We start from the raw sequence: 60948 nt of genomic DNA on the forward strand, positions 1-60948 counted from the left end.
TTTGACTGATTCAACTGACGTTCCTCATTCCCACCATCCTGTGAGGACACTGCTTGCTAGTCCCCTGCAATGGGATCCATATTCATACATGCTCACAGCGGAGAGAACATTATTTACCCTCCTGTAACTGTGGCTCTTTGAGATGTTGCAGTTTGTGTGGATCCTACAAGCCACCCTCTGTTCATGCTCTTTGGAGTCCTCAGCAGCCACAGGCTTTCATCTGAGGGAACCTCATGGACATGTTGCCCAAGGGCGGGTTGAGTTCCTCTGCCTGGGGCAGATGTGTCTCTGCGATGGAATCCACACTGATTACAACATCTCAAAGAGCCCGAGTCACTGGAGGGTAAGTGACCATTTTCTCCATCTCTTGCTGTCTTCTGATCCAGACTGGAGGCCTTTCTGGAAGATGCTTTAGCCAGACAAGTTATTAGGCTCAGTGAAATTTCGTGCTCTGTGATATACATGAGGCCAAACTAGATGAGCTAATGGTCCCTTCTGGGTTTTCTGGCCCTTCTCCAAGGGGGTATAATCCCCCACAAAGAGGTCTGACCTGTCCTGGGCCTTAACTCTTAATGCCCTAATTGACTTGGAATCTGACTGACTTCACCCCAGCAATCATCAGTGACTGAAGACAGGGAACATGATCTACTTTTGAAACCAGAAGCTCAGCGTGAGGAGGTGGAGCAGAGTTTCGGGACGGCTATTGCAGACTGGCTAACTCTGAATATGGATTTAAAAATGAGGTAATGACACGTTTGGGTAGATTTCCCCACAGTGCGTGGGGATCAAATGAAAAGCTGCTGTCACTGTGAAGAGAACAGACCTCATTTCACCAGAGGAGTCATGGTGAATTCATGTGCTCAGCTGTTTGCCCTGAGAGCTGGGACCCAATCCGGGTTTTATTCACCGGTTAAATGAAGTTAGCATTGTCAAATTAGTGGCCAACATACATCTGCAGACATCATTCCCGCAAAAATCACCCTTGCAAAAATAATAAGGTGCTCATATGGCTTTAAAAACGTGGCTCTCTATTTAGCCCTGGGTAAACTGAGTGTTGTGATGCCTGCATGATTACTTATCTATGGAGCTGGTGAAGCAGAGACGTGATTGCCGTGACAGGCAGTACAGTGCGGGTTTGCTACAATACCTGGTGCTATTATTATTATTGTGACAGGCGGTGCTGGTGGCACTGCCTACAGTGGAAGTTTCCTGACACTTTCTGTTATAAATCTCTGTTTCCAGTTGCTATAACTTTGCCAAAGTACAACTGTTTGGGCTGAAATTTTCTATGCCGCGTGCACACATCAGGCTGAATAATTCTGGAAAATGTCAACAGAAACAAGACAGCCATTTCTCGAGATGAGATTAAAGGACAATATGTTGATTTGCCCACAATACACATGTTCACAACCATTTGTGTTGAGAAGCAATAGTGCCTCCATATTTTGGAGCAGTGACTTCAAATTTGGAAGAGAAGGAAGAGGAGAGGTCAGCCTGTCAGAAATGTGCCTTTTGCTTCATCTGTAAAATTGCCCAGTCTATGGCCCTTTGAAAATCTCAGTTTGCACATGGCAGTAAAGGCTTGTAAGAGTTTGGCAGCTAAATTCATCAAAGAATCTGTCTGCACTGAGCATACTGAAGCCCAGGGCAGAGCAAGCTTCCCCTGCAATTGCTCTGTTTGGGTAGCAAACGGCTGCCATGGGGCTGGTTACTCCTGTGCTCTCAGTCTCCTATCAATGAGGCCCAGGCAGTGAGGAAGAAGAGAAACAGTTTGATTGGAATGCAGCAGGGTGAGGAGCTGAACCTGGAGGAATGGTAAATGGGGAGCCAGAGACATGGAACTGAGAGGAGGACTGGGACATGATGAGGAATCGGATGGGGAACTGAGACAAGGACAGGCTGGGGACAGTGAAGTGGATAAGGGACAGAAGGGTCTATGACCATTTGTTGCAGGGCTTGTATACCCCATCACCCCACACTCATGTCACTAGACTGCCCTTAGCCACAGGGCTGCACAGCCTAGAGACTGGAGCCAATATGGGTTTGGTGTGCCACCACCCAAACAGTCTAGGGTGGGGTCCCTGGCTTGCGCTTCAGGCAGAGTAATAATCCATCTGAGAGATCAGCTCTGTGGTGGGGCAGACAGCAAACAGTCTTCCATCCTATCTTTAGGGGACAGCAGGAAAACACAGGCATCTTGTTCTCAGCAGGGGGAACTACCAGCCCAGGAGTGGGATGGCAGAGTGTAGGGCAGTGGTCCCCAATGCGGTGCCCGTGGGCGCCATGGTGCCCACCAGGGCATTTATGTGCACCCACCTAGTGCCCAGCAGGGGAGAGAATCCGCGGCCCCACACCTGCTGGAGACAGAGAACTCCGGGGCTGCAGGCTGCAGGTGTCGGTGTTCTCTGTCCTCGGCAGGCATCATGCCGTGGCTTCTCTCCGGGGCTGCAGGCTGCTGGCCCTGGTGTTCTCGGTCCCTGGCAGGCACGGGGCCGCGGCTTAAGCCGGAGAGAAACCATGGTCCCACACCTGTCAGGGACAGAGAACTCCAGGGCTACAGGCTTCATTCTATGTTAAAGTAAGAATAATAAATATATTTGGACCAGCAGTTCAACAATGTTTTACTTTTTTAAAATAAGTAAGATGAAAACTGTTTATGATATTTATTTTGTAAAAACTCATTAATTTTTCTTACAGGTAGATAAAAAAGAGCAAATTCACATGGTATTGTGGAAGTAATTGCCGAATAATTTAATTATACCTTTTACATGTAAAATTACACTTTTTATCTTATGGATTCATATATTATGTAATAGTAAATATGATGTTTTTTGTATTATTTAATGTACAAATACAAAATAAGCCTTAAAAAATTGTTGGCGCCCACCACACTCTTCTGAAAACATGAATGTGCTACTGGCAACAAAAAGGTTGGGGACCACGGGTGTAGGGGGACACGGGCCCACCTGACTGCACCACATCCCAGCCCAGGACCCTGATAGCGGTGAGTGGGTTCGCCACTGTGTCAGTGGTGGGGGTGGTGTCCAACCAAAACTGGCCAACTCTCTTGGAGGCAATAGATAGTCTCCCCTGGGTTACTTTCTATTGAGATTCCTGTCATCATGGTCTGGGTGTCTTCAGTGTCTCTGGTATCCACAGGCTATGCTGCTTCAGGCAACTGCAACCTCCCTGAAGCATCCACCAACACTTAAGTATCAGTCTGGGACTTGATCCCTCCGACTCTTGCAGTCTGGGATCGTGGCTGGAGCCTGCAAGGTGTGTCCTTCCTCCTCAGCAGTTAGCCCTGACTGAGCTAGGCTTCTCCCATCCCTTTTATACTACAGCAGCAGTCGGAGCATGCCCAGCAGGGGTGAGAGGGTGTGGCTTCCACTGCCAAGAGTGCTGTTTTAACCCCTTCATCTCCTGTGTGGGGCCTGTATACTCCGTCACACCACTACAGCACAGTCCCCTCAGAAACTGGAATGGAACCCAGGATTCCTGAGTCTCACCTCTTTCCTGATAACAGATACCTGTGAAAACAATGGCAAAATGTGTGTGCCTCTTCTCTCTCCAGTCTGGCTCATACAGATGACAACAACCTACTATTGCAGTTGGTTACTTTGTTAACAGAGGTCTTTGAGGTGACTCCAAACCCTGATAATGACCCACATGGAGGGCAATATGGTTCAACATGATAGAAGTTCTGTTTTTTCAGTTAGCTTTTTAAAAGTCCTAGGACGTTACCCACATGGTGGGGTGGGGAGGGAAGAGACATTAAAGGAAAATTAAGCTTGCAAAATCAATCACCCAAAGAAAGGACATGCTAAACAAGGTTGCCTGTGCAATCTTAGTTCAGTCTTCTTGTGCGTATGCAGTACGATACAGTCTTTAATTACATGATCCCTTTGCTTTTTTCCAGAGATGCTGCCTCTTTCAGGGCACAGAATGGATGTGCTCAGGCAATGAACCAGAGTTGTGTAGTGAATTAGATTGTTGTCTGTAAGAATTCTATTTAGTTTATTGCAGAAGATAGAAGGCAAGTAGTGAACAAGGCAAGGGGTTACAGGAAGAAAAAGGAGGGTCTCATGGTTCAAGCAGTTGAATGCTGCTCTGGAGAACTGGATTCTATCCCTGCCTCTGCCACAGATTTCCTGTGGGATGCTGGGCAGGTCACTTACATCAAACTTTCCCTCCTCATTTTCTGGGTGCCTGACTTGAGACCCCATGATCTGATTTGCAGAAGAGCTGAGCACTGACAGCAGCAGCTGAAGTCCATGGGAGATGTGCTTTGAACATATAAATACAAAGTACTCTTAAAAAATCTGGTCCTCGGCATTGTTAATTGGACACTTAAATGTAGTAGAAACTTTTGACGTTCATCTCTGTGTCTCTGTTTCCCATTTGTAAAATGGAGATAATCCCACCCTCTCACCTAACGGGGTGTTCCGACAATAAACTCATTAATATTCGTGAAGCACTCAGATCCGATAGTGATGAACGCCATGGCAAAGCTCAGGAGAAAATTAATTATGCTGTCTTCAGAGCAGTATTTGAATAATGTGCAGTAAATAAGGCCTAAGGGTGCACATTGAATGATGAGGATAAAACAAATTGCTGAATAGCAGATATGTCATTCAGCACCATCCAGCCTGTACCCTGAATGAGGCAGGGGTTGCGTAGAAAAATATAATTTGTGATTATGTAATTAAAGACTATATCATAATGCATTCGCACCAAGGGGATGAGATTAAGTTTGCAGAACCAACTTTAATTCTGGTATTACCTAACTTTAGGGTGTTTGACTTACTGTTCTTAAGGTTTTTCTCTTCCAAAAGAGTAAAAAGGCCCTACACCCATGTTGTGTAATTATTACTGATATCAAAGTAATATCTGGAGATCCCAACTGAGCTCAAGGCCTCTTTGTGCTTGGCACCATAAAAACTGTGGCAAGGCACCTTCTCAGTCTCACCAGCTTCAGCTGTTTTTAGCCCTGGAGAGATAGACTTGGGGTAAAACAGTCCCTCTTGGCTGAACAGGGGCAGTCTGTCCTTCTCTCAGGCAGTGTTATGGGCTTGTTTTTCTCCCTTATGGGAGGGAATGTAGCTCCCCTCCTGGTGAGGCTCACTGTCTTACTGCTTCTCACCTACTAGCAGCTTGACTTTCCCACTGTCTCCCCAACAGGGAAGGGTTTAAAAAGGTCCCAGGAAGCCCTTAGTTGGAATCAGCTGATCCTAACTGATCTCTGGTAATCTCTTCTCAGCTGAACCTGATTGACCTGTAGCCAGCCCTCCTCAGTTGATAGGGAGGAGGGGTCTTACTCTTCTGGGACTGTTTTCTACTCAGCTCTTGCAGCTGTCTGTCCTGAGTTTATCACATATCCCCCCCCCCTTCCTTTCAACACTACCAGGTTGGGCTACTTGGGTCGGCAAACAGTGCACTCTTAACAGGCTATCTGCGTTGCTATGTTTGATTCCAGACCTATGTTGTACTCTGAAGTGAAAAGGTTGTAGCAACAGGAATCACGTTGTTACTCTTGCATTTCTTTCTTTGTTTTTGTGCATCCACTTCAGAGGGGCATGGTCTGTGATAAGGCTAAACCTCCATCCGAGTAGGTACTAGCATAGGCTTTCTACTACCCACTTTACTGTCAGGCATTCCTTCTCTACTACAGCATATTTACATTCCCTGGGCAGGAGTTTCCTACTAACGAACAGGACTGGGCGTTCTTCTCCCACAATTTGTGAAAGAACCGCTCCCAACCCAATCTCAGAGGCATCAGTTTGCAAGATAAACTCTTTCTCCCAGTCTGGAGCTACTAGCTCTGGGTCAGTGCAGAGGGCTGTCTGCAGATCTGCAAAAGCCTCCTCAACTGCGCTGGTCCATCTTACTATGTCTGGGCCACAGGCTTTTGTTAGGTCTGTTAACAGGCATGCCCTGGTAGCAAAGTGGGAGATGAATTGCCCATAGAATCAAACTAATCCCAGGAATGCTTTGCCCTGTTTCTTCCAGACTGGTCGGGGCCGATTCTGTATTGCCTCTAACTTGTTCAGTTGGGGCTTCACCACACCCCTCCCCACTATATACCCAAGGTATTTGGCTTCTGCTAGCCCAGTCACACATTTAGAGGGATTTGCAGTCAGCCTCGCCTTCCTCAGGGTGTCCAGGACTGCTTCCACCTTCTCCAAATGCATCTCCCAGTCTGGGCTATGTATAATGATATTGTCAAGATAGGCAGCCACATACTTCCCATGTGGATGCAACAGTTTGTCCATGAGTCATTGGAAAGTTGCGGGAGCCCCATGTAAACCAAAAGGGAGGAGAGCATACTGATACGGTCCCTCTGGTGTTGAAAAGGCCGTCTTCTCTTTGTCGGCCTTGGCCAGGGAGATTTGCCAATAACTCTTGGTCAGGTCAAGGGTGGACAAAAATTGTGATTTCCCAGTTGGTCAATTAGCTCATCTATCCAGGGTATAGGGTACACATCAAATTGGGACACTTAATTCAGTTTCCAGAAATCGTTGCAGAACCTCATACTGCCATCAGGCTTCGGTACTAGGACAACTGGACTTGACCATTGGCCATGAGACTCTTCAATGACTCCTAGCTTCAGCATTTTTGTTTCTTGTGTCTTGATCTCTTCTCTTTTTGCCTCTGGGATGGCTTAACATTCACCTTCACTCCAGGAGCTGTGAGGATGTGATGGTGAACCTCAGTAGTCATACTTGGCTTTTCCAGGAATATATCCTAGTTGTATTTGATCATGTTGATCACTTCAGTTCGTTGCCCAGGGGTCAGTTCAGGGGATATTCCCAGTTGGCTGGGCCAGTTGCTTTCGAGGGGTGGTGACCCTAGAGTGACCACATCAGCTTCTCTGTCTTGCCAAGGTTTCAACAGGTATATATGATGGCTCTGCTCCAGCTTCCAGCAACAAGGCTGTCAGACCTTATAGTCAACCTTTCCAATGTCCTCAATTACCTTGTATGGCCCCTGCCTCCTGGCCAGGAGCTTGCTCTCCACTGTGGGCACGAGCACCATTATCTGATCTCCCACCTGGAATTTTTGGATCATCACTTGGCAATTATAGTATGTCTGCTGGGCCCCTTGCGCCCTCTTCATGTGTTCATGCACTATGGGGGCAACTTGGGTTATCTTGTCTTTCATCTGCAACATATGCTCGATGATGTTTCTCCCTTGGTTCAGCTGTTCTTCCCAACCCTCTTCGGCAATGTCCAGTATGTCATGGGGGTGCCGACCATATAACAGCTCGAATGGGAAAAACCCAGTTGAAGTCTGAGGAACCTCCCTTATAGCAAACATTAGGTGCAGTAGCAGGGTGTCCCAGTTCTTTCCATCCCAGCTCACCACCTTTCGTATCATGTTCTATTAAAGCGTTTGACGAGGCCATTGGTCTGCGGATGATAGACTGACGTTCTTATGGTCCATATGTGGAGCATTGCACATAAATCCTTCATTAATTTAGACACAAAGGGGGTTCCTTGATCCATCAGGATCTCTTTGGGTATCCTTACTCTAGAAAAAAATTGGATTAATTCCTTAGTTATGGCCTTGGACATAGTGTTCCGTTGGGGTACTGCCTCAGGATATCGGGTGGCGTAATCTAGCACAAGCAGTATGTGCTGATGGCCCTGGGCTGATTTCTCCAGTGGGCCTACTAGGTCCATATCTATTTGCTCAAATGGGACTTCAATAATTGGCAGAGATACCAAAGTGGCCCTTAAGTGTGGTCAGGGGCCATATAATTGGTATTCAGGACAGGAGGCACAATATCATCAGACCGCCACATAAATTCTGGTCCAAAAAAACCTCTGCAGAATTTGATCGAGGATTTTATCTACCTCTAAATGCCCCTCAGACAGATGGCTACGGGTTAGATCCATCACACCTCTATGGTGCTTCTGTGGTACTAAGAGCTGTTTCATGACTTGTTCCTGGATCTGGACTACTCTGTATAGCAGATTCCTCTTTATCATATAATATGGCCCTGGGCCCTTGGCTCTCCCTTCCACAGGGACCCCCTTCACCTCAACTACTTCTTAGCAAATATTGTTATATATTGGATTATTGACCTGATCCTGCCCAAAATTCTCCAGTGAAGGTCCAATTTGCCCAAACTCAGGGGGATCTGTCTCCGTCTCCCTCTCTGGGGAAGTCTCCAGGGAACTGGGTCCGGCTGCAGGTTAGTCGACTCCCTGCAAAGTTCCCTTGTCAGTTGGGCCAACTCTTTCCCCTACAAGTTTAGGCTTCGGTTCTGGGCCAAGATTCTCGTTCTCCTCCTCTTATCTGCCCTCCTTTCTCGCCGAGTCTTCCTGGGCTTCCCAGGAGGGGAGAACAAATCCTGGGCAAATTCATGGAAGACTCGGGGTGGGGTGTGCTAACTATTGGGGTCATCCCATTGCTCTCAGGATTATTACCTTCTTCTGACTCCTCTCTGGGAAGTAGGCTGCCAAACGCTCGGAAGTCTCATTCTATGAGGACTGGATATGAGAGTTTTGGGACCACCCCCCACTGTCACCTTAGTGGAGTTTCCCAAAACTTCTATTTTTACCAGGATGGTCGGGTAGTAATTGACATCCCCATGTACCAGGATAGTTGGTCTTGCCTGACCAGCTTTCCCAAGACCAGCATGACCGCACTTCCCGAGTCCACTAATGCGGTGGTCTCTATACCGTTCATCTTAACTGGTCTAGTATACCTGTGAGTAACCATCGCAACCCTATTAGATTTATTAGGTCTCATAGTCCTCCTAGATTTCCCAGGTCACATTGCATGGCCTCTTCTAGGTTCAGGAATTGGGCATCTATATGCCCTATTTCCCCACTTGCATAACATCTGTACCCTGCTTGGGGCAGCTCCCTATTTTTTGGGCTTTTGGGCCTCACCCCCCGTGTCTTTTTCTCCAGTCCCCAAGTCCCTTCATTATCTCAGGTTGCTCTTCAGTCTACTTCCTCCCCTCCATAGTTCTGCACAGGGCTACAGCAACTCTGGCCCTCAACACAGATACTTGCCTCCTTTTCTGGCTCATTCCTTCCCCGGTGGTCCAAGAAAGTTATTGGGCCACTAGGTGTCTCTCTACGATGGCAACTAGCTCATCATAGGAGGGGGGATAATTTTGACTGACCCATCCTCATATGTCCTGTTCTAGCCCTCTCATGTACCTGTCCAAAACTATGATTTCCAAAATTTTCTCCAGGCCAGGTTAGGTGGACCAGGTCAAACAGCTGGGACCTCGGTGCTTTGCTGTCCCAGTATTTCCACTCATGGAATCGCTGGGCCTTTATGGCTGTCGTCACGTCAGACCTCGCCAGGATCTCCGTCTTCAGTTGGGGGTAATCTGTAGACAGGGCTGGCTCCAGGGTTTTTGCTGCCCCAAGCAGCAAAAAAAAAAAACAAAAAAACCAGTGATCGCGATCTGCCCTACCGCCACCGCTTCAGTCTTCAGCGACAATTTGGTGGCAGGTCCTTCGCTCTGAGAGGGAGTGAGGGACCTGCTGCCGAATTGGCACCAAAGAGCCAGACTTGCCACCTCCCTCTGTTGGCCACCCCAAGCACCTGCTTGCTGGGCTGATGCCTGGAGCCAGCCCTGTCTGTAGCTGCTTCTGTTGCCATGTCAAAAAAAGCCTTCTGGGTTTCCCCACACAGAAAAGGAGCCAGGATACTGGCCCACTGGACTTGGGGCCAAGCCTCCCACAGGGCAGTTCTCTTGAATGTAAGGAGATATGCCTCTACGGCGTCATCCATCATCATCTTGTGTAAGTAGCTGCAGGCCCACAGGGGTTGGGTCCCATGGAGGCCGTGCGTCAGGGTGGTCAGGACCTTTACCTCATGCAGGGCCTTTACCTCATGCAGGGTGGCTTGATCCTGGGCCACCTGGCTCATCAGTAATTGATTTGTCTCCTGCTGTATTTGCACTGACTCCTGCTGGATAGCCATCTGACCCCTGGTAGCCTCTTGTTGGGTCTTGGTGGCCTGCACCAATGCCTTCACTACATCTTCCATTTTTTTTCTTTTCATTGTGGGTGATTTACCCTGCCCTGAAATGGTTCACCACAAAGTCTCACGCAGAGCATCCCACCTCTGACACCATGTGTAGCAAGGCACCTTCTTGGTCTCACCAGCCTCAGCTGTTTATGGCTTTGGCGAGACGGGCTTGGGGTAAAACAGTCCCTCTTGGCTGAACAGGGGCAGTACATTCCTTCTCTCAGCCTGTGTTTTAAGTTTGTTTTTCTTCCTTATGGCAGGGAATGTAGCCTCCCCTCCTGGTGAGGCTCACTGTCTTGCTGCTCCTCACCTACTGGCAACTTAACTTCTCCCCTCTCTCCCCCAACAGGGGAGAGTTTAAAAAGGTCTCAGGGAGCCCTTAGTTGGAATCATTTGATCCTAATTGGCCTCGGGTAACTCTCTCTCAGCTGATCCTAATTGATTTCTGGTAACCTCTTCTCAGCTGAACCTGATTGACCTCCTCAGTTGATAGGGAGGAGGGCCTTTTGCCCTTCTGGGACTGTTTTCTACTCTGCCATTGCAGCTGTCTGTCCTGAGTTTATCACAAAACACAGTGAGAGAGAGTGCCTGGCCTGAAGAGTCACAAACTAAATGGACAAGGCAGAAGGTGAGAAGAGAAACCAAGGCACAGAGCAGTAACATGAACAAGGTCACACACATTTATGGCCAACTCAGAATTAGAATCCAGGCCTCTTTATCTCCAGCCACTTGGATAGTATTAGTTGATGAAAAACTAAATAATACACCCACACACGCACAGAGTGTAATTGGCTTTTTGTTTCACAAAACACTCATGGACCATCATCCACTTAGCACCACTGCTTAACGGAGTTTTGGAACCTGCCCAAAAGGATGGTGGCATGAGGCACAGAGTCCCTGATCTGATGTGTCTTTCAGGAGTTTGCAGCTGAACTAGGGAGTAGGCTGCAATCTCATGAATCCCCATACTCTGTGTCAATCCTTTCCTCTCCCTGTCTCATTAGAGGCAGTTTGGATCCCCTGGAGCATTCATGGGGAGCAATCTATACTCCTTATAAACATCTATGAAGCCACTAGATTCTACTCCTTCAAATTCCTCCTTACAATTCACTGGCCACACTGCCTACAATGCACCAGGCAGCTGGTGTGTGATGATTACTACTTACTGTACTAAACACACTCATTTTCACTGATACCTTGTCCCAATATTGACTGTTGTCTCTGGTAATATGTTAATGGGTTGCTACACTCCTGTTGGGGGGTGTTGGTATCAGGGATCAAACCCATGGCTTTTGGGTATAAAAGAGTGACAGAATTGGGGGAATGCTCAGGACTGTGAGGCACCTTCTTACCATCCTGCTTCTGCTAAGAGAGAGACTTGCTGGTGCTTAACTGATTGTCAGCTTCCTGACATACTCCAGCCTGTTAGTCACCCAAACAATCTCCTCTGGGCTACACCAGCTCTTACCTTGCCTTGCATGTTAACAATAGGTGCATCCCAGATCCTGAGCCAATTCAAAGCATTCCCTTGTACCATTCAGCTCCTTAGCCACTGAACCGTCACAGCATTCCCAGATCCTCTGTCACCAGGGGTCAGTGTCCACACCAGCCTATGTGGTACAACTGAGGATCAGCACTTACCCATATCTCAGTGCTGTGGTAGTAAGTTACAATGAAAAATAATCAAGTTTATTGTAAAAGATCAATATTTAAGAAAGAGTGAAACAGGACAATAGGAACAGGTTACCTGTAAAACAAAATCCTAGCACAATTCCTAGGGATTTACTTAGATAGAAGGGTAACTGGTACGTTTATCTCACCCCAAATGTTCTTTGCAGCATTTTAACCAGGTCTGGTTGAGACTCTGTTTTCATGAATGTATTCACATTGCCTGATTACTTTCTAGATACAGTGTAAAGGAGTGTCTCCCTCACATTCCCCAAGTTCATTGTCTGTTCTCAGAGACAGTAGAACTCTGATGGGTGCTTGTTCTTCCTGTTGACTTCATATGTAAATAACTCTCATGTAACCTGACAAATGCTTATTTTAGATGGGTATGGACAGGGAGTGGTGAATAAACATCCTTTATCTGGCAGAAACCTGATAGTCAACTCTGCCTTAATAGATTCTTTAGATACATATTTCTAGTACAAATACATAACTCATCTATAATATGGTCCTTCGAGCATATGCAGAACCAGTGTGACACCAGCTTTCATTTAAGACCTCACCCGATATTCTTTGCGGATAAGTACTATGCAAGCAGTGTGCTAGGTGTAGTGAGTTTGTCAGGCCTATTAGGAGTTGCAGTTACAAAACTGTGCCCCCTTTGCCAGATGGCACCAATGGCCCTCTGTCACAGAAAGCATGTGTCTACAGGTAAGCTGAAAGAGGAACCTCCGCTGCTCAAGACAACAGTAGGCTCATCAATCTCTGTGTGGGCCAGCCATGACTAAAAGGGGGCAGAGCACCACACAGCACAGATGTAGGTTACACTGGAATATAAGCTTCTTAAAGCAGGGGCCATCCTTTTATTATTAATTAATATTAATTAATTAATTAATTCATGTGTGTATAGAATCCAAGACCACGGGGCCCTGATCCATGATTGGTGCTCCTCACACTACAGCAATACAAATAATAAGGAAAATAATTCTTACTCTTTGGAACAGACCTGTTGTAAACTCTCATATGACAGCCCAGAAGGCTGTTCACTGGAGGGTTGTCAAGCCCTCTGTGACCTCACAGGCTCACAGTTAGCAAGCAGAGACACACATGGTCAAGTACCAGACACATTTTAGCTATTGCTATTACTCAGACACTAAGCTGAGCCATTGGGAAAATGCGGCAAAACCTGTTTCTGAATTATTGCTGGCAGATAATGACATGACTGAAAATAAGGTAACGCTGAAAATTACTGACTTCCTTGTGGCACTGCAGTATGGTAAGTCTGTCCATGTCTTGCATAATGCTTCCAGGATAGTAAAAAAAAAAGTCCAAAATGGACTGTAGGTTTGAATATTGTGACATGGTGGAATCACATCATTTTTCATCCAGTAGGATACATCTCAGCATATCTTCCCTTCTAAATTTCCTCCTGGACTCCTGTGTATCCTACATGCTTTGTTCAGTTTCTACGTGCATCACTGGGACAGGCATTCTGTATGGGCAAAGTGTTCTTGACAACATCTAACTCACACAGTGGGAAAGCATGAGGAGAAGTGAGGTAGAAAGGCTTAGCAGAGCAGGCTCAGGGAGGGGCATGGCTGGCCAAGTGGGGAGTCCATACAGTAGGATGAAGTAATGAGGGATGGAGAAGTGTTGGCACTTCCAGGAGGTTAAAAAGGAGAAAGGCAGCCAATGGAGTGTAAGGGCAAGGTGGGCATGGCAGAGAGTTGGCAAAGGAGGAAGTCCTACACAGGGGGTGGTGCTTGTGCAGGAAGTGAATGGGTGAATGACCGGATAAATGAGGAAAAGAATATGGAAGAAGACATTACCTGTAGCTAGGGATCAAGAAAGGAAGGGAGGAAAATACAATAGGGACCAGACGTGCATTAAAACATAAAAGGAAGACCTGAATAGCAGGAGGTGAAATGTAGGTACAGATGGGAACAGCCAGACGGAAAGAGGGTCATCATCTGATTTATTTGGCTTAGGTCTGGGAAGTACATGCATTGTTCCTATTATTTATATTCCAGTAGCAAATACAGGCCCCAACCAAGTTCAGAGCTCTGTTGTGGTAGGCACCAGATACACAGAGACCATCCTGAAGGGCTCAGAGTCTAAACCAACCACCCAGACAGGGAAAGAAAACAGAGACACAGGGTGATGAAGTAACTTCCTTAAGGTCACAGCAGGACAGTAGTAGACTCAAGAATAGGACCCTAGTTTCCAAAGCCGCAGGCTAATTGCCTAGCCTCTGGTCCATGCTGCCTTACTACACATACATCATGGGAGAATGAGACTTTATATCAAGGCCATTGCAGACATAGGTTTATTTCTAGTTTAAAAGTAAATTATTGTTGCCTGCAGATTTCTGGAGCCTCTCCAGCTGCCAGTGAGGAAGCAGATTATTGCTGGTATGTGACACCCCTTTGGGTTATTGTGCTAAAGTTGAACTTTGTTAACCTCCAGACAAGCCCTTTTGGCACTGTTGTACAAATCTGGCTGTCACAGTGAGCTCATGGTTGATTCTATCCTGCCTTCTCACCCCGTTTTCCCCATCCTCTCATTCACCCCTCTCCTTTATCTCCTCTGCTGCACATTGTCCAGGGGTGGGATTTTTAAATCGCACCCAGTGAAACTGGGATAGAGTAGGTAAATCACTAATGATCTACATCTCTTATATCTTCTCCTGCCTGTTATCTGCTAATTTGCACACTTCAATCCTATTAGTTAAATTAAATGCCTTGCCCCTGTTCACTTGTGATATTTAAAAACTATTTTATTTAGAGGTTTGTATACCATGCTTATCATTGGATTAACTGATGGTCTCCATAGTGTTTAAAAGCCTTTGATTCATATTTTTAGTGGCATCCCCCTTCTACAATAGATTAGATTCCAACTGTAGCGAAGTGAAGTATCAATCTGGACATAGTTCAGTGTGCACACAGTCAGATTTATAACTGAACATTATTAACTAGCCATCTATATCTTGGATATAACATAATCACAGGTAGCTAACCAAGAAGTCATAGTCCACATTTCTGTTGAGCATATGCAGCAGCTGCTGTGGCACTTTAAAATGTTCTTGTCTGTTGTCTCTGAAGTGCCTAAGTAGCCATGTTTCAGACTGCACTTACGTCTCCTAGCTACTCAGCGGACACAAGCCTTTATAACAAGTATGGTGGATTATGGGAGTTTGGGGGATTATGTAGTGGTTCAGAGCATCTTTCAAATGAAAATCATCAGCTCAAACTCCACCTGGACAGGTAGTGCATAAAATGCGTTGCTATCTGAGGTCTTGGAGTTCTCACACTAGGCCTCAGGAGACAGGTGTCCACAGAACCATAACTGATGTGAATTTTCCAAATCTGGCAGCAGTCTCAAAAGGGAGGCCAAAGATTGAATGCTTATAGAGACTCCACATCTCTTGGCTCCAAGTCAGGGCCAGACACACTAACAGAACAGTGTGGCCTTGCTTTGGCCATTGGAGTGATATAAATGGCTACAGTTACAGTTATCTAGTACAGTGTGCATTCACTGCCCATGTGACCACACAGCCATAGAACCTCAGCATTATTTAAAAGATATTCTGTGGGAAAATACAGGCTATGCTTTGCCTATGGTGCCTCACTGATGGAGTTACTGAGATTAGGTCCAAATTCACAGAAGCCCCCCACAATCAGGGGGAGTTTGGGTTCCAGTATGTGTGTGCCAACCTCAGCCAAGATTCAGATGAAGGCCAATAACTTGGACTGGATCATCACAACTCCCTGCTACACCCTTGCTTGCTGTCCCCACAGGAGCTCCACTGATGGCCCCCATACACTGCAGACTCTGAGATCCCTCCACCTTACTTCGGATGTCTTCTGCACCAGTCTATAGGCAGGGAGAAGGATATGCCTGCTCCTACATAGGGAAGTACCTCCTAGGGCAAATGGGGAGATTCCTCCTCCCTCTGCCAGCTCCACTCAGCTGTGAACCCAGACACTCCATAATGCCCCACGTGATTGGTAGGGAACCTTAGGGTGTCCTAGCAACCACCTGCTGGGGAAAAGAAGCCTCCTGCTGTCTAACATGCAGTTGTGACATCATTTTAGGGGTTTCACAGCTATTGCACTAGGTATTATGGAGTCACCACAGCCAGCCCCACTGCCAGGGGAAGGGTTTCCCAGCGGTTGTTGCCCTGTTTCTTCACACAGGTATTTAGAGGCCCTAACACACCACTGGTGCTGTGTAAAGAGTAGAAATTAATGCCATTAAAATTAAGAGCCTGAACGAATATGAGACTCCGACTCTCTGGCAGTGAGCTGTTTTTCTTCGGCTGGTGGTTGCTCTCCTCCCCTCCTCCTCCCTCACCTCTCCCATGCCCTGGTGCCTCTCTATACAGTGTCTTTGTTTCTTTTGTTCTGTATCTTCCTCCTCCTCCCGCCTCCCACTCTGCTTCTCTGGCCACCACATTTCTCTCCCTTCACCCATAGTCTTTCTTTTCACTCTACCCCCACAGGTGACCAGTCTTTTTCCATCCCTCACCTTAAGGCCTCAACATTTTTCCTCCCCTCCCTCTCGCCCAAGGCTATTGGTATTATTCCCTCATTCCCTTCCCCTGCCCCCTGAGTTTCATTTCTCACCCCTCAACTCTAGTCTCTTCCCAGAACCCTGAAAGTAGGGTGGGGTGAGATTCCTGGAGTCAGCACCTCCAGGAGAGCAAAACAGCCGCTAACACCTCCCTCGCTCAATGGCTCATTCACACAAACACTATGGCCACGTCCAGACTAGGAATTAAAATCGATTTTAGATACGCAACTTCAGCTACGGGAATAACGTAGCTGAAGTCGAATTTCTAAAATCGAGATACTCACCAGTCTGGACGGGGCGCCATCGATGTCCGCGGCTCTCCGCGTCGATTCCGGAACTCCGTTCGGATTGATGGAGTTCCGGAATCGATGTAAGCGCGCTCGGGGATCGATACACCGCGTCCAGACTAGACGCGATATATCGATCCCCGAGCAATCGATTTTAACCCGCCGATGCCGCGGGTTAGTCTGGACGAGGGCTATATCAGCACCATTCTCATCTCCTTGGGTGCCATGAGCTGTCCAGGTTTTCCCCTCAGGGTTCCCTCCAGCACTGAGGGCAGCTTCATGAACACATAGAGATTCTACTCTGTCATTGCACTGATCATCCGGGGGCTGGTTAGACCATCACATATCTGGTGCCCATGTCCCTGAATCTCAGAGGTCACACTGAATCCCTTCTAAAGTACCAGAGTTGGATTTTAAAAAGTACCCATGTGGTTTAGTAGCACACACCAAAGGGGCTTATGAGCCTATGTTGCTTAGGTGCTTTGGAAAAATCTCACCTCTGGAATGTAATCAAATGCATCTCCCTATATCTCTAGGCCAGCAGTTCTCAAACTGTGGGTCGGGACCTCAAAGTGGGTCTCACCATTTTAATGAGATCACCAGGGTTGGCATTATACTTGCTGGGGCCTAAGTCAAAGTCTGAGCCCCACCGCCTAGGGCTGAAGCCGAAGCCTGAGGTCTTCAGCGCTGGGTGATGGGGCTCAGGTTACAGACCCCACACCCAGGGCTGAAGCTCTTGGACTTTGACTTTGGTCCCCACACCTGGGGTGGTGGGGCCTGGGCTTTGGCAGGGCTTGGGTGGGCTCAGGCTTCGGTCCCTCCTCCTGGGGTCTTGTAGTAATTTTTGTTGTCAGAAGAGGGTCATGGTGCAATGAAGTTTAAGAACCCATTGTCTAGGCATTTACTCTACCCTCATCAGCATGGTATCTGAATGGGGTAGACTTTTCTGACACTGAGAATTTATTTTGTACCTGTGCTAGGGACATCTGGATAGCAGCAGAAGGTGACTCAGTCTTCCAGTCCCAACACATAAACATGTTGCTGAAAGAGCAACTTCAAAGTCTGTGTAAGGAAAGGAACAACATCAAAACTAGCATTGGAGATGTAGAAAAAGCCATGAGCAGCATGGAAGCTGAGCTCAGCAGGTAAAGGCAAACAGCCTGGGGTTTTAAATTAACATCCCATCCATTGATGACATGTCCAAGGATGCCAACAACTTTAACACTCTTGAGCAAGACCAGATCTGCACTTTCCCTGATGAGCTAAGATAAGGGGAAAGATTTGGGAATATAGTAAGTAGAAGCTGTCTAGAACAACTAGCCCATCATTACTCTCTACCTTGTATTCATTTGCAGAGTATTGCTTGGTAACTCACATTTCTCTAAGTACTTATTTCACTGATCTGCACAACTAAAATTTCAGGCCATCAGCCCATCAGTTCCGAGCGACACACCACAGCACCTGGGGTTGCATGCGTAGCATGCAAGAGATCAGGTCTGGTAGGGCACAGATTTCAGAGTTAGGCTTCTAAGTGATTACATGAAATCACAGAGAAAGGAAAAATGAAATGATGCAGGGGTTGGGCTGCAGTTTCCCCACCCCTACCATTAACCATCAGTATTGTTCTGTTCCATGGAAGAGCCTCTGCCAGTGACTTACTTACCACACTGCATCAGACCAGTACCAAGTGCTTCAGAGAAAGGAAGCAGAACCCCTGCTATGGGCAGAAATGGAAAGTTTCTTCCTAACCCCATGTTATTTACAGGTTACTGACAAGTTGCAAAAATGACATTTGGACTTGATTCACCTTGGAGGAGGCAGAACAATCCCATTGCCACCTTCCTGAACCAGCAGAGTCAGTACTGGACCTCAGCTGTGGCTCTAAGGATACTGCCCCCTCACATTCCTAAGGTCCCCTGGCCTCACCCCCTGCCCTCTGGCTTCCAGGCAGAGCAGCCTGGCTGCAGGATCCCTAGCAGAACAGGCGACCTGGGTTCAAGTGATTCTGCATATTCACTCAGTGTCAGCACATAAAAAGACCTCAGAGGATCCTGGGGCAAGAATAGGTTAGGTGCCCCCTTCCCAATTCCCATATCAGAAATTTTGCTTAACCCCAACATCATAGACCCCAAATCCCCTTGTCCCCCAACTCACCCCACACCCTGCACAATCTTCCCCACTGCACTGAACTCTTCACCCCATTGCTCCCCAACACTCCCTACTCAGCCATAGACCCCCAACAACTCACTCTCAGCCCTTCACCCACACCCCCAGGCACCTCCTGATCACTCACTGGCACCTGCCCCCTTTCCTCCCCTGCTAGCTCAGTGCTCTGCTCCTAGCTTGTATGGGGTGGCTCCTCCCGATCCTGGCTCGCCAAAGGCTCTATTCACTGTCAGTGCCCACCTTGCACTTACCCAGCACAGCCTGAATTTGAGTGATGAGTGGCATTGTGTGTGACCTGGTGCATGGACCCACAGTGCCACTCAAGTTTGGCCTAGCTGCCCACGTCATGACGGAGAGATGAGCGGGCTAACCTGAGCGGCATTGCACCCCTGTGTGCCTGGTCCCAATACCACTCAAATTTGTCCCAGCTACCCCATGGCTCAACAGGGGAGATATGTTCACACCAAGCCATCTATTACACTTGTTCTCCTTCCACGTTCATACATGTTCATGACTTCAATTCAGGTTAGCAATACATCATCTTGACAGTCCATTATTCCAGGCAGAATTTCACCAAAATTCCAGGAGTGGGCAAAGCTGTGTCAGCAAACAGAACATTCTCCATTCCAAATAGCATCACAAAAAAGAAAAGCTAGATAATTATTGTTTCCTAATGACCATGGTGAAAGTCTGGGTGAGAAGGAGAGTGCAAAAAGTGGAAGGTATAATAGAGTAGAGAGACCTATGAAAAGTTTTTTTGGGGGGCAACTGCCTGTCTTTCCCCATAGTATATGACATCTCTGCCCATGATTGGTTGGTTCCTTTTCTCCCCTCTTGTTCATTGTGTATGTCCAATGCTGTATAGCAGGAGTTCCCAAACTTTTTGCTGGCTCAACCCCATTTTAATGAACTATTTCCTCTGGGGACCCCAAACAGCAGAGAGGATGCCATTTTGTAGGCAAAGTGGCATCCTCCATACATCATGACCTCGCATGCAGCACACATGCAAGGTCATGCTGTGTGGAGCAAAATTGGGTCCTCCGCGCACGACCCCATCTGCTGATGGTGCCACCCCTTTGGGGGTCATGACCCACCATTTGGGAACTGCTGCTTCATAGACTTACATCTGAGGCTGAAAGTCAATGGCACTAGTACTCCTAAAACACCTGGGTACTTCTGAAAACCCCACCTTTAAAGTATGCTGAAAGAGTCAGAAGCACAAATGATAACCTGAAATGAATAAATAAGTGTCAGCCAGGGATTCACAATCTAGCTCAGCCTTTGAGAATCTGTAGTAAACTGCTATATTAGCAATCTTTGGATTAAAATTTTATTGTCTTGAGTTTCTTTTCCCCCTCTGATGCATACAGAATAAAACAGGCAGAAACCATGAAAATGCTTTTAGAAGCAGAGATCCAAACAGCCAAGAAAACTCTGGAGGAGGAGCGAGTGTCAGTCTCACAAAAGGAACTTTACCTCAGGAAACTGGTAGTGTTACGTTGTACCTAATAATGGAATTATTTCACATTTCTTATTTCAATAAGATTAACAACAACAACAATTTTATTATTGCGTAGATTACTCTTTTAGGACACTATGCTATTATTAACAGCAACAACTATAAGTGGTACCCAATAGAAGAACATATCTCAATAATAAAACAGATTATTATTATTATTATTATTGCTGTAGTTTTAGAAATAAAGTCTCTGAGATTAATTTTGTTAGAAGATATGGGTATGAGATGTTTTGGAAAATGAGAATGAAAGCAAGTAAAATAATCAGGTGGATTTCAGTGCAAAATTCAAATGCAGTGATTCTAAAGGAGAAGAAAAAGACAGATTTCTCTCAGAAAGTGTGTATTTTGCTATTAAAATCTCTATACAAAGTTTCTGATTCTCCTGTCTCAGACCAGAGAGTGTGATCCCCATCCTTACTTTCATATCAGAGTGATAATGTTTTTTTGTCCCATCCCACACGTTGTATCTATATGTGTTAGTTTGGAAACTCAGAGGAATCCAACAGAAAGCAACAAACTAACTGGTTAGTTCAACATTGGCAAGCAGGGTAACAATAGGCCCAATAGTGTCTAGCACCAGATGCTTCAGAGGACGGTGCAAGGAACCCCACCTTAGGCAGATGCAGCTCAGAGCAACACAGGTATTGTACAACTAACAAAATACCACACTCTGTATAGAAGGGTTGACTCACCACTGATATGCCCCTTTGTGGCATGGCATGGCATAGCAGCTCTTCTCTAGCACTCTCAGCAGACAGCTGCTCCGGTCGTGCAGTCGTCCCTCCTCTTCTCGCAACTCAGCCCTCTGGCCAAGTTATGCTTTAGTTCCACCCATTCTGGGGTAACAGAATCACAAATAAGAATCCAATGTGCCTACAAATGGTCTTCAGCCCTGCAGCCCTTACACCTTTCTCTCAGGCTTTTAATCACCCACCTCCCCTTACATCCAGGGACTCATCCCACCTTCCCCTGTGGCTGGTAGGGGAACCCAGACCCTCCCACAACACCAGGATCTAGCCCAAGGTGCCAGCAGCCATGAGTTGCTCTAACAGACTCCTTGCTGCAGCCTCCCTGGACATCTTCCTACCTTAGCCCATCAGCAGGTCTCTCCCAGAGATGTCCTAGGTTCAGCTTGCTTTCAGGGCCAGAACTCACAGAGCTTCTCCCTGTCTACTCCCAAAAGTACACCTTAACCCAACTTCTGCCCTCCTCAGGCTTGACCTGTCATCCCTCATAAGTTTCCTTTGTTCTTTTCCTCCACTGACCACCTCCCAGGGCTCCCTCCCTGGAAATCTAGATCCTGCCCTTTTATCAGGGTTCACCACCAGAGCCTGCTGCGCCCCAGAGGCTGCTCTGTGTCTCTCCTGGCCTCCTTCCAGAATTCTCTACTCAGGTGAGGATCCCAAGGATCAGCTAACTCTGCCTGGGCTTCCGCCTTGCCCCTCCTAGCCTCTCCCCTCTCCAGTGCCAAGAGAGGAACTACAGAGTTCTTCCCTCTCTCCTTGCAACCCCCTTCTGCTCTGGCCTTCCTCTTTTTATGGTGCCACCCATCTTTTCCTCATCTGGACTTCACCTTTAGCCTGGCCCTCCCTCATGGTGCAAGCAGGTGGGTTAATTGGGCTCAGGCTCCTGTTAACCAATGTGGGGTTTATATACCCCATCACCATTGATATTTGAAATGTCAGCTTGCACAGCCACCATATCCAGTCCACAGAGCCAGTGGCAAGCCCTTTGCATTTCAATCAAGGAATATTTGTTCCTCCCACAGGAAAAGGACAATGAAGATTTAAATTTGAGGCTTCTCATGCTCTCAGAGGAGGTATGTAGGAAAAGCGGATCATGCCCCTTGGGACTGTTTCCTTTTCACTCTAGCACAAAAGATAAACAACTTGTCAGCATGTATGTATAAAACCATGACATGTAACACAATCTAGTAACACATCTAAGAGGTTTGGAGGAAATCATGCACAGCAATGTGCTGAGCTGTGTTCGCAAATGAAATTGGTTAGCAGCCCTCCCTGCCTTGTACTATTCATCCTAAACCACCTTCCATTCCTCAGATACAGGGAGCTACCCACCACCACTCCTCAAGGGTGTGCAGGCTGATTAGCTTTATTGTATTAGCTTGTCTAACCACAAATGTTGCTGCTGATCACACAGTTAAGTCCCTTTTAAGATCCAGCCACAGTGTTTCAGTATTCAGGATAGAGTCTGATCTCACTTACTTTGGATTTGCACAGTGTAACTCCACTGAAGTCAATGGAGATATCCCAATATAAAGCCAGAGATCTGTGTAGCTACTTATATGGCCTGCATCACCATGGTATCTGAGACCCTCACAAGCATTAATGGATTTCACCTTCACCACATCATCTTACTAGGGCACAGAGATTCTATAACTTTCCCAAGGTTACACAGCACATCTGCAGCCTACATGGGAATCAAACTTAGTTTTCTTGACTCCTATTCCAGCACCTTAACTACCAAACCACCTGGCCTTCCCTGCCGTGAATATTCTTCCCTGGTGTCAATGGAATCTGAGCTAGATGCTTGCTGTCCTTTGATTTGATGAAGTCAGGGATTGGTTAAAAAGGAGGATTAGAACAGCCTTCCTAATGCCCTTCATAATTCGGAATACCCAGTTTGCTGCTCTCCTTTCAGTCCCCAAGGTTGATTCCATCATGTCTTACACCTTAGGTTGTCATTGACATCTCTGAGTGGGTTTAAAACACCATCAGATCAGAACAGATGCATTTTACATCTACATTGCACAAGTGTCAAAAATGGCACGAAGTGCAAGGCAGGGGGGAATCGGGCACCATATTAGATCAAATACTGCTGTCCTGAATCATTCCTTTCCATGTTGACATCAAAGTGAATTTTGACCTCAGAGGAAGCTTGATCTGATGAATCCTGCAGAATCTGTCTTAGCTTTTGCAAGATCTTGCATATGTAAAGCTTGCTGGGAATTATTGCTACCATTCAGCCTCTGCCCTACAGGACATGGTCCTCCAGAGCAGGATGTGCTATTGTTCACTATGACGTGGCTATATCCTGAGCATTACCAATGCCTGCTTTCTTCACTAGGCTGGACTTTGATAGCAAACATGCTAATAGCTTTTGGCTACCCATCCTCTCCTCCTAAGGGAGGAAGGATGGTCTTTTGATTAAGGCAGAAACCTGGCAACCTGGGTCAATTCCAGCTCTTTTATAGACTCCCAATGTGACTTTGAAACAGCCACCTGATTTTTCTTGCCCTCAGAACCCTAGTTATAAAATGGGGTAATAATCCCTCCTTTCTTCCACTCTTTGTCTTGTGGGTTTAGGTCGTAAGAGACTTAGACTCAGCATTGCAGCACCTAATTTTTAGGCATTATGTCACCTGGTGGAATCCACGGGCCCAAGCTAGGAGCCCAGGCTCCCTGTACAATGCCTGGGAGGAGCTAGGTACCTGAGAATAGGATACACCAAGGCTCACATGCAGAGTGAGGTGCCCCCTTAGACAGCCATTATGAAGTGCCAAGAGGAGGGTTGAAGCCTAAGCCCCACCTTTTCAAAGGACTTAGATGCTTAAACCCATTTTGAAGGGAGGCACCTATCTCTGCATGGGGTTCACAGCCATGAACCCTGTGCTGCAGTGAGGTGCCTACGTCCTTTCCCATGAAAAATTCAGACTGTTTCCCCCCTTTAGCCCAGTGGTTAGTGCGCTCATCCAGGATTTGGGAGACCCTGGTTCACATTTGCATGCCTGATATAAAGCCGGGGTTTGAACCCATGTCTTAGGAGAGTGTCCTGGGCCATGAGGTATTTGGGGGGGACTTCTAAAAAAATAATTCTCTTAATTGATGTTTTTCTGCTCTTTAGAAATAATTAAATGTTCATTGGGACAGGGACTTATGACTGAGGGGAATGCCCTAATCCCTGGGCAGTACAGTCATTCTTAGGCAATGTCGTCACTAGAAACATGGCAGGAGCACGGCTGTGGTGCATCCTTGTAGACACTCGCTACGTCAGTGGGACGGTTCTCCCATTACTGTAGTTAATCCACCTCCCTGAGTAGAGGTAGCTGGGTCAAGTTAAGGGGGTAGGTCGGCTGAACTACATTGCTTACGGGTGTGGGTTTTTCATGCTCTTGAGCAACGGAGCTGGATTGACTTAATTTTTTAGTGTAAACCTGGCCTCAGTTTTTCTCTTGCCCAATGAATATTTACATGTCTTTTACATTTGTTTGTTTATTGCAATTAATTATTGCATCCTTTTAATTAAAAGGGAAAATTTTTCAAAAGCTACTTTTTTAAAAGCACCATTTTTAAAAGCCACTCAGGCACCTGAAAGTCAGTTCAAATAAGGCAGCAAAGAGCCAACATCACTTTTAAAAAGAGACTTTGGCTTCTAAGTCACTCAGGTGCTTTTGAAATTTTTGCCCCTGAGCCTTTGTCCATAGTATGTGCCTCTGCAGAAACGTGTTTTACATCCCACCTCAGCTCCCTGGAATCGATCAGAACAGTCGAAGTAATTTGGCTTCACCTAAATACAGTGCCAACAAATAGCAATGAAGACCACAGGGCATTACCACATACTGTAGATCATGCATATTGACAATTACACACCAGTCTGAGTGTCAGGGGCAGGTCATTTACATGGAAAGCAAAGCATCCACGGATTTCCCTTTTGACAGCTGAGAAATTGGAGAAAAATTCCATGCTGGGATGGTCTGAATTACTCCAGTGTCCCACCCTGGCCTGGCGCTAGCAGAGATAATAGACCTGATTTTCTTCTTATCAGCACCTGTTACTACTCTGGTGAAATCAGTGAAATTACTCCTGATTCTAACCAGTTTAAGCGGGAGGAGAATCAAGGCCAAATTCTAACCTCACACTCCTTATACACCAGTGACTTCCATGGAGTTATGCTTAGATGAGGATCAAGCCCATAACAGAAATGTTTGTTGGAAGAGTAATGACTTTCCTTTCATGCAAGATATTTGGCCCTACAGCAAATTAAGTACAATGGCTCCATCTGATTTCAGAATTCATCATTGACCTTGTCGAGAAGAGCCAGCCAGCGCAGCCACATGCAGCTTTGGGCTGATGTCCACAAACTAGGGGTGAGTAGAGCTGCAACCAGTGAAGAGGAATGCTTGAAAGACAAAAGGAACCAGTTCATGTAAAGGAACTGGGGGCCTGACCCACCACCCAGTGAAATCAGTAGGAATCTTTCTGTTGACCTCAGTGTGGTTAGGGTCAGGCACTTGATGCCTTTAAATGTCATTTTTGCCAGATCAAGTGATTTATGTGCCCAGTTCCCCCTGAAATCCAGTGGGAATTGAGAACCTCATTCCCCTAGGCCCTCTATAAATCTCAGCCTATGCCCCAGCTCTTCCATTCCTGTAAAAATTGTCATAGCACCATTGATTTCAACTGAGCTCTGATGCCGCACAAGTTCAGGATGTGGCCCTACATGTCTTTGTTAGATGTAAATCAAGGAAGCATGTGAAACCACTCACTATAATCAGTCAAGCCTTTTTTTACCTTTATTCTGTTATTCAAGAATATTGCAATTGATGCCAGAGTTGAAGAGAGAAATTAGCCATGTGAATATTCTCTTGGGTAGTTTTTTTCTGAACCAGCCTGGATATGAACTTTGTGGGAAAAGTATAAAGATACCTAAAGCTGTGTCTAGATCAGCTAACATGCAGGTAGCAACACTGTTTTCATACCAGTACCATGGATTCAAGAGAGGGCTTAAGACTTCCCTTCCTTGGCTAGCAGAAACCACAGTGGAGCATGGAAGTGTATATTTTTGGGGGCCCAGGGACGGACTGTTGGCCAGGAAGTTGTATTATCAGAACATATATACGGATTGTTTGTCTCCTATTAGAAAAAGCTACAGGAATGCAAACTGGCTTCTGGTGTCGAAGATGAGATTTTCAGAAAGGTACAGTAAACTCATTTATCTAGGCATTATTTATTTAGGCTAGTGAGGCATGTTAGTGCATAGACAACTCAATATCACTAGCTGAATATGATCCAGGGTGTATATGTAGGTAGATCAGGGTCTTAGCTGGCAGGGTCGTCTCCAGGCCCCAGCAAACCAAGCGCGTGCTTGGAGCGGCAAGCTGCGGGGGGCTCTCCGCCGGCTCCATGAGAGCAGCAGGCAGGCTGCCTTTGGCAACTTGCTTGCGGAGGGCCCTCTGGTCCCGCAGCTTCAGAGGACCTCCCGCAAGCACACCTGTGGGAGGTCTGCCGAAGCCGCGGGACCAGCGGACCCTCCGCTGGCAAGCCACCAAAGGCAGCCTGCCTGCCTTGCTTGGGGCAGCAAAATGACTAGAGCCGCCCCTGTTAGCTGGGCCTTCAATATAAGCTACCACAGCTGATTTGCAATATGAAGGATATTTTTGGAAAGTGGGTAAAGCCGAACGAGACCTAGAGAAAATAATCAACAGCATTGTTTGTCATCTAGCATAAAAACCCACTGCAACTTTGGGCTGCAAACTCAGAGGCATCACTTCACAAAACTGGAAAGCTCCTTTCTAAATGGTATGGAGGGGCCATATCTCAGAGCACAACCAGAAAGCTTTTGATTAACTGAAAGGAATTCAGATACTAGCAAGCGCAACTATTTTGGGGCTTGAGGGAATGGACTGCTTACATATACATAGCTAAACTCAACAAGGACTGGGGGGGGGAAGGTATAATAATAGTCCACAAGTATCTGAAGGATGTGACACCAAGGAAGAAGAGGAATGTTTAGGGTACTCTGCAAAGCATAACAGGAACCAAGTGTCACGGAGTGTGGGGGAGTCCGGCCCTGCACCCCTCTTCCTGGGACCCACAGTGACTCTTAGCCAGCCAGTAAAACAGAAGGTTTATTGGACAACAGGAACACAGGTTACAGCAGAGCTTGCAGGCACAGTCAGGACCCCTCCACTGAGTCCTTCTGGGCTTTCAGGGTGCTTGGATCCTAGCTAGGATACCCTGAATTCCGCCCACACAGCCCCAAGCCCAAACTCAAACTGCTTCCCTCCTGCCACTCCCTTCCTTTGTCCCCCTTCCCGGGCAAAGGTGTTGACCTTTCCCCTCCCTTACCTAGCTCAGGTTACAGGCCCTGGCATCGTCCATCCCCTAAAGTCCTCCCCTGCTCTCCCGCTCCCCACACAGACAGTCCCTACTGCATCACACCAAGCATTAGAAACATGAATATAAAAAAATGTGAAACATGAATATAAAAACATTTAATCAAAAGTTTGCACAAAGATTTTTTTCACATTTGAGTCCCTACAGCACTAACTGTTGGTTATTTGACATGTTGGTTTTTCCTTGAAGGTTGAGAGAGTAGAAATTCCCACTGGAGGAGTTCTGCCCAGTTTGAATCAGCTCTGTTGTGGAGGGAACAATATGGGCTTAAATAATTTTTCATTCTGTATAGATATTTGCATTACTGAGAAGTGATTTAATTATTTCCAAGCAATATTTATTGCTTTTCAGTCATTCTTAGTAAGCACAAGTAACAAGTCATTACTTTATTATTCACCTGTAATTAAAAATCACTGATTCATTTTGCAAAAAAACTAATTCTAAGCAACGATGGGTGAGTAAATAGCAATTATTGCACTTGTTATGAGCATTTAATAATGCCAAGTATTTTGAATTTCTTTGTGTGTGTGAATACATAGAAGGCTACAGTCTTCAGGGCTATGAAACTAGCACCTTTCACAAACAACAGATTTACCCATATTTCTTTCTATGCAAGGTTAGGCACAACCCTCTCGTCTATATAATTTAGAACTTTACGGCCTGTTCCAAAGCCCATTGAAGTCAGTGCAATAGTCACTCAGTGGGCTTTGGAGCAGACACTTATGTAGTAAAAATAAACCCTGGAGCCCCAATCCTGCAATGAACTGCATACAGACAAAGCTCATTGCACAATAGTAACCTTAAAGAACACATGCTGCCAGACAGGCAACATAAAGGGAAATTTGTTCCTCACCAGTGTTCCTGGGTCAAGAACCTTAAATTCCTGCTGTCTTACTGGGTGCAGTTTGCTATCTGTAGCACTGTTCAGTGGTAACCTGAGACAAAGGGTATTGGAGTAATGTAGCCTATGGGCCACATGAAATTATACCTCAATATGTATTTGTTTAGATGAAACACCAAGCCCGAGAATTGGAGGAATCCATAAAAGAATATGAGGCAGTAATCCAGGTAAAGCTTCCACATGATAAAGTGGCTAAAGGTAGCATGTCTTACATAATTCAACCTGTAACACAGAAGAAGAAGGATCTTGTAATTAAGGCACTGGATTAGCACTCCAGAAGCTGGGTTTGTTTTTTGGCTCTGTTACTGTGTCCCTTGGTTCTCTGTCTGTACGGTGAGGATGCAGTGCTTCCTTTGTCTATTATCCTCCTGCCTATTGATATGTTAAGTTAAGTGGGGTAAGAGTTGTCTCTTGCTGTGTGTCTGAACCATACCTAGCATGACTAGGCTGCCATATCACCTGGGGCCTTTAATCAGATTAAAACCATAATCGTAGCTCTCTCTAATACTTGTCTTTGGGCTAAAATTTTTGAGTCTTGCTGTCCATCCAAAGGGACTTTGGAAAGTGGGGATAGGGTCTCTTCAGAAGCTTCTGCAGTTCTAGGACAGTAACAACACACCTTATCCCACTGTAAACAACTGTTGCTATTTTGGGAGGTGTAGAGGGAAGAGTGGGAATGACAGAATAGCACCATAAAGGCTGAACCTATAAACTTTACAATGGCCATTGTCACAGGGCACATCACTCACCACAGGACTAGTGCATCCTCCTGGTACTCTGTGGATTAGCTCGAGGCCAATGCTCCCCCATCCACAGTTCACAGTGTCACTCCATCTCTGCTGTCCACCTGCAGTCCCTCTCGCAGCCTCAGGAACCTCAGCATCCTCTTCATGGCTCGGCCTTCCAGCCAGGTCACAGTCCATGTTCCCCCCTTCTGAGGGGGGATTTAGCTCCCCAGTAGTCTCAGGCAGTCTTCCCATTCACTGCCTTAGTGCCACTTGCCAAGTGGCTGATAGGGGAACCCAGCCCACCCTCTTCTCTAGGTTCCAGCCCTGCGGCTCTCAGCTCTTTTTCTGGCCTCGCTGCTCTATTCCTGGGCTGCTTCCTACTACTGGTTTCCCTTATCTTCCTGGGTCTATCAGCTCCCAGAGCCTCCACCCTGCAGTCCCCACTCGCTCTTCCCTTTCTCCTGGGAGTATCTGCCTTTTCCCAGCAGCTTCTGCTTTCTGCTTCTGGACTTTGTAGGTCCCATCTATTCCTGCCCAAGTGAACCTCCTTAATTAGCTGCCTAATTGGTTAATTGGCATATCTGGCCTGCATAAAACCCTGCCGGGTGAGTGTGGGGTAGACACCCCATCATAGTCATGTGCACAGTCAAGTTCCGAGTGTGTAGAAGAGTGATGCCCGCAGTGGTGCACCTTACGTACAGTGCTTTCCATTGGCAGCAGCTTTCAATTGGAAGGAGCGCTCTCCACCCCAATCCCCACTCAGGTTTGCCCCACCGGCCCATCATGATGTAGGTGCCATGGGACTAAAACTGAGTGAGTGGCATTGCAACCCGATGCTGGGGGTCACGGCACCACTCAGGATGGAGGGGCAGCAGGGCCTCTCTGAGTGTCGGCATGATCCCCAGGGACCAGGTCACAACACCACTCACTCAGTTTTGGACATGCCACCCTCCCAACATAATGGAGGGTCATGGGCCAAACCTTAGTGGATGGTGGAGCAGCTACTCTTCACTGCTGCTATGGGGCTGGATCCTGCACCTGGATGATTCGCCACAGTGATCTGCCCAGCCTTCCCGCTTCCAGGGTCCCCTCTCCAGGATGGGGAGTGACACTGCACCTGGATGGGCCGTGCTGGAAGGCAGGGGCTGAGCATGGCATGGACTTGGTGGGCAAGCCACTGAGATGCTGCTTTACTTTCACAAGGAACTACCCTGGCTCTGGATTGCTCTGAACCAATCCAGAGAACATTCTGGGGATTCCACTTTTCTCTGCAGGGTTCCGGGTACCACACTGTCATATACTGAACATCCGCTACTTGTTGCCAAACCCAAACTGTAGCCATGTGGGTTAGCTGAGTTTAGTCTTTTGTCTGATTCATATGCTTAGTCTCGATTTGCCAGCCAATGCAACCAACTTGTTTTTGAAGCAGATCTGTAGGGAAAATACCCTCAACATCTTATGGAACAAAATCAAACTGTTGAGATATAAAACACGTGAAACAGAAACTGAAGCAAGGGTGATTTAATGGGTTTGCTGTTTCTAAGGTTCTTCAGAATAAAGAGAAGTCTCTTCAGGACCAGCTCTCAGCTGCTGAGGACAAGGTTCGGTAAGTCTGCTGGGTGCAAACCAAAGCTTTTTATGGCCAATGTCTTAGTGATGAGCATTACATGAAGAAAAGCAGTTTTGTATGCAAAGTTGAGAGTAAGGCAGTGTAAGGAATTTAAATTATAAGTACTCAGTACTGCAAAGACTCAAGAGAGTAACTGGTTAAGAGCCTGGTCTGAGTCAAGCATAACATGGTAGTTCTTGCACAAGCACCTACCATAGCTCTTTCAGTTCGCCACAGTTGTAATCCTGTATGCTTCCTGTATGGATACTGAGCCTCTCTCAAACAGACTTCTTAACTGCAGGGTGGTTGTGTCATGTGCTCTAACGGGAGCTAGGATAAGACTGTCAAACTCCTATTCACATGTGTCCTATCCAGGACTGTTGCCTGGATTCTCACACTGGCAGGTGAGACTCCACTTGGAGTACCAAAGACTTTTGGATATCAGCACAGGTAGCCCTGCAGTCCATTATGCTAAATGGCTGCGATTGTCAAAGGAACATGAGGCTCATTTCCATCAGGCAAATTTCTCAACTCCACCAATTCCTTGATAACCTTAGGAAAACCTCCCCAGCTTCTACTTGAGTTCTCCTGAGTTCTTTCTCTATTCTCCTCAGGCTGCCCGCCATGATGACTTTTGCAGGCCTAGGACTGTACCAGGGTAGCATGCCTTTGTCTCCTCTTCCCCTTACGACTTGTTATCTTTTTAGTTTGATGACATTTGTAATCACATGGGGTCTAAGCTTCATTAACCCCATCCTCCTGGTTTTCTGTTTTGGTGGCTAAATTGGCCAGGGTCACAGAAGGCCTGTTTGTTACGTCTGCTTATTATACCTGCAGTGAAATGTCCTGCATCATGGACAAATCCCTCCACCAGTCATGGCTAACCCATTTGTACTAGTGTCTTGGAACATACAAGGCCTAAATAGTCCCACTACATGTACAAATATTCTGTCTCATTAGAAAAAGACTGAGCTCAGACATTACTTTCCAACGCATGTGGACACTGTGTGGCTCACTCTCCCCCTCTAGTGTTTAGACCACGTATAGAGGTTTATGAGATCATGGCAGTCTTTGAGCTAAACAATCTGGGTTTCATAAAGACTCATGCTTTTAGATCTTAGGCCTGGTCTACGCTATGAGGTTAGGTCAAATTTAGCCACATTAGGTAGATTTTACAATGAATGCATCTACAGAACCAACCCTGTTCCACTGACCTAAAGGGCTCTTAAAATTGACTGCTGTACTCCCGCTAAAATTGACCTTCCTGGGTCTAATATGGGGTACTGTAGATGCAGTGCTGTGCAATTTGATGGTATTGGCCTCCGGGAGCTATCTCAGAGTGCTCCAATGTGACCGCTCTGGACAGCACTTTCAACTCTGATGGACTAGCAAGGTACACAGGAAAAGCACTGGGAACTTTTGAATTTCATTTCCTGTTTGGTCAGCATGGCGCTTAGCAGCACAGGTGGCCATGCAGAATCGCATACGAGCTCCAGCATGGAGCAAACAGGAGACACTGGATCTGACTGCAATATGGGGAGAAGAATCTGTGCCTGCAAAACTCTGATCCAGCAGAAGAAATGCTGATATATATGCCAAAGTCTCACAGGGAGTGGTGGAGAGAGGCTATGCCAGGGATGCACAGCAGTGCTGCATGAAAATTAAGGAGCTCAGGTAAGCCTACCAAAAGACAAAGAAGGCAAATGGTTGCGCTGGGTCAGAGTCCCAGACATGCCACTTCTATGATCCATTGCACGCCATTCTAGGGGAGGACCCTACCAGTATCCCAACACTTGCTGTGGACTCCTGCAAGGTGGCAGCCTCACGCAACACAAATGAGAATTTTGTGGATGAGAAGAGGAGGAGGAGAATGCACAGCAGGCAAGCGGAGAATCTGTTCTCCTCAGCCACCCAGACCTTTTCCTCATCTTGAAGCCAATATCCTCCCAGGGCCTATTGTTCCCATACCCTGAAGGTGGAGAATGCACCTCTGGTAAGTGTACATTTGTAACAACACTACAGGGGTTAAAAACAATTGTGTCTAATGTTTGATTTGCCCTGAGCAATTGGGATTCATTCATGGTCAGTACAAAAAGTCTGTTAATGTGTCTGGGGATGAAGGTGCCCTGGAGGTATTCTGAAAGACTTTGCAGAAGGTTTCTGGGGAGGGCTGCCTTATTTCATCCTCCATGGTAGGACACTTTCCCACACCAAGCCAGTAGCAAGTGGTCTGGGATCATTGCATCACAAAGCATGGCAGCAAATGGTCCTGGGTTTTGGTTGCATTCGTGCAACATTTGATCTTTATCTTTCTGTGTCAGTCTCAGGAGAGTGATATCATTCATGGTCACCTGGTTGAAATAGGGGAAGTTTTGTAAGGGAACAGTTATACCCTCTGTTTGCTGATCCCCGACACATTAGACCCTGGACATGGTTGGCTGTGTGTGCTTTGCTAAAAGCAGGGCCAACTCTACCATTTTTGCCACCCCAAGCAAACTGCCGAAGCAAAAAAAAAAAAAAGAAAAAAAGCCACCTGGACTGTGCCACCCCAAGAATGGATGGAATGCCGTCCCTTAGCATGTGTTGCCCCGGGCATGTGCGTCCTCTCCTGGTGCCTGGGGAGGGAAGGTTTGCTGCACATCCACCCCAAAACTGCAGCCCCTTCTTTTAAATGGCAAACACAGCTGGCATTGGTTGCTATGGGAAAGGACGATGCTGCAGCTTGAAACCACTCCCACATGTTATGAATGCAGAAGAAGCCAACCCCATGTATCCTTTGGCTTACCATGGCTGCCTACAAACTGAATTCTGTTGCCCAGCCATGTGTGATGTGTCACCATGCAGGCAGGCACTCAATATAAAAGGCAAAATGCTACCTTGTACCTAAAATAGATATGCTGGCTGCTGTAAATTACTTGATTCGCTGTGAAAGAGTTTCCCTTTTGTTCTCAGAAATGTATCTTCTTAAAGTCTTTTTTCCCTCTGCAGCTGCAAATTCTTCTATGCTCCCCGCATCAACTCCGTCCCTGAGGTTATCGCAGATTAGGAGGCAAAAGAAACACACTCACGATTATATGTTTTCAGAGCTCATGCAATCCTCCCACACTGATAGGGCATAGCTGAATGCACGGAGGCATTCAGCGGCAGAGGCCAGAAAAGCATACAGTGAGTATGATCGGAACACGCAGGAGGAGATGCTGAGGCTATTAGGGGAGCAAATGGATATGATGAGGCATCTGGTGGATCTGCAGAAAAGGCAACTAGAGTACAGACCCCATTGCATCCATTATGTAACCACCTGCCCTCCTCGCCAAGTTCCGTATCATCCTCATCCAGATGCCCAAGAACGTGTTCAGGGGAGGCTCTGCGTACCCTGACACTCAACTTCAGGGGATGGCCCAAGCAACAGAAGGCTGTCATTCAAACAGCTTTGATTTGTAGTGTGGCTACAATAAGAAATGTGGCCTTTCCTTCCCTTCTCCCCCACCTCACACCATTATCAAACCCTTTGTACACCCCAGTTTCCTTTTACTTGTCAGTGATCTCAAGTTTTTTTTAATAAAAAAGAATGAATGGATTCAGAACAATAGGGACTTTATTTCCTGTGCCAGCTGTGGTCGAAGGTAGGAGGGGAACTGGCTTACAGGGAAGTACATTCACCAAAGGGGGCGGGTTTGCATCAAGGACGAACACACACAGCTGTCACACTGAAGCCTGGCCAGTCATGAAAATGGTTTTCAAAGCCTCTCTGATGCACAGCGTGCCTTGGTGTGCTCTTCTAATTGTCCTGGTGTCTCGCTGTTCAGAACTGGCCACCAGGTGATCTGCCTCAGCCTCCCCCCACTCCATAAACATCTCCCCCCTACTCTCACAGATATTATGGAGCACACAGCAGGTAGCAATAACAATGGGAATATTGCTTTCGCTGAGATCTAACCTACTCAGCAAACTGCACCAGCACCCTTTTAAACGTCCAAAGGCACATTCTACCACCATTCTGCACTTTCTCAGCCTATAGTTGAACTGCTCCTTACTGCTGTCCAAGCTGCCTGTGTATGGCTTCATGAGCCATGAGAGCAAGGGGTAGGCTGGGTCCCCAAGGGTAACTATTGGAATTTAAACGTCCCCAACGGTAATTTCTGGTCTGGGAAGAAAGTCCCTTCTTGCAGATTTCCCACCAGCCTCTGAATTGATTCTTGACTGACCAGTAGCTGTCTGGCGTTGCAACCTTCCACAGGGCTATTGCCACTCGTTTCTCAACTGTCAGGGCAGGTCTCATCTTGCTATTCCTTCACTTCAGGGCAGAGGAAAGCAACTCACAAAGTTTCATGAAAATGGCCTTATGCATGCGAAAGTTTCACAGCCACTGGGAATCATCCCAGACCTGCAACACTTTGCTGTCCCACCAGTCTGTACTTGTTTTCCTGGCCCAGAATTGGCATTCCATTGTATCAACATTCCCCAATATTGCCATGATATCCCAATTGCCACATCCCATGCTTTCAGGAATGTCTGTCTCCATGTCCTCCTCACAATCTTCCTCATGCTGGTGGCTCCTAGCTAGGCACTGCACATAATTCAGGATAATGTGTGAGGGGTTTACAATGCTCACAAAAGCAGTGTGCAGCTGAGCAGGCTCCATGCTTGCCTTGCTATGGCATCTGCACGAATACCCAGGAAAATGATTTTTTGCCGTTGCTTTCAAGGAGGGAGAGGAGGAGGGGACATGTACCTAAAACCACCCGCGACAATGTTTTTGCCCCATCAGGCATTGGGAGCTTAACCCAGAATTCCAATGGGCAGCGTAAACTGTGGGATATCTACCCACAGTGCACCACTTCGTGAGTTGATGCTGGCCACAGTACTGAGGATGCACTTTTCCAACCTAATGCACTTAGTGGAGACATACAAGATCGACTATATAAAAACTCTTTCTAAAGATTGACTTCTATAGAATCAACCTAATTTTGTAGTGTGGACATGCCCTTAGGGTCAAGTTCCCCTGCTGCCAGACTATTCAGGAGTGTCATGTTATTCAGCCTTACAAGAAATGTATCTACTTGACCCTGAAACCACTAAAATAAAAAATGAGAGTCTATGTGTGCATGTGGAAAGTAATATCTAATACTTTCTCTTCCAACTGCAGCAGGGTGTCACAAGAAACACTGAGTCAGTATTTCCTAGCTGCGTTTGGCTATACTCATAGCCAAATGGCTTATCTTGCCAAGGAGGAAATCCGGTTCATTTCCCAAGATAATAGCAGCCTGTGAGAGAGCTCACATATAAACAACAGCAAGAACTTAAAAAATGACATGATCGAGGTCTTTACATTTCTTAACTGAAAACTAATCATTGCCTTTCTTTGTGTAACATTGAAAAACTACATTTAACATACAAGCATGTCTGATAAGCAATACACTGGATGGATCGTTATAATCTTCTAATCTCTTCCTCTCTATTCTTTTCATTTTCTTTTGTTCTCCACTCACTTTTGCTTCTGGGCTGGAGTCTCTGTGGTAGATACATGGCACTCTCTTGCTCTCTTCTAGACCTTTGTCTTTCTATCCACCTTTTTTTCCTATAACAGGGAGACACAGGAAAGATATAGCAAGTTAGGACACAGGACTGGAAGGGATCTTTTGGGTCATTGAGTTCAACCTCCTATTGCAGGCACCCCCTAGTTTGCTCTGTCTCTTTGATTGTCTTGTGTGACTTTATACCCTATAAAAATTCACAAAAATTAATTTAGAAAACCCCCAACTAAAGATAGGTTGGTCGTGAGCTGTGAAGGTGCAGTCTGAGCATTTGCTTAGAAACCCAAAGTCAGAGAAAACTATACAGATCTGCCAAGTGCCAGGACAGGCAATCTTACAGATCTAAAGATGGTAGCTGAGATGCTCTGTGTGAGGTTATTGCGCAGCAAGATGTGAAAAAAAACCTGCCTACTGAGAATAGTCAGTGCAAGGAAGGGCACCAAAACCTTATAACAAGGCAAAACAGCAGCAGGAGGTATCATTGCCTAGGGGTTAAAGCAGAGCAGATGAGAGAGAGAGGAGACTTGACATTCTTTTAAGCAAAGGAGGTCTATACATACTATCAGGTGGGTTCACAACTGTTAAAAGACTGTATTCAAACAGTAGATACCAATGGTTTGCAGTCAAACTGGCAGGGCATATCTAGTGGAGTCCCACAGGGGTCAGTTCTGGGTCCGATACTATTCAATATTTTCCTTAATGACTTGGATAATGGAGTGGAGAGCATGCTTATAAAATGTGCAGACGACACCAAGCTGGGAGGGGTTGCAAATATTTTGGAAGACAGGATTAGAAGTCAGAAGGGCCTTGATTCATTGGAAAACAGGTATGAATTCAACAAAATGAAACAATGAAAATAAGTATGAAGTACTTCACTTAAAAAGGAAAAATCAAGTGCACATCTACAAAATGGGGAGTAACTAGCTGGGTGGTAGTACTGCCAAAAGGGATCTGGGTGTGATAGAGGAGTATGTGTCCAATCCTGGGGACCATGCTTTAGAAAAGATGTGGTCAAATTGGAGCGAACGAAGAGGAGAGCAACAGAAAGATCAAAGCTTTGAACTAAGAGGAAAGGTTAAAAAAACAACGTGGGCATGTTTAGTCTTGAGAACCAAAGACTGAGAGGGGACCTGATAGCAGTCTTCAAATATGTGAAGGACTATTATAAAGAGGACTATGGTCAACTGTTCTTCATGTCCACTGAAGGTAGGACAGGAAGTAATGGACTTCATTGGCAGCAAAGGGAGATTTAGGTTAGACATTAGGAAAAACTTTCTAACTCTCAGAGTAGTTATGCTCTGGAACAGGCTTCCAAGGGAGGTTGTGGAATCCCCATCATTGCAGGTTTTTAAGAACAGATTGGACAAACACCTCTGAGGGATCATCTAGATTTATTTGGCCCTGTCACAGTGCAGGGGGCTGGACTTGATGATTTCTCAAAGCCCCTTCCAGCCATACAGTTCTATGATTCTATTCCCAATACTGCCCTTTATTTGCAATATAATGTTGGGCAGTTTACTTAATCTCTCTGGGGCTCAGTTCTCCATCTAAACAGTGGGGATAAAAACACATATCTCCAATGGCCCACAAATTGCATATAAAGGGGATGAGTGTTAAAATCAGCACCCTGCATAGCTGTGGTGCATCAAGGTAAAAGTAACCTCCATTAGTGAAAAAGACAAATGTCCCACTAGTGTGCTGTACATTAGCCACGACAGACCCAATCTCAGTTTGAGGCATAAGGAATGGAACAAAAAATATGCCTTTGTGACTGTCCTAGAGACAGAATACCTTTTCTTAGAACTGGAATCAAGCCATTAGGACTGAAACATACATTCTTATACCAGAAGGCTTGACAGAAAACATCACAGCTTTAGTGGCAAAACACATGATGGTGTTTACAAGAGAGATATTCATAACAGATAAAATAACTGTAGAGAAAGAAGTATAATCTGTCATAAATGTCTTTAGGAAAGTAAGCGTGTCTCTAAGAGCAGACTACAATCAGAAAAGCATATCTATGGATGAAAATGACAGAGCTAAGAAATCTGCCAAATGAGCACATGGGAATGGGCACCCTACCCAAGAGCAATGCACTCAGAATGCAAGTTTCAAAAGTACTCAGCATTGGCTATACCAGGGGTGGCCAACCTGAGCCTGAGAAGGAGCCAGAATTTACCAATGTACATTGCCAAAGAGCCACAGTAATACTTCAGCAGCTCCCCACCAGCTCCCCCCGCCACTCCCAGAGCCTCCCACCCACTGGCAGCCCCACCAATCAGCATCTCCTCTTCCCTCCCCACACCTCCCGATCACCTGTTTTGTGGCATGCAGGAGGCTCTTCGTGGGCAGGGGAGAAGCAAGAGCATGGAAGGCTCAGGGGAGGGGGTAGGAAGGGGTGGAGTGGGGGCAGGGCCTCTGGCAGAGGCAGGGGTTGAGCAGTGAGCACCCCATGGCACATTGGAAAGTTGGTGCCTGTAGCTCCAACCCCAGAGTTGGTGCCTATATAAGGAGCCGCATATTAACTTCTGAAGATCCACATGTGACTCCGGAGCCACAGGTTGGACCCCCCTGGGCTATACTCTGAAGTCAGGGGCAAAACTCCAATGGGAGCAAGGTTAGATCAAGGCTGGGAGCTTTTGAAAATCCCACCCTGCATAGTGATAGGAGAAAAACAGTGAGATATCTATGCTTGTGCTAGGATCCAAAGGAATCAGATGCCAGCATTATAAGGGAATGTTGTCATATGCCAACCAGACATGAACACCTAGAAGAAATGGCAGGTACCACATTTTTCTCCATTCCGGATGCATCGTGTGTTATTTATTTGTTTATTTATTTATTGGTGAATTTCCTCTGCTAAGCAGAACACAAGAACATTCACTCCTACTTTCTGAATAAGCTTCGCACAATGTATTCCCTACAACCCTGCAGGAACTCCTGGGTGATATTGGAAATGTCTGATAATCCAGAGAGGATACTCTCATCTGTGAGAAGAGGAAGATGATACATTTGTCATGGACTAACTGCTGCCTCCTGCAGTTTGATGTTTGCGCGTACATCTCCCATTGGGATAGGAGACCCATTTTACTGGCCCACCCTGAGAGGCTGATGAATCCAGATAGCTTTCAGAGATTCGGACAAGGATTACTGTACACACAACACTATGTGATTAAATTTCTGAGCTGAAACTGATCAGTTACAATAATGAAGAGTGTTCGAAATCTTCTTCCATGACTGTGCCAGACATAAAAGAGAGGCTCTTTGCTTCTTCTGTAACACCCATGATTTCCCAGGCCGTGACCTGCTCAAGCTGGCAAAGCTTCACTCCATTCTGTAGCATAATCGAGCGCTAACTTGTGAGCTCATTTTATTTTTTTGCTTGAGGTTGTTCAGACTTGGATGAAGCTCTTAGCATCTGTGGGCTCAGAGCAGTTCTAGAGGCAGCGAATGCAGGGCCTTCACTGCTTGTATTTTGGCCAGGGAGATTCTGCAGCAGGGAGCTTCAAGTTTCCACATACAAGCCAGAGCCCTGTTGCTGTAGCTGACCAAGTCATGGGCAGTCAGGTCTAGTGGTGGAAGTAAGAGTGTGGCTTACCAGTTAGAGTTGGGCCCAGGGTGGACAGAGTCTAGGAAATGAGCTGAGAGTTAGTACCAGAGAGTCTCAGAAGCCAAATGCCAGAGCTGGAAGGTAAACCAGAGTCATAAGCCAGAGAATGAAGCTAGAAGTCTGAAGACAGAGGGGAGCAGGGACTGGAACAAGGGCGAGCATAGCTGCCGACATGCTGTGCACTGAACATCTGCTGATCTGCTGTGGTGGCCAGGCTTGTAGGCAGGGCTGCTTGTTAGGATATAGATATTCAGGCCTGTCTGCAAAGGCCTATACTTTAAGAATGTAGGTGTATTCTTATCACTTAGCTAGTTATAGAGGTATAAAAGAAAGAATCAAAGATCACTGTCTGTGTAATGGCCTTCTCTTACTGTGACAGGCTAAGGCCTTCAGCTATGATGTAGTTAGGCAGCCATAAGCTGGGGAGTGTATGGTCACATCCTCACATTCCAAACTAGTCACATTGAAATAAGGTGCTACTGGGCTATTAGGAATACAATCCTGTCCTGATATTCCTATCACCTCCAGAGGAAGGGTAGAGCCTAGAAGATGTAAAAGGAAACTTAGTTTAACAGCATCCTGTCTGGCAAGAACTCGCTTATCAATAGACACAGCTGGAAAACCCTTATGTCTGTATAGATGTAGTTGTGAAATCCACACTTCTGTATTGTTTTGTATGTTTATTTGCATGGTCTCTGTCTGGTTCTGTGATAGATTCTGTCTGCTGTATAATTAATTTTGTTGGATGTAAACCAATTAAGGTGGTGGGATATAATTGGTTAAATAACCATGTTACAATATGTTAGGATTGGTTAGTTAAATTTCAGTAAAATGATTGGTTAAGGTATAGCTAAGCAGAATTCAAGTTTTATTATATAGTCTGCAGTCAATCAGGAAGGGGGGAGGAAATGGGAACAGGAACTGGGGATGGGGGAATTAAAATCATGTCTTGCTAAAGGGGAAAATGGGAACAGGGGATGAGAATGGGAACAGGGACACAGGCAAGGCTCTGTGGTGTCAGAGCTGGGAAGGGGGATGCTAAGGAAGGAAACCAGAATCATGCTTGCTGGAAGTTCACCCCCGTAAACATCGAATTGTTCGCGCCTTTGGACTTCAGGTATTGTTGCTCTCTGTTCATGCGAGAAGGACCAGGGAAGTGAGAGGGTGAAGGAACAAGCTCCCTAACACTGCTAAACCAGAAGCCGACCAGGTGCTTTGGACACCCTGTCAGTCCCAAGACAGTGCAGCTGGGCTCGTTTGTTGCCTAGCAGCAAAATTCATCAGGGAGCAGGCCAGCAGCAGGTCCTAGCTGTTCTTGTCCCTGACAGCACCCCTGTCTGTTTGGGGTCACCTCCCAGAAGACCTCAGGCTGGATTTCTCAAGATAGGCCCAGTGGAAGGCATACAGGAGGTCTGGGACCTGGACATGTTCCACAAATTTCCACTAATATTCCTCTGAGCTGTATCCCTCCCAGTCTGTCAGATATCAGAGTCTTCCCTAGACTCAGCAATAGTCCAGAATGTGCTGAACCAGGTACTTCTCTTGGCCCTTCATGGTTAAAATGTCCCTGAAATTATATGAGCTCAAAACAGAAGGAGACTTTAGTTAGGAGAAAACGCAAACATCTCTAGCCTGTGATAACAGATTAACCTGCCTTGTTGGGGCACTAAAGAATTTACCTGTGAACTCACTTGTATGATGAACTATAGATGTAGGTGTGGTCATGGCAGTGTATTAGATAGGATTCAATTTGCTGAGACCACAACGGATTTGGCTTTACCTAACACAGGACCAGTGGACACTGTTGGTGATGATGTGTTGAGTACAACAATGCAAGAAGAGAATGCAGTTGTTTCTTTAAGACTTATTGCTGATAGGACTGTCCCAGCGACTATAACAATGAGTAATTGCAAAACATGCAAAAAAATCCAGAGACTCATGGGAATTTGTAGACTGACTCTTTGTGAAACTATATGGATTGCTTTATTCTACAATAAAACCTTCATGGATTGTATAAAAAGGGTATGCATATGCATGTGGGAGTGGCTACAGAAGCAAAGATTGTCTATAATTTTAGACTGTGACACACCCAGGAACTGTCTCATCCTGTGAACTGGAGACTGCAGCTCATCAGTTTGGATTTACTTATTTATCTTTAAAATGAAAATACTTTGTTTGCAATCAGGACTTCCTGCTGGTTTTGAGAAAGGAAAAGCACACTCTACACCGTACACTCAGCAAGAGTCTTTCCATTGTCTGCAGTGGGCTATGGATGCAGTGGGCTTTGGATATAGAGGGCTCTAGTCCTTCTGATTGACTGAGTCCATAACAACATTGAAATTCTACGAACAAGCCACTCATGAATGTGAGTGCGCAAAATGAAAGGGATAACGCCTTTTTCAGACATGGTATTCTGCAAACTTTGCAAATAATTTCACCTACAGATTGAGACCAAACACACAAATTTCTAGTCAGATACGGAAAAGCTTCCTTAGAAGGTAAGAAAAGGATGGGGGAAAGGGCATAGAACAGAGATGGGCAAACTACAGCCCAGGGGCCACATCTGGCCCTTCAGACATTTTAATCTGTCCCTTGAGCACCTGCCAGGAAGTGGGGTCCAGGGCTTGTCCATGGCTCTGTGCGGCTCCCAGAAGCAGGAGCATGTCCTCCCTCTGGCTCCTACACATAGGGGCAGCCAAGGGGCTCCGCACATTGCCCCTGCCCAAGCACTGCCCCTGCAGCTCCCATTGGCCAGGAACCACAGCCAATGGGTGCTGCAGGGACGACACCTACAGTGCACAGAGCCGCTTGGCCGTGCCTCCATGTAGAAGCCGGAGAAGGAGGCATGCCACTGCTTCCAGGAACAGCTTGAGATAAGCACCGCCCAGATCCTACATCCCTGATCCCCTCCCATACTCCAGCTCTGATCCCCCTCCTGACCTCCGAATCCCTCAGTCCCAGCCCAGAGCACCCTCCTACACCCTCAACCCCTCATCCCCAGTTCCATTCCAGAGTCCGCACCCCCAGTCAGAGCCCTCATCCCCCCCCCCACACACACACTAGCCCTCTGCCCCAGCCTGGAGCTCCCTTCCACATCCTGAACTCCTCATTTCTGGCCCCACCCCAGGGCCCACTCCCCCTAGCCAGAGCCCTCACCCCATCCTGCACCCCAACCCACAATTTCATGAGTATTCATGGCCCACCATACAATTTCCATACACAGATGTGGCTCTCAGGCCAAAAAGTTTGCCCACCCCTGGCATAGAAAGAGATTTCATCTGCAGCCTTTGCTATGGCACTGCATTGTATGGTGAGCTTGGAACCCATGCTGCTAGAAAGTTTTTAACATTGGGTCCCTTCTAATGGCCCTTTCTTCCATTTTCCAGTGCTCATAAAGTGGTTGAAATGCATCATCTTTAGAAAGGAATATGATGTTCTTCAGATCCATATGTTCATAGAGAACAAATTGGGCAACTGAATATTATGATAATTATTGAAATCCTCAGACAAATCAAGTTCTTTTTATTTTTACAGAACTCTCCCAAGGACACCCAGTAACATCCTGAACATCAACCCAAAGAGCCTGATGTTTGAAATAGTCAAAGCTGAGTTGGTAAGTACTTCTATCTTAACCTGTAAAAGAAGAACTGTAAATGAATCCACCCTTTCTTTAGTTTCTTGATTTTCCGTTAGGAATGGATGCATTATTGCATTACTGCATTACTAATGTATACTGTAGGTCAGTGGTTTTCAACCATTTTTGATTTGCTGACCCCTAAAAAATTTCAAATGGAGGTGTGGACCCCTTTGGAAATCTGAGACATAGTCTGCGTGCCTCCAGAGGTCTGCAGACCACAGATTGAAAACCACTGCTGTAGGTGCATGCAGAGACCTGACTTAAAATACTTTTTTAACGGTTTACATTACATTACTCCCTACTTACTCCCACTGCAACTTAGAGGACATACCATGGAGGTGACAAGATTCATGTTTATATGGTTTATTCATGTTTATATATCAGGATTCTCCTTCCATGTCCATCCTGGAGCTAGACAGGTCTGTTTTAGGGCCAGCTGTCAAACGGGTCAAAATTCCAAATGTAACATCTGTAGGAAATTTTGACATTTCAAAATTAGCTTTAATTCCAGATTGGAATGAAAACATATATTTTCTAAATGCCCCATGAATCAGAATTTCCAAAAAAATTCATTATTGGAAAAATTTTATTTCAGAATTCTAAAATTTTATTTTGAATTTTATTTTTCTACATTCTTTCATAACGTTTCACTTCCACTTCAGAAAGCCATAATATGACATAATTTAGTAGTTGAAATATATTATTTTTATTTTATAAGTCATTAAGGGCAGCTGCTACTTAGTACTGACTGAAATATTTTATCTTCTTTTTTATTTTTATTCCTTTTTGTGTTGTATGAAACAAATTGACACTATATTACACACTACCACCTCTACTAACATGTTTTGAAATAATGTAAAAATAATAAAATATGAAACAAAATTTTGGAATTCCCTGAAATGAAAATTTTCTGAAATGAACTTTTATTCTTCATTTTGCAATATATTTTTCCACAGGATTGTTCACCAAAATAGACACATTTTTCAGAATGTTTTGAGTTTGACAAAAATGATATTGTTGGTCAAAAAAATTGCAGCAAAGACATTCCAACCAACTCTAGCTGTGAGCCTCAACTCCAAAGGCCTTCATGGGAATAGACAGCAAGTTCTTTTCAGCCATGCCTATCACTGTGAGTGGCTTTCACAGCACACCTACCTCTCAGGAGACTGTATCCAGGGTGACCAGATGAGAGACGTGAAACAACAACAACAACAACAAAAATCCAAGAGCCAGCAGCAGAGGAAATAACAAAAACAAAAGGGAAAAAAAAAACAAAAAACAAAGAGCCGCTGGAGCATAGGAAAAGTTGGTGGAGGCTGAGCACCCACCGGCAGCTCCACGCCCCACCCCCACACACCAGCTCGCCTTCGCTCTGCCTCCACCTCCCCTGAGCTGGCTGCCGCATCCTGCTTCTCTTCCCCTGCCCTCTAGTGCTTGCGCCACCATACAGCTGATTAGCGCAAGCCTGGGAGGGAGGGGTGAGAAGGAGGAATGCGGTGTGCTTGGGGAAGAGGCAGGGCCAGGGCAGGGATTTGGGGAGGGATCTAATAGGGCAGTGAGGGGGCAGGGCTTGGGGCGGGGCCAGGGCCGGATTTGGGGAGGGATCCAATGGGGGAGGGGGGGCAAAGTCAGGGCAGGGCCGGGGTAGAGTTGCGGGAGGGGGCACGAGCCCTCTCCACCTGGGCAAAATATCGGTTGGGATGCAGGACAAACAAGAAAATATCGGGACAGTCCCGATAAAATCGGGACATCTGGTCATCCTAACTGTATCATAGGGCTATATACCTGTATCTCCGTAAATAGCTGTATGTGCAGTCAGACGGAAAGATGACTTTGTGTTTAGGGCACCAAACGGAGATTTGGAACTTCTGGGTTCAGTTCCCTGTTCTTTGTGATAGGCTGAGTCTTTACCAGGTCTCACGTGGGCATTTTCAGAGTCTCTTGTCCCCTGCCAAAGTCCTTTCTCACTTGGGAACATCACTTCAGTCTGTCTGGAGTCACAAGCAGGAGATTCTTCCAACAAAAGTGGTGTTCAGTCTCTATGTTTTCCTTTAAAAGAATGTATAGAGATGTGGCTTGTATATGGTGGCTAGATATGGCTAAACTCTGACTCAGAGTTTATCTGCAACCCCTACCAGCAGTGATCAGCTTGTAACTAGTCTAATGAGTCCTTATGGGTGGCGGAGGTTTACAAGCTGTCTTGCTCCTGGTGACTCAGTTGCAAGAGTCAGAAAATCCTGGGGTGCAGCAGTTTTCCTCCTGGTTGCTGCCCATTCGTATTCTCCCTTTTAAGCTTGCTTCCTCCAAGAGGAGCAGGCTCTGTGGGTGCACCTATTTAATACTGGATGAGCCTAGAGACGTGCTCAGGCTTCTTCTGATTAGGATGGAGATGTGCCATATCAGTTTTCTACAGACTCATCTGACACTGCATCACTGAGTCTCTCTGTAAAATGGGTATGATAACATCATTCCCTATCTGTTAGACTATAAGCTCTTTGGGGCAGAGACTATGTCTTACTATATATGTGTACAGCTCCTAGCACAATGTGGTCATTATCTGAGGCTTCATGGGCTGCTATAATAGTGATGAAAAAGATTCAGGGATAGAATATAAAAACATTAAGAATGTCCATACTGGCTCAAACCAATGGTCAGGGCCGGCTCCAGCTTTTTTGCTGCTCCAAGCAGAGAAGAAAAATTTTAAAAAAAGGAAAACCCAATTGAGCAGCTGCCGAGGTGCCGCCTAAGAGGAAGACAGAGTGAAGGACCCGCTGCCAAAGTGTCACTGCAGACCCGGACGTGCTGCCCCAACAACAGACGGACTGCCGCCCCTTTCTATTGGCCACCCCAGGCACCGGCTTCTTTCGCTGATGCCTGGAGCCAGCCCTGCCAATGGCCCATCTAGCCCATTATGCTATGTCTAGCAGTGGCCAAAGTCAGATGCTTCAGAGGGAATAAACAGAACAGGACAATTTTGAGTGATCCAGTCTTTGTCATCCAGTCCCAGCATCTGCCAATCAGAGGCTTAGGGACACCCAGAGCATAGAGTGGAATCCTTGACCATCTTGCCTAATAGTCATTGGTGCACCTAACCTCCACGAATTTACATAATTCTTTTTTGTATCTCTTAAACAACATCCCCTGGCACTGAGTTCCACAAGTTGATTGTGTGTTGTGTGAAGAAATACATTCTTTTGTTTGTTTTAAACCTGCTGCCTATTCATTTAATTGGGTGACCCCTAGTTGTTGTGTTACCTGAAGGGGTACATAACATGTCTCTATTCACTTTCTCCATACCAGCCATGATTTTATAGAGCTTTATCATATTCCCCCTTAGTTGTCTCTTTTCTGAACTGAACAGTCGGAGTCTTGTTAATATCTCCTCATATGGTAGCTGTTCTATACCCCTAATAATTTTTTTCCCCTTTTTCTGTACCTTTTCCAATTCTAATATATCTTTTTTCAGACAGGTTGACCAGAACTGCAAATGGTATTCAAGGTGTGGGAGTACCTTCGATGTAGATAGATAGTGGCATTATGATATTTTCTCTTTTAATATCTAGCTTTTTCTTCATGTTTCCTAACATTCTGTTAGATTTTTGACTTCTGCTGCACATTGAGTGGATGTTTTCAGAGAACTCTCCGCAATGACTTACAGTGTTTACCTGAAGGGCGCCACAGAGCCCATTGGCCAGACACACAAGTGAAAAAGACAAATCTATTCTTTTTTGAACAACATACAAAAGTAATCAAAGGGCATCACTTGTGAAAACATAAGTAGAATCCTTTTGGTTTTAAGAATATTACAAAGAATCTATCATTGTTAGCCTGAGTGTCCCTTTAAACAATCTCTTGCTTGCTTATTTGCAATTGAAAGTGTTTTAAGACTCTTAAAATTTTCTTCATCTGCAGGAAGACAAAATACGAGGAAAAGAAAAGAACCAAATGAAGCACCTTTTTGGTGGTAGGTTAGTGAAGATCCCTGTTTACATTTATGAAACAGCTGCATATTTAAAATATTTTTATCACCGTACAAGAATATACACATTTAAAGAAAGAACAGAATGGAGCAAGGGCCAGCTTTTGAAAGGTATTTAGATACATAAGAATGCAGGTAGGTGCCTACCTGGTGCCTGGGTACTTTTGAAAATCCCATCAGACACCCATCGATATCTTTAAGCAACTAAATACCTTTGAAAATCTGGGCCTAAGTCTATAGAAAAAAACTTGCTTAGTATGAGCAAATTTTAATGGATAGGGCCCATTAAAGGGGACTATCTTGGCCTAAGGCTTTCAAGGCTATCTAAAGGAATTTAGATGCTGGATTCCTGTTAAGTTTAATTTGTGCATCCAGATCCCTTCCACAGCTTTGAAAATTGCCAGTTTAAATCTTCCATTAACTTCAGACTATGGGACATTGCATTGTAAGTGCGTCAGGGGCAAGGACGGTCTTTTCATTCTGGGTTGTACAGAACCTAGCACAATGGGATTCTGGTGCATGACTAGGGCCCTAAGCGCTTCATAATATAAACACTAAATAAAATAATAATTGTAGGGAAAATTAGGATGCAAACCATTTTTAAAAGGGGAAAGTATCATTTTAACCATAAGGTAGCAGCAATAATCAGCCTTACCAATCGGTGTGAAATGAACGGGGATAAAGAGAATGAATGAGAGAGAAATGAAGGAAAAGTGTGTGAGACACACAAGGGAAAGCAGTGAGGGAAGAGAAAGAGGCAGTGAGATGGGGAGGAGTTGCTGAGTTGCAAGCCTGAGTGTGGGAGCAGGTACCATAGGCTAGGGAAGGCCATGCCTCCCCAACAGCCAGTCACGGCCTGGCCCACGCTTCACCCCCAGGACCCCCTCCTGCTTCCTGCCTGCTCTGCATGAGGCAGTGTGACTCCAGTCCTCCTGTCCGATGGCCCTGGTTCGGGCTGGGGCTGTGCTGCCTGCCTTCCTGGCGCTCTGGAGCTGGCGGGGGGTTAGCCTGGGGCGGGAGCCAGGGGCTGCAGTGGGGAGGGGCTTCAGGATCCAGTGGGGGGGATGTGCAGAAGGGACGGGACCTTGGGCAGAAGTGGTGGGGCTGGGGACTAGCCTCCCCTAGCCTGCAGTTCACACACCGCCTATGAGCCTGAGAGACATGGACTTACAATAAGATGTGGTGTTGGCACTGAATGTCTTGAGAAATCCAGCAACTCAGATGGCAGACCACCGTTACCTCAGCTAGAGGGTTTTATCCTGTCCCACTGAAATCACTAGGGGAATGATTTTTTTCCTCAGTGATCGTAGGTGCTGTCTTAGTTCCATTCTGAGCCTGCAGGAGGATGCGGACCATTCCAGTAGGAAGAGCTGTGAGGACAGTTTTTCCAGGTCCATTTATACAGGTTTCTCTTCACTGACATTGGGCAGGCAGTCTGACAGAAGGGTAGGGCTGAGCAAACCATTCATAGTGAATCATTCTTTCAACAATTTGCCTTTGTCACTTTGCCAGTTGCCCATAAACAGCTTCTGATGATCTCAAATCTATTCGTGACTCAGAAATATATGCTGCATGACTGGATGAGCGTAACCCTAAAATTAGGTTTCTGGTGCAAATATCCACACTGAGGAGTTCAAAATTTATTTAGTGGCCAGTCCAGCTCCCACTGAAATTTGTGACAGTCCCCCACAGTCTTCAGTGGGAGTTAGGTAAAATTCTTAAGGCAAATAACACTGTTATTGTCTTTAAAAGTTTTCATAAACATTCCTGCCAACAAATGTGTTTGTGTCACATGCAGTGTGTCAATGTGTTTGCATAATATGTAGTGTGTCTGTGTAACATGCAGTGTGTTTGTGTAATGCGCAGTGTGTCAGTGTGTTGGTGTAACGTGCCCTGTGTTTGTGTCTCCTTATTCTGCAGGCTGAGCCCCAAGTGGATTCTGGTTCTGTTGTGGCAGCTCACTGGTGTGCTGCTGGCCATCCTTCTGGCTGCCACCCTAGTCACTTTCTTTGTCCTCTACACCTGCTTTTCAGATCACACAGTGACAGAGGCCTATCACCAACCACCGTGGCAGTTTCTGGACTATTATCTCTGGCCTTATATGAAGCTGCACAGTTCTGGCATATTACCCAAGTAATCCCCGGGCTTTGCAGAAGCTATTGACCAGTGCAAGTGTATTCACAGCAAAGCCTTGTCACTCTACAACCTCCAGGCATTTGAAATGACTATTTCCCTCAGATGGTTTGTGATCTGCAATGCCCAGAGCTCTAATTTTACACTGTCCTTTCTGCAGTAGTGACACACACAAGAAATTCAAATGTCAAACTCCTGGGGCCCTGGGGGTCACCTACACATTCAGTTGTTTAGTGAATCACTGAGGTAGGAAGAAGCTGTCATGTTAGGCCAACACTGTGCTAGATAAAAGCTAGAATAGAATGTTTATTAAACATATCATCTGATCCTATACATGCCCCAATATTATTCTCCTAATGCATGCTGTAAGCTCGGCAGACAGTACTGATGTTCATTGAGAAAAGACAGACGTTAGCCACGTTCCTCTCTGGTGTAACTCCACTGGTTTCAGGGGCTGCATTCAGACCATCGTATTTTGTTGCAGAATGAACTGGAAATTGTGGGCCCAATCCTCAAGTCTGGCCAAACTAGGACAGAGCCAGTTTTTTAGGCAGATTCCCATGTTGCCATTTGTACTGCTCTCTGGGGTGGGCTGAGGTGTTTCTGGGCACTTATATATTCATTTGCAGTGTAAGCAAAGCTATAGTCAGTGTAAATTAAACCCTCTTGGCACAATCCACGTGCCATTATTTATCCATTAAGAGCAGAATATCTAGATAACATATCATGGCAAGTGTTTGCACTGCTCTGTTTTGGCAGCATGAACAATGCTACATCCTCCATGAGCCATTTGAAACAGGAACCACATGTTTCAGAAAGCAAACACAACAGGAGCTAGGCCACAATATTGGGTTTCCAGGGACATTGCAACCTGGGGTGCAACATAGCTATGGAGGAGTGGGGCAAGCAGAATGCATTTGTATTTCAGTGGTAGTAACTTTCTGGCTTTACTTGGCTGCTACCGTGTATCTGAATATCTGTGTGCAATGTGTAACCTCTTCTAGTGGGCTGGGAACTGGCCAATCCAGTGGTCAGAAAGGAATGAAGAAAATAATGGATGAGCCCCGGTAAGGATGCTGTGCACAGTGTCACTGTAGAGCTGCCTGTGAGATTCACTTGGTGCAAAGATTTGCACCAGAGATTGCTTCTGTAATGCCTGAACCAGAAAGCAGCCAACACCGACTGCCGGGCATGGCCTTGTTGCACTTGCCAGTTGACACTCAGCAGCCAGAAACAAACCAGCAGCACACTCCCACCTCACATTGTGGCCAAAATCAGCCTCAGAGAGGATGGAGAAAGGGAATGAAGAGGGCACAGTCTCCATGAACAGGGCAGGAGCTGATCAACTCCCAGTCAGCATTTAAATACCCTGGGTTAGCTTCCTCAATAGGATATAGAAGTGATTCCTACAAAGGTGCACATGGGCACAGGGTACCCAGAATCCCTGGTAAGAGTTACAAGGTGAGTCTCACTTACAGGAGCCAGGATATACCTGAGGGGTTATGGGTCAATAGGCTGGGCTGGCAGACTACAGGCTTCGGTACAGAGAGCATGCAGGAACTTGTTATCCTTTGGAAGTTGATGTGGCCTGTCGGAGTGGCCTTGTAAAGGGGGTTAGTTATTGCAGTATCCTGTGACCGGCGAGTCAGGAGAAAGCTTCCTGGCTTAATCCAAGCTCCCAATTCTGGGTGCTGTAGTTCACACCCCTCCAATGGCAGCCTCCTCTAGGGTGTAAGGTGGCCCATGGCAACATGAAGGAGTTCTGTTCTATCATCACCAGACATCTCCACACAGCCGTAGTGGTCCAGAATGCAGGAGTATGTCATGTGTCTCGTCTTCTGAAGAGGTCTAGCTTCATAAGAGACCTTTGAAACAAGGCATTTGTGTAGTGGCTGAATACCAAGTGTAGTGGCTGAATATGCAGGAGACACTACCACTCCCTCAGAGACTCGTGGTTCAAATCCTTCCTCGAAAGCAATTCATAGCATTGCAAACTATGCCACCAAATTTACCTCTCCTCCCTAGAGAAAGTTGCAGCTCTCCTTCCAGGACTTTGTACAAATTACAAGTGACAACACATCCCTGATTCCCATTTCAAGTCCAAGGAGGAACAGTTAAATTTGCTTAAGAAATTAGATCCACACCTAATTTCCATGTGGCCACAGATAAAACTGTGCCCCAAATAGGTGAACATAAGCTATCATTTTGTGCCCACTTCAGTCAGCATCTGTCCCAGTCGCAGGTGCAATTTCCACTGTGCACATATGCTCCTCCATTTTGTTAGCAGTGCAACTGTGCACCTTCAAAGTAGCAGTGCCTGCATTTTTTCACTGGAAAGTACTCATCGTTGCACTGCAAATTCACATGTTTTTGTGCAGCATCCTTTCTTGTGCTCATAGTCCTACACATTTGCAAATGTAGCTCTTTGTGTTTCCTCCTCTTATCTCAATGGAGACAGAGTGCAAACACCAGCACGGCTCAAAAGCAAGGCAAAAGATACTGCTCTGAAAGTTCCACCTGGCGTGAATGTACCTCATAGGCAGTCTGTATTCTAAGGCACCAGGTCATGGACTTCTCCAACCTTCCTGCTCACTCTAGTGCCTGCTTTCAAAAGCATCCTAATTCAAAATAATTCAGCACTGGTTTCCAGCAGACTGCAAGCTCTGTCTGGCTTTTTCTGATCAAAGAGGTGAGTTTTGATTTATTTATAAATATGTCAAAAGTAAAATCAGAAAATGAGATGGAAATTGTATAATAAAATTTGACGTAATTCACACGATTTGTTTTAGTTTCATAGATATATAACTATTCTATGTATTAAATATTATATGATCTAGAGGTTTTTCATCAGACAGAAATTTACTGTGAGCCTAGGTTTAAATCTGAGATGCAGCTGGCTTTGAAGTGCATGTGTGGGCTCTAACTACTTTTAATAGAATTTGTAATTTAATCGATAATTGACTATAGCCGATTCAGAAAAGAGATAACTGACCTATGCAGTTCAGATGGTGTCATGTCTACTACAAACAACAGTGTCTCTGGGAATCCACTGTCAGAAGAATTAAGAACAATCACTAATCTTACTGCATGCAGAGCCTAATGTAAAACCCATCCCTTTATCCAGACAGTCCCACAACAGAACCTGCGTTTTCATAGATTCATTCATAAAAACAAAACAAAAGCCTAAGCTTGTTTCTTGTTGCCAGGGAAGGAGGGGAGTTTCAGAGAGCCGATTATTTTACTAGGAGGTGCTCAGATACCATGGTGATGAGCCCTGGATAGATAGATGAGTGTGCATGGTGATGGAATGTATGGTAATGACAGATTGCTAGATATGGGTATTATTTATCTTTTCTTGCAGATTATATGGATTTATATTTATGATGTGTGCAAATCCGTTCAGATAAAAGAGGAATTTACAGTAACTGCTCCTTAGTCCAACCTCAAACCAAATTTGAACTAAAAAAATTGTGTAGATTAAAAGTTTCAGCCCATTTAAAAATATCCAGCAATATTCTGAAATGGTCAAACAAGGGAGGGAAACCGCCCCAAGCATATATATGACAACCCAAGGCATTATGCTTTGACCTATCCATTCAATTCTTAACTTATATGTTATAACTAAGCTTGTCAGGAATCTTTGGGGAATTCTGGGGGATTATTCTGAATAGATTCGACCACCTCACCCCGTCTCATTCTGTGGAGAGTTTGAATTATTTTTAAAGCAAATACAGTCAAAAGAGTTTTGAAAACAAAATATACTAGTGGCATATCATGCTCAGATGAACCATGAGCAAAGGGGACTCAATGTGCATGGTTGTCTCCCACCCAACATCAATTCCCCCCTTTCCAGGACTCGTGGAGGGCTCTCCATGGCTCTGGGGATCTGTGACTGGGGATCAGGCAGCAATGAGGCAGAAAGGATGGAGCTGTGAGATGCATGTCCCCCCACAGCCAGCTGTATTAACTTTCATGCTGAGCCCCTTGTGTTGGGGAACACCTTCACAATAGGGTTCTAGGGATAGGTACTGACTGGGAGAGTCATTGGCAGCACTGACAAAGACCTGGAGTGGAGTCACAGATGGTCCCCCAAAAAGATGCAGGGACACAATGGCCCCTTACCGCTGAAAGATCCCTGAGATCTGCACGGAACTCGGGGAGCCTTCAGGACATATGGGCCAGGTCCCTGGTCTCTTCCACAGAGGTGGCAAAAAATCTGCCCCAAAGCAGAATTCAGTGGCAATTCCTCAAGAAGAGAGTCACAGAGCTTCCTGGCCCCGATGAAGAAAAGCAGAGATTCAGAGCAGGCTCTAGAGATAGCACCCCCAGTACTACACAGCACCCTCCCCATTTCCTCAGCAGCTGTTCACCAGGAAGATTGCTCACGACAGTTGGGGCACTTCCACCTTCCACAGCCTTCTTTGGTTAGTAGGGTGAGTCCTGTGGCTAGTAGGCATCTGATCAACTCTCCAAGCCTGATGTAGGAGTGGAGGGTGTGCATGGTGGGGTGTGAGTTGGAGAGTGGGACAGAGAGAGAGAGAGAATGACTGGATATGTTAGAAAAGAGAACTATGCTATTGAGCTGGTGTCACAGGGTGTCTTCACCATTACCCTATGTACTCAGCTGCCTGGCCAGTTTGTGTGGCCTCATGGCCACAAACACCCCCACCCCGGGTTGTTATCTGTCACCAAGGTGTGTAGTGATTCTCTTCTTATATAACAGCATAATGCGGGCTTGCAGCAAGAGGATGCTTCCATGCCACCATCACTGCTCAGTCCAGGATCTCCCTCTCAGCTTCCTCTTCCTTCCATTTGTATCCTCCCAGTTACCCCATTAGCAGCACCCAGGTGCTCACAATCCCCTGACAGAAAGTGCATAATTGCTTCCTGCTGGGCTTGCAGCAGCTTCAGGCTGCAGCAATGTCCATGACCAGAGTGCTGCTGAGAGGGCCTTGTCCCAGGTGGGGACAGAATCTGAGGAGAAAACAGGAAGAAAGGAGAAGCAGCAAATGCAGGAGAGGAGGTAGAGGAGACACTTCAGGGTGTGAGAGAAACAGACCTAAAGTGTTAGCTGGACGAAGAAGGAAAAGAGAAGTCACATCCTGAAAACAATGTAAGAAGGGAGACTCAGTGATGGTGCCTGTGATTAGAAAGGAAAATCAGGAAAAGGGGAGTGGAGCCAGATGAAGAAGGTAAAATAAGAGCAAAAGAGATGGAACAACTGGTATTTTCTAACTATACCAGCTGAGTTAAAGTGGTGCCCCTCCTCTCTACCCCCGTGTGGATATAGCTAAATCAGTATAAAGGGGCTTATATTGGTATCCATAAAGGAAGGTGTCCAAGGCACATTTATAACTGTGTCCACACTAAGCACTGTACCTGGATTACTAGTTTGGTATAAAATTACACCCATGATGGACAGAGTTATTCCAGTACAAAATTGTTGAAGACCAGGCCTAAGAACGCTCCAAACACTGAAATGCAAACAATATAGACACTATATACCAGGAGTAGGCAATCTATGGCATGTGTGCCAAAGGCAGCACTCAAGCTGATTTTCAGTGGCACTCACACTGCCCGGGGCCTGGCCACTGGTCTGCGAGGCTCTGCATTTTAAATTAATTTTAAATGAAACATCTTAAACATTTTAAAAACCTTATTTACTTTACATACAACAATAATTTAGTTATATATATTAGACTTATAGAAAGACTCTCTAAAAACATTAAAATGTACGACTGGCACGCAAAACCTTAAATTAGAGTGAAGAAATGAAGACTCAGCACACCACTTCTGAAAGGTTGCCAAACTCTGCTATATACCCTCCCTTCACAGCCAGTGCAGGGGTGGTCTGCTGTACTAGTTTAGCCTGGAGGTAAAGATGATGTGCATCACCACGGCTAGTCTTGCATCTAAGAAAAAAGGGGGTAATCTGCTGGCTAGACAAAGACAGAAAACAACATTCTTACCTAGGACCAGTGAAGTCACCAGAAGAATCCCAAGATGACCTTCCACCTGTGTCTATAAGGAGTCAGTGCTCCAAACAGAGAGTGAGGTTGTAGTTCCTCACAGTTCCTCAAACTTCTTCCATCTTCCTACCAGCATCATCTCTGTAGTACCTAGTCAGAATGTGAGTGAAATGTTTTCATTCAGGTTCCAGGGTCCCCTCAAATACTGCCTCTGTCCAATGAGAAAGGTTGTTGTCAGTCTGTTAATGGCAGAGCTTCCCATAGCATCTCAAGATCCATGAGACTTCCAAGACATTGCAGAAGTATAATTGTCCCAAATATTGGTAAGATGGCAAATGTTAGATGTAACGAGTGGGCCAACGGACTTGCCAATTCACTTGTGGAAGTTGTCTACACAAAGTGTTATTATTTACTGGCAATTAGATTGTACCTTTCTTTAACAAGTATTTCACAGACTAAGTTGAGGGAATTATTGCACAATGTTACCAGGGCTGTAACAGGTTGGCATTCTTGCTACTCTTTCTCACAGTCTCATTCCCTTTTCCATATTGTGTTTGAAATATTGAAACAAGGAAGAGAAAAGAAATATCTTATCAAGGAAGGCCTGCAAGTTGGCATCTTGTCTGATGCATAAGAAAAAGAAACACTTGACAGGGTAATCTATTTAATGGCCGGCATGTATTTTTAATGCTTGGTTCTGCAGCCTTCTTAACTTGAGAAAAGAAGTGAACATTTTGATAACAGTTGCCCCCAGGTCAAATGTGAATTGAATACATAACTCAACACCTAGTGGCTTTGGAACACTAACCAAGGAAAACAATTCTTCGGAATAAGACAACAAAGATTCATTTTTTTTCTTTACGTTGTCACACACAGAACTGATATCTGTTGGCATGTCGGCTTATTTGGTTTCCACAATTTGTCTTCTGGAGTATTTTGAAATTTATTGCAACCACACTTTTTTGGGGGTCCTCAGAAAGAATTGAGCATCAGATTTTAGTTTATGCATTTTACAAGAACTAGAAATATTACAGAAGGGGTATATGTGAAAGAGACACACACAGACTTTGTATTTGAGGGTTAACATACCTACCTCTATTTATTATTTCTCATGTCCTTTTCACACTTTGGTTCATTGTTCTCTAGGTCTCACTGGCAAATTGTATTGACAAGTACAGCCTGCTGGAGGTCCAGCGGTCTACAGTGCACTACTGTCTGTTTGAAAAGTTGAGGCTGGTTGATTGCTGAGTCAGCTGTGTGCACTCCCCCTCACCTTCCCTGAACCCCCAAATAAATTAGGCATTGGCAGGCTGGGCACTGTCTTTCACAATGGAACTGGAGGGTCGAGCTCCTCCAACATCAGCCCCTCGGGATGAATTATTAGCTAAGTGGGAATGAAGATTTAGAAAGGAAAGAAAAAAAATCAATGGAATGTTTGTATGTGACCCTGAGATTCCAAATCTCTCTCTCTCTCACACACACACACACACACATACATGCACCAACATAAACACACTGTGCATGCACATACATATAAACATATTTGACTCCTTCTCCTTCTGCCTTCACATTGAGGTTGCAACCAAGTCCTGCCTTTTTTTCCTCCAGAACTTATGAGGAAACGTATCCTTCCTATCAGTTGCTACACTGTAATCACTGCCAAACCCTCCAGCTTCTCCTGAACAATTTCTCTGACGCCGTTACAACAGTCAGTGGCTTACTGAAAACTGAATAGGTGAGAAAAACATAGAGCAAAGTAAATTTGACATCCAAATAAACAATCCAGGGGGAGTCTGAATTTCCACCAACATGGCAGAGTATCCAGGGTCCTCACAGTAGAGTTTTGGTGTAGCTTGAACATAAGAATGGCCATTTGTAGCCTGGTAACCCGTCTTCTGACAGTATGTGGTGCCAGATCCTTCAAAGGGGATTAACAGAATAGGGCAATTATTGAGTCCACTCCCAACTTCTGGCAGTCAGAGTTTTAGAGACACCTGGAGCATGGGGTTACATCCTTCATGATCTTGGCTAATAGTCATTGAGGGACCTATCCTGCATGAATTTATATAATTATTTTTTGAACCCAGTTATACTTTTGGCCTTCACAGTGTCCTCTGGCAATGAGTTCTACATGTTGACTGTGTGTTGTGCGAAAAGTGCTTCCTTTTGTTTGTTTTAAACCTACTGCCTATTAATTTCATTGGGTGACTCTGGATTCTTGTATTATGTGAGGGGCAAATAACACTTCCTTATCCACTTTCTCTACGTCATTCATGATTTTATAGACCTCTATCATATCCTCCCTTAATAATCTCATTTCTAAAATGAACAATCCCCATTTTTAAATCTCTCATTTGATAGTTGTTCCATACCCCTAATCACTTTTGTTGCCCTTCTCTGTACTTTTCCCATTTCTAAAATATCATTTTTAAATGGGGCAAACAGAATTGCATAGTGTATTCAAGGTGTGGGCATATCATAGATTTATATAGCATCATTATGATATTTTCTGTTCTATTAGCTATCCCTTTCTTATTGGTTCCTAACATTGTGTTAGCCTTTATGACTGCAGCTGCATATTGAGTGGATGTTTTCATGGAACGATGCACAATGACTCTAAGATCTCTTTCTTGAGTGGTAACTGCTCATTTAGACCCCATCATTTTGTATGTATAGTTGGGATTATGTTTTCCAGTGTGTATTACTTTGCATTTATCAACATTGAATTTCATCTGCTATTTTGTTGCCCAGTCACCCAGTTCTGTGAGATCCCTTTGTAACTCTTCGCAGTCAGCTTTGGACTTAACTATCCTGATTAATTTTGTATTATCCTGTCACATTTTTCTCCCAGGGATAAACAATGAACCACTAACATTGACTTTGTTTGTTTTTTAAGGAAAAGCAAGGATGTTGAAGGAGATCCAAATAGTGCTCTGTTTCTTTTTTGTCTTTCTGTTTGCCATTTTGTATGAACTCTCCCTGCAGTCTGGCTTCGTCTTCTCTTATACGCCTATTACTAAGGGATTCCTGACTCAAGAGGATGTTATGAGCCAGAGCAGAAGCATCATCTTTGTGGAGACCACAGATCGCCTTGAGCCTCCTCCACTGGTTTCATGTTCTGTGGAATCTGCTGCCAGGATCTACCATGACAGACCTGTTGTTTTCTTCATGAAAGGCCTGAACAATAGCACATGGTTGGATTCAAATTCCACTTACAAAGCCTTCTCACTTTTATCTGCTATGAAGAACGTCTTCATTTTTCCTTTACAGATGGAAACTTTGTTCCAGGAAACACCTCTGGTCACATGGTATCATAAGGTGAGAGGAAATATTAAGGGAAAAGTGTTTTTGAATAAGATTTAAAGTAGAGGTTGTGGAAAATGAAAAGAACATTTTTGCTCATTTTATTGAAGTTTTGAAGCTGTTGTTAATTTGTTTCACTCAGTATGGATCCCTGGTTCATGACAGTTCTCCAGGCATTAGTCAAATATTTATTGAAATTGTTATGGACATTTGAGTTCTTGTTCTGAGTCCCTTGAGTCCCGTCTGAAAACTCAGGCAGGCCTCACTGCATTAGACTGGCACTTGATTCATGTGTTCATGGGTCTATTGGCAACCACTACAGCTAAGGACTTCTTTAGTTTATTTATTTTTAAATGAAAGTGGAGAGTCTGGAGAATAAATAGGGAGCTGGCTGCTGTACTAGTACTCCAGCCCTCCCAGCATAACCCAAGGCCTGAATTTCTCTCTCTCTTTTTATCCTCTTTAGAGATTGCCAGGAGGGGCCTATTCCAAAGCCCACTGAAGTCAATGAGACTCTTTCAATTGAATCTCACGGGCTTTGGATCAGACAGTGAGTGTGTAAATTGAGATGAGGCAGGGTTGTTTTTGTGGAAATTACAGTTAATGATTTATAGTCTCATTATTTCATAAATATTGCATGTTTCCTTGGAGTTTACTGCACCTTGGAAACACTTGTAGAATCACATTAAACAAAACCTACATCTGCTCTTGCCTTTTTCCAGCAAAGTTTCATAGCTGAAAAAGAAAAACAGACATTAATTTTTAAAGGGATTAAAGTGAGGCTAGACACTGCTGAGAGTTTTATAGAACATATAGCTAATGGGCTCAGGTGTTTAGAAATTTTGAAGTGGAGTCCATTGCATCTCTTTGATCCCTTTCCAACTCTGCAGGTAAATGCAACCCAGGAAAAGCATTGGGTTCATATTAGCTCTGACGCCAGCAGACTTGCACTGATCTGGAAATATGGTGGGATCTACATGGACACAGATGTCATCTCCATCAGGCCTATTCCAGTGGCAAACTTCCTGGCGTCTCAGGCTTCACAGATCTCCAGCAATGGGATTTTTGGCTTTCCTCACCATCACTGGTTCCTTTGGGATTGCATGAAAGATTTCGTTCAAAACTACAATGGACATATTTGGGGAAACCAAGGCCCATTCTTAATGACAAGGAGGCTGCGAGCCTTGTGCAACCTGACCGATTTCCATAATGTGGAGGATCAGAGCTGTCAGAACATTTCCTTCTTACATCCTCAGCGTTTCTATCCCATCCCTTACCCAGCATGGAGGCAATACTATGAGGTCTGGGATACAAACCCTGACTTCAATGACTCCTATGCTTTGCACCTGTGGAACTTCATGAACAAGGAACACAAGACTGTGGTTGCAGGAAGTAACACATTAGCGGAAAATCTGTACAAAACATACTGCCCTACCACTTACAAAGACCTTATTCAAGGCACAGAAGGCAGTGGTAATACACAACAAAACAAGACTGAATGACTGGATCTAGAAGAATGAGGTGTTCTTTCCAGCTCTGATAGTCCTGTGACTAAAATAAACTGTTCACAATGTGTACCTCCTCTTAGTCAGTGACTCTCAGGCGTTTTTGGTCTGCAGACCACTTTGTAGGAGAGAACCTCTTGGAAACCACCTCTTTTCCCAAGTTTCCCCCTAATGAAATGTGTAGAAAGGTGGTGGGGGGGGGGGGCGTAAATATCATGTCATCACCAAGGGTTAGTATGTTTTGTCTTTTAGGGTACAAGTTTCCAAAGCAGCTAAGTGATGTAGGAGCCTGAGTCCCACTTTCAAGTCATGTTGGCTTTGGGAGCCAAAGATCCAGTGAAAATCAGTGAGACCTAGGAACCCAAGGGTCCCATTTTGCAAGATATTTGGTGCCTGCAGATGCAGATAAATGCTTTCGCAAATCCCATTAGTCATCTATCTGCATCTTTAGTGGCCTAATAGCCTTCAACAATCTGGCTTCTTAAATGCTTTGGGAAATTTTGTCCTGTCATTTGCTGTGTGATTGTACAGCACTTTGTGCAATGAGGCCCCAAACTGTCTCAGGCCTCTCGGTGCTACTGTAATATCAATGTTCAGGAATAATGAATATAATGACATTCAATCATAATCCCACTCCAAGTGTTCATTAACATTTTTATTTTTCCTCTCTTTTGCTTCAGCTATGTACCCTAC

At 45.4% G+C, this 60948-nt stretch overlaps 1 protein-coding gene across 1 annotated transcript; it reads left to right on the top strand.

The window, feature by feature from the left end:
* The first annotated feature begins 27797 nt into the window (after window positions 1–27797).
* Window positions 27798–60252, top strand: LOC127056911 (alpha-1,4-N-acetylglucosaminyltransferase-like). The gene is made up of 3 exons (XM_050965243.1): window positions 27798–27801; window positions 58344–58765; window positions 59641–60252. Exons 1-3 carry the CDS (start codon window positions 27798–27800, stop codon window positions 60250–60252), a joined length of 1038 nt encoding a protein of 345 aa, XP_050821200.1.
* The last annotated feature ends 696 nt before the right edge of the window (window positions 60253–60948 follow it).

This window comes from Gopherus flavomarginatus, chromosome 8 (genome assembly GCF_025201925.1).
Source record: "Gopherus flavomarginatus isolate rGopFla2 chromosome 8, rGopFla2.mat.asm, whole genome shotgun sequence".
Lineage (NCBI taxonomy): Eukaryota > Metazoa > Chordata > Testudines > Testudinidae > Gopherus > Gopherus flavomarginatus.

What these genes read in the sequence shown, in the direction of transcription:
- LOC127056911 (XM_050965243.1), top strand. An exon ending in TGGTCACATGGTATCATAAG is followed by an intron (nt 58,766 to 59,640) that starts GTGAGAGGAAAT and finishes CCAACTCTGCAG; the next exon opens with GTAAATGCAACCCAGGAAAA.